General features: G+C 33.5%; 2 protein-coding genes across 3 annotated transcripts; one reads left to right on the top strand and one right to left on the bottom strand.

The window, feature by feature from the left end:
* Positions 1-6,522: 6,522 nt before the first annotated feature.
* On the bottom strand, positions 6,523-21,539 carry LOC130453082 (plasminogen-like). The gene is made up of 4 exons (XM_056792674.1): positions 21,522-21,539; positions 19,219-19,441; positions 9,589-9,722; positions 6,523-6,714 (listed from the first exon to the last, which is right to left on the bottom strand). Exons 1-4 carry the CDS (start codon positions 21,537-21,539, stop codon positions 6,523-6,525), a joined length of 567 nt encoding a protein of 188 aa, XP_056648652.1.
* Positions 21,540-32,142: 10,603 nt separating this feature from the next.
* On the top strand, positions 32,143-59,866 carry LOC130453390 (uncharacterized). 2 transcript variants are annotated; one of them, XM_056793101.1, is made up of 5 exons: positions 32,143-32,272; positions 34,298-34,490; positions 49,248-49,327; positions 54,933-55,059; positions 59,562-59,866. In XM_056793101.1, the coding sequence occupies exons 2-5, from the start codon at positions 34,316-34,318 to the stop codon at positions 59,789-59,791; spliced, it is 612 nt and encodes a 203-aa protein (XP_056649079.1). In that variant the 5' UTR covers positions 32,143-32,272; positions 34,298-34,315; the 3' UTR covers positions 59,792-59,866. The 2 variants fall into 2 exon arrangements, with proteins under 2 accessions (XP_056649079.1, XP_056649078.1); XM_056793100.1 differs by having other exon boundaries at positions 32,151-32,272; positions 49,233-49,327.
* The last annotated feature ends 12,223 nt before the right edge of the window (positions 59,867-72,089 follow it).

Consider the following 72,089-nt stretch of genomic DNA (forward strand, 5'->3'; position numbering starts at 1 on the left):
GCTTCGTAGGGAATGTATAAGGAAAAGGAGGCTATACACCAAAAACCACAGAAGAAACTCTCCAGAAGAAAATGAAGTTCTTTGGACAGAATACCAGGAAAGTAAGAAATTGCTAAAACTCATAATCAAGCAATCCAAAAGAAAGTGCTGGAAAGAACTATATGAGAGAGTGGACAGTGACATCTGGGGAGACGGATATAAGATTGCCATGAGAGACATATCCGGCTTTCCCTCCAGACTTAGCCTGACCATGGACACCATAGAGCAAGTAGTTAAGCACTTGTTCCCGGTACACCAAGACGTGATTTTTAACTGTGATAATAATAATAGGATTTTAAACTTTAGCGTAAGTGAGCTACAGGTAACAAGCAGAAAGCTGAAAAGTGGTAAGGCACCAGGACCGGGCAATATACCGCCTGAAGTATTGAAGGCAGCTATCGAAGCAAATCCGGACCGCTTCCTAACAGTGTACAACACTTTAGCAAACTCTGCAGACTTCCCAGAAAAATGGAAAGAAGCGAGACTGGTACTGCTACGTAAAGGACACAAACCATTAGAAAACCCATCATCATTTAGGTCCATCTGTCTTCTCGATTTAAAGGGGAAACTGTATGAGCACCTGATCCTCGAAAGACTTAACCAGGAAATACAGCGTACGGGAGGTTTGTCAAAATGGCAGTACGGATTCACGAAAGGTAGACAGACTCTCGATGCCATTAGAGAAGTTTGCAGGATAGCCGAGGAAGCAGATCAGTACTTGGCCCGACTCTGTGGAACATCTTGTACGATGGGCTCTTTAGAACAGAGATGCTACAAGGAGTTACGCTTGTTGGTTTTGCAGACGACGTCGCCTTAGTAGTAACAGCTGCCAGTGAAAAACTTCTGATGAACCTGGCTGACACAGCACTGGAACTCGTAGGAAACTGGCTTGAAAGTAAACGCCTAGAACTAGCGCCGGAAAAAACTGAGGCTGTCCTGTTGACACACAAAAGGAAGATTGGCCAAATATGCTTTAACGTACAAGGCACGATCGTTATGCCTACTAAAGCAGTAAAGTACCTAGGTGTTTGGCTAGATACGAAACTTAGCTTCAAACAACACATTGAGAAGACAATAGAAAAAGCAGAAAAAACTCTTTCAGCTTTGGCGAGCATAATGCCAAACATCGGGGGTCCCAGAGCGTCTAAGAGGAAAATCCTTTCGAGTGTGGTCCACAACCAGATCCTGTATGGTGCACCAGTATGGCACACCGTCTCCGAAAGAAAAACTTTTATCTTAAAGCTGACCCGGTTGCAGAGAAAGATGGCTATCCGCATATACAGTGCCTACCGGACTGTTTTTGCCGAAAGAGTAGGGGTAATAGCAGGACAGCCTCCAATAGAGCTATAAGTGAAAGAGAGAAAAGAGAGGTACGACGGAGTTTCGAAGCTTGACGCAAGAGTAAATCTCATCCAAAGGTGGCAAGCGGAACGTACGGCCGATGGACCCACCGACTTATTCCTGTAATCGAAGTCTGGGTGAACAGGAAATATGGGGAAGTTGATTATTTCGTAACCCAAGCACTCTCGGGCCATGGATGCTTTCGTAAGTACCTATACACCAAGCGAAGGTCAGACACTCCTAAATGCAACTACTGTGGCGAGGAGGACAACGCCGAACACACGCTTTTCCTCTGCTCCAGATGGGAAGAAGTAAGGAACCTGTATACCCAGAAATGTGGAAGAATTTTCAACATCGGCACCATGATGGAATGTTTGTCAGAGTCAGAAGAGTCCTGGAAGTACACCTATGAAGCGATACGTGCTATAATAAAGACCAAAGAAAGAGAAAGTAGAAATTAGACCACAGTGAAAGACAGCCTTTGCAATGAAGCAATGCGAGAGTGGATACCATTGCAAAGAGCGAGAGCACAAGGAGGGTTTTAGTCAGTAAGACCGAGGTTGGACCAATTTAAAGATATAGGTTAGTTCACCATCCCTTCAGCGTTGTTGAAAGGAAGCTTAAAATAGTTGGGTGGACTCTGTAAATCTGCAAGACCTCCACAAGCCAGGAATGAGGTACACTATCAAACGCTTCTTTGTAATCCACGAAAGCAGTGTGCATACTCCGGTGATCTCTGTGTACTTGCCGAAGAATCACGGAGTCCATAATAAGTTGTTCTTTGCACCCTTGGTGATTTCTTCTGTAACCCTTCTGTTCCTCTGCCAAGATGTTATTTTCCTCGACGTGCCTATAAATTCTGTTAGTGATACAAGCTGAAAGTATCTCATATAAAGTGGGTAGGCACGTTATAGATCTCTACTGAGTGAGGTCATCGGCCTGGAAGCAAATGAGTGGAGCCCACGGCTAAAAACGTTGGAATATCTTCTGGGTTCTGTAGGAGGGGAGAAAATAGCTTCGCCAATTCCCTGTGTACGCTCGGGAATTTCTTATACCAGAAGTTTTGGATATTATCAACTCCCGCTGCTTTCCAATTGTTAGTATTTTGGATTACGTCAGTGATTTCTTCCATGAAATTGTCAAACTGCATCGTAACAATATATAATCGCATCTCTTCGGCTGCTATCTAGTCGGCATTTCTCTTGTGGATTTTGGGAGTTGATCATAATGAGGACCAATACTTTTCCAAGTTCTGTTTCGATGGCATAGGTTGATTGGTGTTGTAAAATACTTTTCGGTTGTTATGAAAAGTGTTATTCTGTAGCTTCTCCTTTGTGCACTTAATGTATCTCGATAAACGTTTGGATTTCGCTTTCAGCTTCTGCTGAAGCAGATCAATATACTCTCGCAAATGATGTTGATGTTCTGGATGCTGTGTGTGAGCACCTGTTTTTTTGAAGATTTCTCTGATGTGCAGTCTCAAGCGTTTAGAGGGGTGTGCACAATTCTTGTACTCAATTAGGCGTCCTAGCTTACTCCTAATGGTATCGACGGAACGTTCTAGGCGGCATTGCCACCAGGGTTTTTTGTTGGTGTTATTGGTACGGATATTTGTCACGTATATTTTCTGATTATGTAGATGGTGTACTGCAATAGCAATGAAGCCGCTCGAGCGTATAGTAGTTGCAGTTGCAGTAACTAATGAAGTTATTAGAGTTTTTGTTGGTCTTCAGCTTAAGTAATTGAATGAAGTATGGGGACGATATTTGGTTTGCTATTGTCTAAATCGGGTATAGTCTGATTGTTGGTGATTTCATCTTCATGTTCGCTATTGTGACTTTCGTCGTGTGTACCTTATGCATCTTGCACTGCGAGATGATCATTTATTCTTTAAAAATCTAGAAGGACCTCTTCTCGTATATATGTTCTTAATTTGATTTTTTTAGACGCGTCATCGATAAAACGTATACAAGTTAAAGAATTTGGATTAAGAGCTGTCATTTCTTGTGATGCTTGACCGATAGTTATATATGAAGTAACAGCTGACGGCATATTATCAATGTAATTTCTCCGTGGAAATTCGGAAGATAATAAAAACTGTATTTTTTTTGATAATTCATTCTTTGTTTTAACGTTGTTTAATAAAAGTATATTTTTTATTATTCATTTATATTTTATTTATTGTGATTCTGTTTTTAAAAATCAAAATTTCTTTTTATTCATAATTGGTGCAGTCAGTAGGATACGCTCGGGTTTCGGAAGTGACAGCATATAAACTCTCGAACTAGTGACAACAGGAGAAGTGTCACGAAAAAGACCAGGAAAGCAGAGCGCTAGAGTTGACAAACAATCTGCAAGTGCGTTTTTCTGTTCACCTTCCAAAACTCCTCCGTATAAGGATTTCGGAAAAGATAGTTAAATTCTGTTTAATGCGAACAAAATTACAATTACAAATATACTTTTATTAGGCAACGTTAGATCAAAGAATGAATTATTAAAAGAAATATAGTTTTTTTTATCTTCCGCATTTTCACGGAGCCATCACTTTTTTTATATGCCGTCAGCTGTTACTTCATATATACTCCTCTTTTGAGTATTCTCCAAGTACTTGAAGAAGATATATTTGTTTGTGTTACCAATTTCTTGAGCTTCATAATGCGTAACAACTACACTTAAGTTTTATAAACACTTACTTAAGGTGGATAATATGTAGGTTTATTCAAAATTTGATAACATTTTTATAAACAATATGTAATCTTATAACTAGCAGGGCTTAAAAAATTTGATTATTGTTGATATATCGTTATAACTATGAAAAAAGGGGAGTTTTCAATGGCAAACTTAGAAATTAATGAAGTTTTGTGTAACGTTACAAGAAAGGAAAGCCCCCAATCCCAATTTTTAACATGTATCCGGTTCATCTATGAGGTCTCATTTACGCAACAAAGCAATATTTAATTCACATATTTGTTAGTAATTGATGAGAGCATTGATTAATAACTATAAAAATCATTTTCAATATATATAACATTACTTGATACGAACCGTCTAACTAACGTCCTCTATGAGGTCAGATATAAAAACAAATTCATGGGATGTCTCAGCTTTTGAAACATCTTCGTATAATTTTCTTTTAACGCTCTTCACCTTGAACACGGATGACGTAACGACCATTATTTATTGAGCAGATCCCAAATTTCTCCACAAATGAGCCTTTCGCAAAAAAATAATTCCAGCTGGAAATTGAACATTCACTCCAAGATTGATTAACTATAGAGAGTCTTGTGAGGAATTGGTTCTTTGCCCCTATTTAAACTATTCTTACATTAAATATCTCAATACTTTTAAATACAAAAGGAGTAGAAAACATCATTAACAGGGCAGGTTTGAAATTGATTATCAAATCCAACAATACATGAAGAAAATAGTTGGAAAATCTCAATGAAGTACTGAATTTATAGACGATTTGGTGTTGATGAAGTTAACTGGTGTTGATGATTGTAACAAGACGTTTATTGAGCAAACCAATAGGACTGTTAATGATCGGTTTAAACAGCATACATAGAGCATTCAAAATACGGTCAGACAGAAAAATTGGGTATTGCCGAGCTTGCTGGAATAATTATGAATAATGTGAAGTTGTTGAAAGATATAAACAAAAATAACTTGTTAGATGAATTTGGTAGTATTGAGATTGTTAAATGTGAAAATAGGTTGAATAGGAACAAATGACTTATTCCTTGCTACACACTTTATAGTTAATTGAGAAATGAATGAGAAATTTTCCGCTGAAGTGGTTTTTCTTGCTAAAATTGGTCTTCGCCGGAGAAGGAGGTTATATCTAAGTAAGTCAAGTTTCTTTCTTCAATTTCAGTTAACGATCACTCTCTGAAGACGATAACGTTTTGGTTTAGTGGTAGCGTAAACAGTGTGCTCAATAAATATTAATGACAGTTATTGGCATGAAAAAATCTAACTTAGATAGAATCGAAGAAGAGTAATACTAATCAGAAGATAAATAAAAAAAATGTACAATTCTTAGATTTACACTCGAAGGCGTATTTTTTGTACATTGAACCTAAACAAATTGATTCATATATTTTCAATACAAAACATCACTTAACTCAATAATTATATTTATAGAGCGTTTTTACAAGAAATGCGTTACTATTATCGTTTTGTCTGTCCTTCTGTTCGTCAGTCTGTTGCAGCGTTATATCCTCTCAAGAAGCTCGGATTTTTGCATTTAATTTCTGTATAGCTGTAGATATGCGGAAACAAAACAAATTTTGGGCATTATTAAGAAAAAATTTTGATAAAGATCGCCACAGGTCGAAACGACAAAGTTTTACCTATTTTTAAAAAAATCTAAGAAATATGAAATTGAGGAAATCTGCCTGTACATCTACAATCTACATAAGGTAAGGTTGCGCATTTTTTGATTCAGTTTCTTGTAAGCTGATTAAATTGTAACGTAATTTGTTTATTTAAAACTTAGTCTAACGGTGAAATATACCCTACAGTACTATATTCAAAAATTTATGCTTGATAGATAAACGATTAAACAATATGACTACATTTGTACCACAATATACTCCTGTTTACAGCAACAGTCCATGCAGACTTGATCACATTCATCAGGAGCGGAAATAAATAATTTGAATCATAGTAACCACTTCTATCTTATAACCGTCAATCATCGGTTATCGCGAGCAACTGTAGTATACGTTATTTTGTTCAATTTACATTTATTAATCACACAGATGACTAAAATAATAATGTGTTGGCATCCCAAATGTTGCGGCTGACTGGAAGCAGTCAAGTATTATGTTTGAATCATTGATATCATATAATTTCAAATAATGTATTATGCAATAAACTTTCATAATGGCAATTGATATGAATAAATTGATAACAATAAATTTAATTGCAAGTGATTGCCACTAATGTGTTAAAGGCAAACCAGATCTAATGAATAAAACTTAAAAAATTAAAACTTAATACTTTATTATTATATATTCCTCGTAAAAACTTAACAAGATAGTTTCAGATGTTTAAAGCAACTAATGTTCAGTTCAGTAATATATAGTTATACAATATTTAACCTTTTCCAATTATAATTCTAATATTATTATCTATACACTAATTCTGATTGAATTTTGTGAAATCCATACCAGTAACTTTGGAAATCCAGTTGATGTAAGCCGACACTCTTGTATAAATGGAATTGTTGAAAGATATTTTGCAGAGGGGTAAAATCGATAAATGACTGGTGATACCAACTTGAAGATATTTTCGGTTTCTTATTATCGTAAGTGGTCCTCCACTATCTCCCTAGAAAATGAAAGTTATTGAGACATATGATGAACATTGATCATAAAAAGTATCAATTTATATATAAGTTTATTTAGAATTGAAATCCAACTGAGCAAATGAATTCGTAGATACTGATAGAATTAAGTTACTTTTAAGGCAATAACGATTTTTCGAATTTGCCTGCTTTCAATATTCTTTCTCATCCACTACAAGGATGTATTGATATCTAGTTAGCCTAGACTAGTTCTATGCCTAAACAAAATATTACGTTACCACAGCAACGAACAATAACTTATTAAAAGTGTCAGTATAAAGTTAGATAAAATTAGAGTATGGAGCCACCCTCAAATACCTGTATTTAAAAGGGTTAAGAGATAAGCAGATTTACGATGATATGCTTTATATCATTGGTGATCAATGTCCTTCGTATGCAACCGTGAGAAATTGGACTGCAATCTTCAAAAGAGGTAAATTTTCCGACCGATCGGGAAGGCCAGTTTCTGTTTCAGACCCCGAAAATATCGATGCAGTTCATGACATGATTATATCAGACTGTTGCAAAATGGATCCCCAAATGTTTCAATGTTGACCAAAAGCGTGCAAGGGTAGAAGCATCGTGTTCGATCTGTGCTCGATTTGAAAACGATGTAGACTTCTTAAACCGAATTGTTACTATGGATGAGACTTGGGTATATTTCTACGATCCAGAAACAAAGCAACAATCGATGGAATAGCGACACTCTGGTTCTCTAAAACTTAAGAAATTTCGGGTCCAGAAATCTGCTGAAAAAGTTCTTGCTTCAGTTTTTTGGGATTGCCATGGAGTAATCATAATTGATTCTCTGGATAAGGGTAGAACAATAACTGGAGATTACTATTCGACAATACTGACCACTGTACGGGAAAAAATTAAAGAGAAAAGACGCGGAAAGCTATCCAAAGGTGTTTTGTTTTTGCAGTAAAACGCCCCTGCACACAAATCTCATGTTGCCATGCAAAAAATTCGTGATTTTGGGTTTGATTTGGCTCCATATGGCTATCGTCTCTTTCCTCAACTGAAGAAAAGCTTAAAAGGTCATAAATTTTCTTCCAACGAGGAGGTAATAAAAGCTGTGGTCTGGTTTGCAGAGCAAGAAGAAACACAAACGTCTAGAGACGTTGCAGGTTCGCTGTAATAAATGTATCCAATTAAGAGGAGGATATGTTGAGTAACAAAATATTTTGATATTGAAATTTTGTTTGGTTCTATAGTGAGCTAAGAATTTTCCAATATATCCTCGTATATATGTATAGAAAAAACTAGGAACATAACTTGAAAGATTAAAGTGTGGAATCATATTTGGAGATCATTGTGTTCGCAGCAACCGTGAGCTTATCAATTTTTCATGTTCTCATTCTCGTTTTTTGCTCTTCTGGTGTTTATTCAACATCGTCCGTAGATATTATCCATCATGCAGAAAAATATGGAATATACATTGTTAGTGTAAATATTAAATTATTTGTACTTTTTGATTGCTATGAAAAATGTTATCCTGTTGCTACTTTTGTGCCAGAGGTACTTAATGTAACTCGATAAACGCTTAAATTTCGCTTTCAACTTCTGCTTAAGCTGATCAATATATACACGCAAATGGTGTTCTGACTGTTGTCTGTGAGTACCTATATTCTTTAATATTTTTTTTGGTGTGATTTCTTAAGCATTTACAGGCGTTAGGCATAATTCTTAGATTGCGTTCGCTTCTAGGGGTATCGATAGAACGTTCTAGGCGGCATAGCCACCGAGATTTTTTGTTGCTGTTATTGGTACGGATTTGTTACTTATATTTGCTGATGGCGTATCGGTAGGTGGTCATATCGGTCTACATTTGGGTTTCTTTGAAGTGGGGGCGTATAACGATTGAATTCAACTCAGTGGTACACTTCACGGGCTTCCTTAGCAATCCAGCTTCCGTGGTCAATGGTACATTGACTTGCGTCGCCGTAAAAACAGCAAGATCCGGTGGAGGAGAGTTATTGATGAGTTTCTCGATTTTGGTGATTATCACGCCGTCACGTTGCGATCACCGCAAAGACTTATGTTCTACTACCGGTATACCTATCCGGGTACAAAGTATCGAAAGGATTAGGCTTAGTTCACATAATGAACTTGCTCACTGTGTGGCAAGTATTCAATATTAGAGTCTTCTGGATGTCGGCGAAGGTGTTTTTTGGTAACCCCATTTTGGCGATGCCATCGTGCATAATCTTAGACACGTCTACAGTTGCTAACATAATAACTGGGACTATTTCCACATTGTTATGAGTATTAGGTATAGTTACATCGACAAGAAGGACTGAATTGACTCCTCTATCAATCACCACGATGTCGGGTTTGTTTTTCGTCAACTGTCTACTCGGCAAAAGCTAACAACTACAAGCAGATATTTTGAATGGTCTCTGATGTTTGTTGGCACTTTCTGCATTTTAGGAATTCCGAATAATTTGTACATACGAAATGTTTAGAAACAGGAAAAATGTCTCATGGTTATGATGAAGTCCGATTGGGATAAAAATGAATTGTAACTGTCGATGATGCTAATGGAATTCCCTGAATCATATTACTCAGCGTTCTCAACAATAGCCAAGCAAATTTCTTAAAATACTTTTTTATGATTTAATGGAATTGAGGACTGCGAATTTTGGAGCCGATAGTGATGGATTTACTTGGAGAACTACTCAATTTAACTAGGAGAGTGATTTTTTTCATGGAAATCATATCCTTCATATAATTCATAAAGCTTTACATTGTCGGTTAATTACTCAGTTGTGAGAAGATTATTTTAAACTAATTGAAGTGTGATGCTCCGATTAATATTTGAATGTTCTCTCCACTAAAAGATAATAGTTACTTACTTTACACGCTTTTCCTTCGGAGATAGTAGAGCTGCAACAAATTTCATTGGATTTTGCTGAATTCATGAAGTATTTGTTCGGGAAATCAATGTGGAGGATGGCTTTCCTCAATGTTTCTGGTTGATGATAATCATCTGAAAAATAATTCTAACATTGATTTTGGAATTATAATGTAATTATCAATAAATTCTCATCCAGATGGGAGAGAAATGATATAAATTGAAAATAATTTAAAATAAAAATAATGTATGCTAAAAACTTCGACAGAATGAGTATTGAAATTCATAAACTCATCATGAAACATAGAAATAAGCGGAAACTATTAGTGCAAATTGGAAAAAATGAATATCAATGTATTTCAAGACACAAATCCTCTAATATAACTTTGGCTGTGAGATGTACAAACAAAGAACGCATACCGCTCTATATCGTATTGTAATGTTGTTCTTATTTATCCATATTTTTCTATCAGTGGGGTGAATTTATAAACATTATTCATATCATTTATTTGAAGACTCACACTAGACTCAACTAACTTATACATTAATTAATTATTCACTAATTCTTAAATAACTTAATTTATTCAAATTCACCGGTTGGTTTTCTATTTCGTTCCATTCACTATAATTTTTACTCCGCTAAACAAATTCGTTCATACACATTAAACACCAAACGAATTTCTCAAATATTCCAGAAAATCAACAAACAAAACAAATAAATGAAAAGACCTTCCTAGAAATTAGTTCTGAAAAAATAACACTCGCCCCTGTTTATAAAAAAATTCCCGCAAATTCACCAAATTTTAGAATTCCGTCATAATAGGCCTATTTCGTGGACTTGTTTGTAGCATTACCTCCTCCTTAGATGGAAGTTTCCTCTGGAATTTATGTATAGCTGGAACTGGAAGTTGACATCGGCAACTAGAACCATTCCTGCACTTTCCGGTCGTATGTAAATAACAGGGTACCGTCTTCACCAAGTATTGATAACGGGGTGGATAGCTTCAAATTAATGTGTGAACTCCGGTATCCTGGAATATCATCTCTACCATGTTTCTGACGATCCGCCAATCCAATTGGTTACTCGCTATCTTGGTCATAGTTTTGATGATTACCAGGTAGAAGATGTACCGTGAATTGTATTTGATTCTCGCGTCTTGCTGGGGGCTGGGATCTGCTCTTCAACTTTTTCTAAATGACTAAACTTCTACCAACCCTCATGCGTTCTTGATACGGGCAAGGATGCTGCAGACCAGCAAATAAGATTCCAACAAATCTTATTGTTGTTCTGTACTGACCCCATATCTAGCTAGCTAGTCTTTTTTCACGTCCAAACAGGATTTTTGTAGGTGTTTTACCAGACTCCTTGATAACGCATCGAGAAGCAATTGCAAATAGGGATCTCAATCTCTTTGTTGGCTAGAAACTTCTTTGAACAGATATTTGCCAATGGTCCTGTTCATTCTCTCGACAATTCCATCTGATTGTGGATGTGATGCGGTCGTTCTGGACTTCTTCATTCCTAGCTAGTAACAGATTTCCTGGAACACATGGCTCTCGAAGTATATTCCTTTATCGCTGTCTACTTTCAAGGGCACACTATATCAGCTGATGGTCCATTATACGTAGCACAAGTACAAGTACACAACCTTTCACGAACGCGCTGAAGGGTTTTCTTCACTCCCTCCCAATGGACCACAGTGTAACTTATTCGGCTACTCTCTTTCTTGGCTTGACTAGCTGTCATCTCTTCTCTGATCGTTTTCTAGCACTCTTTTTAAAAAGCCCTCTTCCAAGACATGGGAGCCCCACTGAGCCCAATATACCTATGAAAATCTTCACACGAATCATTTTTAAGTGAGAACTATTATCCTGATATCCAGACTTCAGATCCAAGTTAGGTAAGATAATGTGTTCAGTGTATCGTAAATATTCGGGGTAGATAGAGGATAGCTGTCTTCCTGCTTGACGTTGTTTAGCTGGCGATATCCACGTAGAATCTCGTACCATTCTTATCCTTGACGAGCACTATTAGAGACACCAATGGACCAATGGATGGTTCAATCGCTCGCTTCTCTTCCATCTAACGAATTATTCTTTCAGCTTTCTCTCTCTTACTCTTGATAGTCTGCGAGCTGATTGTCTGATTGGCTTGACAAAACCAATATCGATTTTGTGTTTAACGGCTGAGTTTTTACCAGTCAACCCTTCTTTTGGTACAAATAGGTCTCGATACTTCAAGAGAATTTCCCTCTCCGTCGTGGTTTCATGGCTCCATCATAACCGGTGTACCTTCTTCAATGACCCCTAGTAGCCGCGCTACTATCATAGTTTCGCTTCGCGTAGATAGAACAGTATTTTCATTTACAGCTGCCAACAACGTGTTACCTTGAGATTAATGGAAGAATACTTCTGCAGAACCCACTTCAATGGTTCTGTTTTCAAAGTCCAATTGGAAACCATGAAGATTCATTACGTCCATATCCAGACTTACGTCTTGTTCAATGTTCAGCTACGATTACTTTATGTGGGAAATTTTCTACAGTAATTGCCAATTAGACTTGTGTTTTTCCGTGAACGTTGGCACTTTTACCTGTGGCGGTTCATGGTCGAATTCTGGATAGTACTTGCTGATTGCAGCTTATCAGATCGAGTCTTATAATGGTTCTAATTGCTCCAGTAAAGTATATTTTTCTCATTCACTTCTCCACATATACACTGTTATTGCAATTTCTTACAAAAACCATTAATTTAAGAGGGTCTTTGACACGACCTGGGTCGGTGCTGCCCTCTCGTAGCCGAGCCGTCCTAGTTGATTTCGTCAGCTTCTTTATGTTTGGTTCTTACTTTGTTATATGAAGCCATCGTGGCTGCTTTATTTTCTAGAGCAGCAGTTAGTGCATCTACTAAGGTTTTCGAATGGGTTAATCTAAGCGTCCTTTGCATATCATGGTCGCGCATGCCATCAATGAATGTCTGAACGCCCAAAGATTTCATCATGTTCTCTGGTGCTGATAGATATAAGTAAATCGGACAAGTCGGGTAATGTCTACCTCGTACTCTTGAAGAGTTTCATCACGCTTTTGAATGCGGCCCTTCAACTTCAATCGCTACAGGTGTTCTAGATGACCATACCGCATTTCCAACTTCTTCTTTAGCTGTTCGAAGTCGTCAGTTTCTTCTAGAATATATTTAGGCGTCTCCTCGCAGTGTGATGATTATATTCACTGCCTTTTCTTTATCGGACCAATTATTCACTCTCACGGCTCTCTCCAAATGTTTAACGTTATTGGTCCAACACGTCTTATTGTCAAACGTTGGGGCCTTTACTTGGGTAAATCTACCATTATCTGCCACCTTGAGTAGTGCATGTGATCAATCAATTTTTCTACTAGAATATCTCGTGTTCTCTAATTTGTAATGTTCTTCTTCTTCTTTTAGATTTTTTCACCCATATGATTTTTCATCATTGTCATTTCAATCTCGATATCTGATCTTAGATATGACATTCTGGTTTCCATGTCAGCAGAAATGTCAACTTTTAATGACAGAACATCAGCAGAAATATAACGTCGAATTATCTTCCTTCATGGTTGGAATATCCTTATTGATTGTCGAAACCTTCTATAAATATTGGCCGAAATATCGTTCTTCTTTTTTGAAATCTTCTCGTCCATTTTTGTAGAAATTGACGAGATCAATTCATAAATACTGTCTCTTACTCATTTTATTTATTTGAACTTTAAGACTAGACTAACTAACTTACACAATAATTACTTATAAATAATACGCATTATATAATTTTTTTTAAATTCAATGAAGTATCCCTACCATGTCCATTTACATTCATTAACAAGATAAAAGAAACATTAATGAAGTGTTCCTTACTACTCTAGAAGTTCTCATGAAAACTTTGTCCTTTGCATGATAAAAATAGGTTTATTGAAACTATCAGCAAGACTTCCATATTAGAGCTTAGTTAACATATAATGCTACACAATTGCGTTTCTATAAATCTTCAAGTTCATAGTTTTTATTGTAAAAATTGATTAGATCATAATAATTGGAAATGTCATCCTCATCAAGATTAATGGAAATTTGATTTTTTGCTGGAAAATTCGTTTGATCCCACGCAATTTTTGTAGTTGGCAAAGTTCATATCGTTATAGAAATGATAGACTTCAAATATGAAATTGAAATATATAAATAAATTGATGGTTGTGTTATTGCAGCTTCTATTTCAAGTGTTATAGCACAATTATTAATGGAAGATCCTGATGAAACTGCCCTAAGCAAAAATAAATATTCCATTGTTTTTCCGGTATGTAGATGATTGCATTACTGCCGTACCAAAGAATCAAATCAACATAAATAAAAAATTCAACTCTTATTATAAAAAACTTCTTGATGTCACATTTTAAAAAATTAACAAGAACATAAGAACGAAATTAACTTGGTCCTCAAGATCACTGATAATAAATTTGGCTGATAGATTTATCCAACTATCAGATCCTGAATTTAGATGTTTAGCTATTAAAAAAGCAAGAACTTAAAGAAAATAAATATTCGAAAAATTTGATAAATATATAATACAATAAATAGATACTACAATCAATTAAAAGCAAAGCAGGAGCGAAACATAAAACATGTTTCCTTAATATATGTACAAAGACTTTCCCAACAACTATCAAATTATTTCAATAAATTTGATATCAGTATAAGGACTTAATATATTATCCAAATATTTCTCTAAATTAAAATTTGAATTACCAAAAAACATACGAAGTAATATTAAATAACAACTGTCTTGTACTAATTGTGTCGCTCTCTACATAGGACATACATTTCAGTATTTATAAAATAGACTAAAAGGTCATCATTACGATAAAAAGAATAAAACTGCATTAACGGACCATGATATATCAAAAAAATATAAATTCAATTATAAAGTTTCAAAAATTCTTGGAGCAGAATCTGATACACGAAAAACAGAATTTTAAGAAATGGTTCACATCAATAAGAACGACAAAGCTATAAATGATAAAAAAGACCTGATTAATTCAAGTAAAATATATAGCCCTCTTTTCTAAATTCTAATAAAACTAGAAATAATTTAATTGATTACTGCTATATATATTTGAAATATATAACTAAAGAAAAAAATCATTTTTCTTATTAAAACATTAAAACAAATTTCTATTTTATATATAAATACACAAGTTGTGACTGTCAATAATAATTTTAAAACAGAGAGACCTGTATATACAGAGGGACTCAGGGGCTACGAAGAAAGGAAAACATAAGTTTTTTATACAGTACATCCTGTATATTTCCTTAAAGGTACTTATATATAACATTTCATTTTCTAGTCTACTTGAAAAATATCACTTATCATATAATATAATATTCAAATGATTTGCCAAGTGTAGAGGAAATTAATCTCTCAACATATTGTATTAAAATAAAAATGTGCGCCGCATCTGCTCTTCATCAGGGTAAATAAATGTTTGTCTAGAAAGGTTTTGCTATAGTAATAATTACTCTTATTCGGCATTTTTGTTCCTACTTCCGTTACATGCATGTTGTTGCAAGAATTAACTTACATTAAGTGTCATGTTCACCATTTTCTTTGTTAAATTTCGTATTATCATCATATCTACTTCGCATTTTTTTCAACTATTTCTCCATATCTATACGAATCTTATCAAAACAGCAATCTATAAAGTTCATTGACGTAATTTAGAAACAACAATAAACACTTTGTGTATTCACAGAACTATTTCTGATTGTGTTTGTTGTGAAATAAATGTTTTTGAATGTCGTATTCTTACTTGTTATTATTCTACTATTCATCCTTTCAATCTACTATTGCTTAGAAAAATTTGACATTTGAAGAGGCAAAAATAGAAGCAGCTGCTGAAGTCCTTCTTAAGGAAAATTTGAGTACAAGCTCCGCGTCGTTTCATTTAGAGTTTTTGGATAGTGCCATTTTAGAAAATTGAATTTTAATCTCGAATCAACAATGGCTTTAGTGCTTTGCTAGCTTAATACCTCTATTTTAAATGTAATTAAAATTTATTGATGTTATTATTTTACGTTGTTCTTTATCCTGGAGCGCATTCCCACTCTTACATTTTTCTGAAATTTTCAAAATTTGTTATTGTTGATTTAGTGTGGTAGTTCTATTAGGTAACTTTAAATGTATCATAATAGATTGTCAATAGCTGTTATAATTTCCAAGTATTAGTCAGGGAAGTGCACAGAAGTGTATGTAAAGCTCTCATTAGGCAGGTTCTCGCGTCAGTCCGACTTAAAATGTTGAAAATTCAATTTCAACTTTTTCTATTAATTACCAATTTTTTTGGTGGAAGAAAAAAAGGAAAAACATCAATTCTGAATTACCAGAGAGGTAAACAGAATTTACTCCTAATATTAATAATTATAGGCTTATCCTTCTGTAGCTTGTGGCAATGTACGCACAAGAAAATGATTGAAGATTTTACCCGATTTAGAAATATAGACCTTACAAATTGTGACATAAAACAAGAAAGAACGCGTCTGTCGACCTACTGATAGGACAGAAAAATATTTACTCTTCTTGGGCTTTTGTGGTCAGAAAAGTCCAATATCTAAATACAAAAAAATTGCGGCAAGATGATTGTAACGCTACAAACACATTTTATATTGACGATGCCAAGAAATTTCCCTTTTTGTTACGAGCAGTTTGATTTGATAGCATAAATATCAGAAATTAAAGGAAAAAAACGAATAACTTTGCCTCAAACCGTCGATGTTTGAGGAGTTTAAGGAAACAATATTCTCTTCATGAAAGTATTGACATGATTTTCTTTCTTTTGGAGTAAGAAGTTTATGCAAACCAAGAAGACAGTTAGGACCGACAAAGATAATGAATTCTTGGTAGGATCAGTAGTTGAGAATAAGAAACTAATATTTTTAGGATTCTTAGAAAGCACACATACTATACATATATATTCTGCTGCATCAGTATTTATATGGCCATGATTTTACCAAAGAATAAATTTTTACTTATGAGTGCTTGTTCGCGACGCAGAGAAAGAAGACTTTTCAAAATATACAGGGTGTTTCAAAAGAAGTTGATTCCGTATTTAGGATAGATAGAAAACTGAAAAAAATTTGGGGTTTGCTTAGTAAAAAATTATACTCATTTTTTACGATTTTGCCGCAACTACTGGTAAGATTGTATTGAACATCCATACGAATATATTTTGGAAGCTAATACATCCAATGGATTTGTTTTTATGTCTCACTCTCATAGAGGGCGCTAGTTACACGGTTCGTACCAAGTAGTATTGAACGTAACTTTTTCAATATTGAATTTATTGAGCAAAAATTTTAAATAATCTGAAAGATCAATCAATATTACACCAAAAAGGTACTCTTGATAAAACTCGATACTGTGTACCGTTTTTGGAATATTTTGATTTGAAAATTATGAAGTAACGAGATCCCATCGATAAAACGGACATATTTGAAAAAATTGCCACTGAAGGCTTTCATTTCTTGTAACGTTTCACATAAAAACAGTCTAATCAGTAAAGGATAAGTTCAATAAGTATGGGTACTGAGCTATTGGAGACTTTAATATAAAATAAACAACAATTTAATGATCATGTATTGCGGTTCTGCGACTCAAACTGTTATTTGTTTCAACTAAGGTCCCCAATTGCTGAGTACCCATAATTATTTAACTTTGAATTTTACACGTCAATAGCATTTTCACTGAGTTAACCATAGAAAACTGTCATTCATTGATAGTTATGATGTTGATTCAATAATAATTACATTTCAGAAATATTTTAATTGTTTAATTAGATATTGTTAATAAAAATGTACTTAAATTTTGAATATACTGATATATTATAAGCCTTACGCGATTCAAATCCAGCAGTTGGCGTAGGGAATATATTTATAGATTGTGAAGATGTCTTTGCCAGTCAGAAATATATATAAATATAATAAGTAAAATTTTATTATTGTATTATATTATTCATACATATTTCTTATATACATTAAGGTTCAAGCCGTGTAGTTCACATTTTTCCAGTATGTCTACGGTCTCCAGCCCTTCTCCGATCATGCTTTCCAACTTGCTCTTATTGTACAGGGTCCTTTACGACGAACTGAATCGATATGTATATGGGAAAGTACTGCGACTAGTGTTTTGAAAATTTGCTTGCATGGGTTTTCCAAAATGCCCGTTTCAGCTAAAATAATTTCAATCTTCTGAAACGTTATACCGTAGCGAAGATGACCCAAACTTCATTATGTTAAGAGGAATGCTATGGTTTTTATCAAATTTTTGGAAACTATGACATTTCAATATAACTTATATAAGGCATAGTATGCCGAAAGTCCAGAATTTTTTAATTATTTCATATTTTCCAAATTTTTGGACACATGCAGTCCTTCACTAAAAAACTTATATTTCTAAGTTTAAGTGAATCAGATCTGATATTTTTGGTATTTGGACACAAAATACTTACAGCTTTCAAAATCTGTGAAAACCTTGACAGAAATTTATATAGGGTGTTCAGAAAATGGAGCCGAATTTCGCTATCTAAGAACTTTTTTTTTTCAAATGGCAACCCCCATTTTTCTCCTTAAATTCATATATCTCAAATTAACGGTCTTTATAGAAACTTGAAAAAAATTGAAATCTTCACACTGACATATTAACAAACAAACAATGGAAACAGCTTGACGTTTAAGCGTTTAAGCAAAAGTGTTCATCATGTCCCGTTTAGGATTTATTAATGAAGATTATTTCAATTTGCTGGTAATATACGGGGAATGTGATAGGCTTATTGAACGAGCCTGCGATACTTTCCGTTTGCGATATCCGGATAGAACACGATCAACCCCTGATACACATGAAATGTCGAAGTCTAATCGGGTGTCTAATGTATTTAATGTTTTGAACAAAACCTGATTCAACTCTCACTATAAGTAAACTATATGAATAAAAATAACCAAGAACTTTGGAAATGTTTGGAACCAGACACATCTAAAAGGAAGGAAATAACTCCGGACCAAAGATTCTTTGGAAATATAATATAGTGAAATCAAAGAAATATTTGCACCTTAACAAGATTATGGTCCACCTTCTCACTGACTTTTTTACTGCCGCATTAGGGAGTACGTAATGAAACTAGGTCTAGCAGGAACTGATAATTATAGATCAGTCAGCACTTCAGATAGAAGATTTTTTGTAGCAAAAATGTTACCTTTATCTAAGTCAGCCCAAAGAAAAGAGAAAATGGGAACTCTAAAACTAAAAGGTGGGCTACAAATGGTTTTGGATAAAATAAGGTCTATAAATAAGAGTACAACTCTAACGTAGAAATGTAACATTTTTTTTATAAAAACTACAATTGTGATTCCAATTTTCCTTCCTTCCTTCCAATTTTATTTCTAACACAATGAACTCAAATTACATGAAATGATTTACGATATCTATGAAATATCTATTTTCGTTTAAAAAACCTCATTTTTGTGAATTCTTATATCTCACCGAAAACTATTGATACAGTTTAGCGTATTATCATCTATTGAAATTGACACTGGTAGATTGGTTAAAGCAGCTTGACACTATTGGAAACAAATGATAATAATGAATATAGAAGCTTTTCTACTGAATAACTCTCTACGTACACAGGTAATGGCTGACCATCATTTTCCAAACAATGAGCAGCAGTTAGAATCCATTCGATATGTATTAAGCTTCCTCCGCAAAAAGTGGTGGTTGTTTTATTTCTACGAAGCATTAAACTTGCTTGGAATGGAAATTCTCCTAATCTAGGTTTATAAAATCTCTGCAACGTGAACAAAAATATCAATTTACTAACGTTATGGGAATGGTGAGTTATGATTTTTGTATTAGTTCATCAAAGTAATTGAATTTTATTGCAGAGGCTCACACTACGGTGCAGGGCAATCCTGTAAGCTCAAGTAATGAAAAAGGATTAACATGGCTTATTCAATCTAAGTCCTATGAATAATAGTGCAGTGTTCATCACAAGTTGTGTAACAGTTGAAAGTGAGTGTAAGGTATGTTATTTAAAGACCTTCTAATATCTATGTTTCTTGTTATACTGGAACCTGTACATTTTATTGACGTATTAACTACTTTTTGGTCCCAAAATTAACAATAGGTAAAAAAGCCAAAATACAAATTGATAAACAACTAAATTTTCTATTTTTATTTGGTCTTCTCTTTTTGTTGCTGTAATTATATTTTGATAAACTTGATATTAAGATTCCACGTTCATTTTGTGGCTATTAACTACTTGGGTTATTTAACAGAAATGTTACAAGATTTAGATAATAGTCCATATTTTATTTTTTCTCCTTCACACAAAAGTTTAACTTAACTCTTACTAGAATAGCTAACGACCGACATGATCTTCGACTCTATGATTGAGCTCCGGGTTCACTCGTCTCAATTCTTGGAATAAGTATATCAATACATGACTTTAGAAATAAACACATTAAAAGACAGCAGTACGTGTGGGGCGGGCTGCATGGGGTGAAGCTTATCCATGAAAGGCTACCTTGATGCAGCGCAGAATCAGTAGAATTAATTAAATTACGGGACTAATACAAGAAATTATAAACACTTTATCACTGTGCGTGTGAAAGAAAATGGCGTGGAAGCAAGTCCATCAGCCACAGAATGTTTCAATGATACTACTTAGATATTAATTTCCTTGATAAAATTTACTAATAGATCCAAAGTTTGTTGGTTACATATGCTTAAAAGGTGTGTGAGGTTTAGAGGTAAATACTAGTTTTGTTTAACAAGTAACTGCAACAAATTGTTTGATTTATGAATGTGATTGCTGCATCAGAAAAAAATGTGATTGAGTTCATATTGAGGATCATGAGGCAGTAACCCGGTGGTGTTTCTGCCAGGACACGTACATTTTATTTTTTATTGATTTGGTCGCATCTATTCCTGTTTATACGTTACAAAAAACTCCATTTAGTACTGATTCTTTTGCTAATCGATCAGAGGGTTTAAAGTTTAAATAAATATTTCTGAAACAATGATTGCCACCTTATAGGAGGTTCGTTACATTCTGCCAATAATACATTCACTGGTCTACAATCTATTTGCTGTAAATTTGTATTACTACCCGATTCATATAAACAACATCCATAGTCTACAACCGATCTAATATAAGTCCTGTAAAACATAATAGCAATAGAAGGACACATTTTAAGAGACTATACTCTTTTTCACATTTATTTATTAAATAACTTATATGTTTGGACCATAGTAATTTACAATCTAGTATGATACTCAAGTATTTATACTCGTTTAGTACCGACAATGTTCGCCCATACAGAGTTATGCTTTCCGATGTGCGAAATTTATGACTGGTGAAAGACGATATAATTGAGCATTTTTTAATTCAGAGGGTCATACCAGTTTCTTCCACTTTACTCAAGATTACATCATATTTTCCAAGATCTGAAGACAATCGGCGAATGTATTAATATCATTAATATCTAGAAATAAGCAAACAAGATATTTGTTTTTAAGAAATGTGATTTGTATATCGTTTACTAGGTTAGTTATTGCATCCAATGTACCATAACCCCTCCTAAATTCATACCGTGTGCAGGGTAAAATAGTATTTTGTTCCAAGAGCTATTCCTTGTTTTCTCGCTACCTAAACAAAGGCTAAAGACTCTTCTGGAAACCTTCACCAAGTTATATGTGAGCCGACTACAGTAGATATAGTGATGATCACTTCCACTCTAATTCACTTTATTATTGTAAATAACGACATGCTTTGCGAGGAATCTGTTTTTATTTCCGGGACAAGACCATAACTTTGTGTAAAATTTGATCTCAAAAGTGTAACAACTGTTCTTGGGAAAACTCACTATCGTGACTATAATCATCTAAACATGGAAACCTTTAAAATGGATGCTGAACAGCTAAACTGGGACCATATTTATTAAGAGTAATGATATGGACAAGTAGGTCGAGTTAAGAAACTTCACAAAACATGCAACAAGTTTCATTGAAAAAAGTAAAGAATTTCGGGATATCGTTAAAAAATTTAAGCTAACAAACAACAATTTGGAATTACCTAAACAACGCAAAGCCGACATGCAATAGAAAGTTAGAAGTGAATTAAATTTCATCGATGGAAAAAGTTGCTTACCTATCCTTTGCATGAAATATTATTAACAGTTGTATTTTGGAAAGTGTTTTTTGTCATGTTTGGAAAAAGCTATTCTCATCCCTTCCTCGCTTGGTGCTCTGGTATATTTATTGTACAGTTAAAACAATTGTCAACTTCGGGCTTTGCAGCATAAGAACAAATCCTGCTCTTATGTAAAAGGTTTTTTAATCGAAGCAAAGTCCTGTCATCTTTTCTATTTTTGTTTTAAATCAAATAAAAAACTTGGAATTTTGGTAACATAGATATTATTTGTTAATCATTTTTTCATCATAGTTAGGTGAAGTTATTTCATTCATTCATTCATAATTAGATTTTATTGTAGATGTATATATTCACTCAGCCTTTGTGGTGTTCCATTCTCTTTTCTATTTCACTTAGAACTACTCTTTTCATACATTACATTCTATTACTTTTGCATGTAACGTTTCTCAAATCTTTCAAAATTTAATTTTTTCTTTTACTTTCGTTCATCCTCACATTGTTTCCCAATCGGATTTCAAGTTCAAGATAATTATATACTGCTCATACTCGAGCAAAAACTTTTAAGATTCCAGACTCTATTTTTATAGGGGATGTAAATTTGTACAAAAATGCCACATACCAGAAGTGTGAAAGGTGAAAAAATATTGGATATAGAGAGAGAGCAGGAACAGAAACGGAAGTTACGCACATATACAAAAAAATATCCTGATCTGATACCGATATCGCAAATTACTCTAAGAAAAATAATTGAGAAGAAATGGACCTGTGAGAAAAACAAGTAGTCATATTAAAATGTACTGTTAGCTGTTGAGTACATCACAAAGACTTTCGGAAACTATGATCGGGTTAACCCGATCATGATTTGAATCTTCGGGAAGTAACCCGCACCCCGTCATTGTTGTTCGGGAACTGATCGAGTTAATCGGGTCGTAGTTATAGGATATGATCCTTTCTAGCCTTGTAGATCGGTGGGTAAATGAGATCAGTTGACGTGTTGTTTTATTTGTCTATGGTTTTCTGAACTTTTAAAGTGATTTATTGGCATTAAATGGCTATCTAGAATTAACTCTGATGTTTGTAGTTCCTATATTTCTCATCATTTCAAAATATTAAACTTTAGTACAAAATCCGTGGTGAGTGAGTAGTTAAATCGTTGATAACTACCTAATAACAATTATTTAACATAGAATAGAATATATCACACAGCTAAATAAATGTATGGATGAATTAACGCACAAAAAAAGTGATAATAATCAAACATTCTTGTAGATCATGTTTTAAATTTGGAATTTCCAAAGAAAATTGAGCGCAATGTTCGAAAACTGTGATCTAAATCTCGTTCTGGGTTAGGATCCGTAAACAGCTAATAGACAATCTATCTGAAACCAGGTTATAATTTGTGAAAATGCTTACAGTACACATTATTTATTGTAAACAATCCTCAGCTGTTAACTATCAATTTCTTAATAATCTACTTACAATGGGGATGTCGCAAGTGACTGCATATCCTACATTATATTGATATGGTAACTGAAAAAGGAAGATATACCGTAAAATACTTACCCAATGAAGTGAGGTAACGTCTACCAATAAGCTGTCGTAGATTTTTTTAGAACACACTAGTTACTCGAGTTTCATATAAATTATTAACAGTCGTTTTAATGTAAAAAATATATTACTAAAATCAATCTTTGCTTCATATCCACCTATTTATTTTTGCATGAGGAATTGTTGTGGCATAGCATTGAATTTTATGTTTGACGCAGTTAGGTTAGGTTAGATATATTAACTATTGACTATGTAGGTATAAAACATATATAAAACCGTTGTCATTGAACATTTATTCAAATAATGAGTGTTGTACTACTTTGTTACCAAAGGATTACTAATAAACAGCATTATATTACGTGAGCTGACGTCTTCTAAATCTAAAATAATTTCATTCGGTCTCTGGCTATATAAGAACATCCACAACGCTTTCTGGCAAACGCAGTTGACTCCGAGACTTCGACGAGTGAAAGTTTTCTTTTAGGTAATTTCCAGGTACCGAAGCAAAAATAGGAAAACCGAGACAGAGAGTAACAGGCATGGAGCCTGAAAACTCCAAAAATAGGGTTGAGTTATCTAAAATCATAATTCAACAAAAAGCTGATTATGAAGCGCTAGTTGAGACGATGGGACAGCAAATTGAATCCCTCGAAGAGAGGATGAGAAACTACGAAGAAATGATAATCGTTAAAGACAAGCAAATTGAGTCCTTAGAGGACACTATTAGAGAAGTCAATGCCGATAACTACAAATTGGCAGATAAAATAATAGATTTGAGAGATGAGTTGAAAACTCAAAATAAAACAAAAGAAGAAACACAAAACGAAGACTGCCCCATGGAAGGAGACTTCATGGAAGTGAAAAACAAAAAAAAGAAAGAAAGCAGAGAGACAATCCTCTGATGAAGAAATAGCAACGGACAAACAAATCCAAGAAGAATTGGAGAAGATAAAAAAAGACGAACAAAGGTAACAGACGAAACCGGAGAGAAGGCCACCTCCGATAATTCTAAAATCCCCTCTCATGTGGACATCACTACGCAAACAGCTAGTGCAAAGAAAAATCGATGCCCAGTGTAAAATGGGAATACACACGGGCAAAATAACGACGGCAACTAAAGACGTATTTAACAAGATGAAGATGCTCCTGAGCGAGTACAAGGAGATTGAGTGGTATACATACCTACTCAATGAAGAAAAGGAGAGGAAGCTCGTCATAAAAGGACTTGCTGTTAACACCCCAGTGTCGGAGGTAGAGGAGGAATTGAAGGAAAATGGACTTAGACCGAAGAAAGTATGGCAGTTGACAAGCCGTACACAAAGAAATCAGGACAACACACGAAAACTACTACCTATATACATGGTAGTAATAGAACCTAAAGAAGAACCAACTTATAAGAAGTTAAGATACCTCTGCCACACAAAAATAAGTGTGGTAGAACAAAAAAGGCACGACGGACCTGTACAATGTTACAGGTGTCAGGGATTCCATCACGGACAAAGCACGTGCAACATGGACGTGCATTGCGTGAGATGCGCGGGAGCGCATAGAGCGGCGGGATGCACGCTCAACAAGACTGAAAAACCGAATTGCAGGAACTGCGGAGGAGAACACCCCGCAAACTACAAGGGTTGCCCGAAACACCCGAAAAAGACGGAAAACAGCCAAGCAAAGAATACAGGACGCACTTACGCACAAGTTGCGAAGAAAACAACAAAGACAGAAGAAAAAACACCAGAGCTACTGAGTATGTTGCAAAATATGCAGATACTCATAGCAACACTCATTGCCCAACAAAATAAACCACAAGAGGACACCCCCCGACACGGTAGTTCTGCATTTCACAAGGAAATGTACATCGGGGACAGCTATAGAAAAGGCGAAGGACCACTCGGATTAGATCTTTTCCTATCGGCAGGAGGTAGGAAGAGGTTTTACCCGAGGCCGCGAAACACACACACACACACGAAGACGTCCAGAACAAGAAGCCAAGAGTGTATAGCCAGCAGGCTAATCTCTTAATAAAAAGATAAGACATCCCAGAATCTCCCATAGACCTAAGGGGAGAGGAGGGATTCTACACGCGAAACTGTGACGTGAAAGAGGATGAGGACCTGTCGGAATTGACAGGGGGTGGTTGGAATGTTCTTCTTCGCACCCACTCGTGGAATTATCCGGGGGTGGATGCCTAGAGGGACGGGCTCGTCTCAAGGGAAATGTGTGTGTGTGTGTGTGTGTGTGTGTGTGTGTGTGTGTGTGTGTGTGTGTGTGTGTGTGTGTGTGTGTGTGTGTGTGTGTGTGTGTGTGTGTGTGTGTGGCAAACTCAAGGCGCACAGAACGCGTTATGGCTGTTTTAAATGGCGACTGGCCGTTTTCGGTCTTTGAGCGTAATATAAATACATAGTTCCGAATAAGATTATCAATGTTCGAACACATTCCTATGAAATGTAGAAACAATTGAACGGTTTCAGCCCAAGGTCATTATGTATTATGATGAATGTACCATGGTACATCCGAAAAATAGGGTATATCGAGACAACCAACTTAACTAAATTGGAATTTCTGAAACCGTTGGTGATATTTATACTACACAATTACAGAAAATTTCATTAATAAAACTCAATTGAAAATGTCGATTCATAAAGTTTATTTATGAAATGGAGAAAAATGGACAGTTACATTTTTAGATACTTTAGTATTTGAGAATAATAATAGACTAGAATTTGATGTATTCAGGAAAAACACCGCTATGTGCAGGTATATATCAACTAATTCCATCAAATCTCTTTGTAAAACCAAATTTTTCCAAAATCAAAATGGAAAATAGGAGAAACTTGCTCTAGTACCTTTCAATCCTTTTTATACAGAGGAATTAAAAGGAATTTTCAACAGATTGAGTAATCCCTAGGATGGAATAACAGATTTGAAAAAAAGTGGTATTCATGAAGCTGTGATGATTGTGACGAGAAGTATGTTAGGCAGACTAAGAGGTCCATTATTACCAAGAACTTTGAGTCATAATCATGAAATAAATATGAATTATGTGAAATTGTTGAAACATGTAGATAACAATATTTTTTGGAAGCATTGAGATTGTTCAATGTAAGAATAGATTAAATAGAGACAAAGAGCATATTCCTTACAGCTTTAAACTCTTTAGGTTATTAGTTAAGTAATAAATGTGAAATTCCCTGCCGAAATAATCTTCCCGCTGGAATTGTTTTTCCAAAAGGAAGTTCATTGGTGGAAAAATTCAATATAAATAGTTAGGTGAAATTATTACGTTTTAATTTACCTTGAGTCTCTGAAGCCGATAACTCGGTTATCGAAACGCGCGTCAGACAGTGTAATTGTGAGTACTGGTATAGTGGTAAACAATGTCTTCGGTACCATTAACTTTTCAAAATGCCACCAAAATTGAACATTCGAATATTCATGTAAAGAAATTACTGAGAAGCGGATTCAAAACTGAAATACTATTGAATGCTCGTTTTTATTGACTATAGTAAAAAAAATCCTTATATTGTTTCTCTTTTTATATAGCAGATGTGTAAATTCCACGAGTGAACATGGGATGATGGATACAGTATTTTGTATTCTTCAAATACAATATTTCATGTTCTTCAATGTACCAACAAATGAATCCACTCATTTGAAGTTTACTTCGGTTTGCTTATTGTTATTTTTTATTAAAATCTATTTATGTTTCTTCGTCATTACAGAGTATTGTATTTAAAGAAAGAAATAACTCAAGAAGATAAGAGTTAAGACCGTTTGGCACGAAATAAGACAACTTGCAAATAATGCATTCTTTCACGTTATTGGATATTATACAAGACTATTGTAGAATCATTATGACTACTAGTATCTTACACTAACTTCTAGCTCTTCTAATACTCACTTTTTACAGAGTATCAAAAAACTTTAAACTTTCAAAAACTTTAAAAAAAAATACCATTAACAAAAACAAGAATAATGAAAAAATAAAATTTACCACAGAATGCGAAAATATTAGTTTCACAAAAGTTCGTCAATCAATCAGCTGATGGTACTATACCTGTATTGTTGCAAATGCGAGATCTTGCAGGACGAATCTGTTGAAATTATAACAAAAAATTTTTGTCTTGTTCTTTATCGAACAGCCTATATAATGAATATCTGTTAATTAGAATAATTTATAGCGTGAAATACTAATTGAGCTGGAGAACAAAAAATATTCAGAAACAGTTTTACTCACATTAACAATAGCTACTGATCTTTCGCCACACACTAATTGCAACACACCTAAAACCGTCCATACTATCATTTCAAAATTTATAAATTTTTATTTTTATGAATGCATTCTGATCAACATCATTTCAATGTTTGGAAAAGGCTGAGGTAAAAGGTTGAATCCGTCATTAAAATATTCATGGTCAATTTAAAGTTAACATGAATACCCGAACAAGGTTAATAATCACTTTGGAAAATTGATACATATATGAAAACAGAATGGACAATTTTTTTAAATCTTATATTATAATCGCTGCTATAAAAATTCATCCGTTGGCTTGTACATCAAATATACAACAGTGACCTAGTCAAATTAATTGTACATTTAACTTTTCATTGATAATCACGTACTATTATTCACCCTTTCAAAATGAAGTAAAATATTTGTAGCATGTGAGAAGAACATAGATTTTTTTAAGGGGGACAATATGAATAAATAATAGGTGTGGTGTGGATTCTGATGTGCATTTAATTCTCTTTCTGATGAAAAACTGATAAAATTAACTAGGCTCTCTTGCATTCAGATGAATTATTGTCTCTGAATCTTCATTATATTTAATCACAAAATCAAAACTGAATTCCGATAAAGCTACAATGCACATATTTTTTACGAACATTTTCTTTTGAGGGAATGATTATTATCGTTGCAAATCAAACAAAAAACTGAACTCTCAACATCATATTTTTCAAACCCGAAAATGAGGTACAATGAAAATTTTTTTGATTTATGAATTCGTAGAACTTGTGAACTGTGTTTCTTTTTCTTCATCATAAAACTCTCACTAGTAGTTTTCAAGTCAGTTTTCAGTGGATGTGTAGATATCTAGTTATTTGTTTCCCGATCCAAAGGGCATTAACCTCTAGCTATTCTTGTCTTATGTCTGCGTTCCTTTTCTATTTCGCAAATTATTTTCTGAAATCGTTTGTCTCAGTTATTCGAAAAATGTTTTTGTTTTTTTTAAATTAAATTTATGATAGAGATCTGTTTAAGATAATAAGTAATATTGTATTTTGGTCCTAACATTTCACGTATTGTTCCGAGTGGTAGATTTGATGATGATCTTTCTGAGTTAAGAGATGGACATTCTGCGATTATGTGTTTTATAGTTAACTTGCAATTGCAGTTGCTACATTTTGGTTTGGGTTTCGCATCAAATAAGTAGCTGTGCGTCAGTCGCGTATGGCCTAGACGCAGACGTGTTAGAAGAACTTCATCTCTGCGATTTTTCGGTAGTATTGACCATGGTTTTATTGAGTCTTGCACTTCACGAAGTTTGTGTGTGGATGTTGACCATTTGATCTCCCATTTATTAAACACTTTACGCTTTAAGATTGTTTTAATAGTAGTAGTTAAAAAGTTCACGCACTCCGCACTATCACTAATTACAGCTTCCTTAGCCATCACATCTGCCTCTTTGTTTCCTTTTATTCCAATGTGTGAGGGGATCCAACAGAATACTATTTCATTGTTGTTGTCTTGTATGTATTTCAGTTTTTGCTTGATTTTGATTACTAATGGATTTGTGGTGTGAATTTTTTGAAGACTTTGGATTGAGCCAAGGGAGTCTGTGAGTATGACATGATTAGGCTTGTTTGATGAAGCGGCGAAGTGGGTAGCTCTATATATTGCTTATAATTCTGCAGTGAAAGTGGATAGGGTTTGAGGAGCTTTTATCATATATTTGGAAGTTGGTGTAATGATTGCGATGGGTAATGAATTTCGTGCTTCCTATTGTCCATGGTGGAGTTTGAGAAGATTCGATAGGAAGGCATTCAGGAATAAAGAAATTTAATTCGCTTAGATATGATCGAATTCTAGCATAGAAAGGTTTGGGGGTTCTGGGTTTATTTGAAGAAAGATTTGGGAATTTATTGGAGAAGCAGTGTTGGAGGGTCGGATTGGAAGGATTGGATTTTAATTTGGCTGCATATGTAATGCTCAAATATATTCTTCTGTCTCCCAAGGATGGTTCCCCTGATTCGCAGTACAGACTTTCCACTGGTGTTGTTTTGAATGTATCTGTTATCAAACGTAAGGCTGAGTTGTGAAAGCTGTCGAGTTTTTTCAGTAGCGATTTGTTTGCTGTTGAATATACAATTGATCCATAATCCAGTTTTGATCGAATAAGTGTTCGGTACAATGTTAGTAATGTTTGTCGATCCGCACCCCATTCTTTGTTTGTTAGCGTTTTCAGTAAGTTCAGTCGTTTGTTGCAAGCTAGGAGAAGGTTTCTAATATGGTAGTTCCAGCTTAGTGTGTGGTCGAATAGTATTCCGAGAAATTTTATTGCTGTTTCCATTTTTATGTCTTCATTATAAAGTTTTAGTACCGGTATATTTGGTATGTTCTTTTGTCTTGAGAATATAGCGAGTCTTTGTAGTTGAAAAATTAAAACCAGTTTTTTTTTAACAAAATTCTAAGTTATGGATAAAAGCCTGACTTTGTGAGAAGAGGTTTTTAATATTTTTTCCTTTACAGTAAACAACTAAGTCATCTGCGTATAGTCGAGCTTTTACTGGTAACTTTAAGTTTTTCAGGATGTCGTTGATTGCGATGATAAAGAGTGTGAGACTTATGATTGATCCTTGGGGTACACCACTATTAAAATATGTTTTTTCGGAGGTGGTGCCGTTGGTTTTAACTTTAAATGTTCGATTTCTCAGGAAGTTTTTGATAAAATCCAGGCAGTGACCATGTATGTTGAATTCGTATAATTTTTTTATGATATCATCATGCCTTGCAGTGTCAAAAGCTCGGTTAATGTCAAAGAAAATAGCTAGACAGCTGTTTTTTAGGGCAAATGCTTCGTTGATTTCACTTTCCAAGTCTATTATGTTATCCACGGCTAATCTTTGTTGTCTAAATCCGCTTTGTTCCGATATAATAAGGTTTCTTTTTTCTAGAGTCCAGAGCAGTCTGCACATAGCACATGTGAGTGATATAGGTCTATAGGATTCAGGATGGGTTCTAATGGTTTGTGGTTTCAGTATAGGAATTATTATGGATTCACGCCATTTTTCTGGAAAGTTATGCTGCAGCCAGATGGTATTGAACAGGTTAAGGATGTATTCGTCGGCAATTAAGGGGAGATGTTTCAAGAAGACAACTGGTATTTCATCTGGTCCTGGTGACGTTTCTTTCAGGATTGAAAGAGCTTCATCATATTCTTGGGTGGTAATAGGTAAATTGATGGGTTCGTTTTCATCGAATTGTATCATTACCTCATCCTTTTCTTCTCTCCCATGGGTAATAATAGTATCATCGAAATTGCGTCTCATGGAGCGGTTTTTGTAAGTGGTAGCTAGTATTGAGACTATCTGTTGTTGTGCGTCCGTCTTTCTCTAGCATGTTTATATTATGGTGCTTGTAAAGTCCTGATATTTTTCTCACTCTTTCCCATACCTCCGTCATGGGTGTTTCAGAATTTATTGTAGAGACGTATTCTGTCCAGGATTTGCGTTTAGCAGTTTTTATTGTACGTCTAGCTTCGGCTCGGGGTTTCAAAAATTCGTTTTTGTTTGCTGATGTATTGTGTCTTTCATATCTATCGAAAGCTTTTTTTTGCTCTTTATTGCTGATTCGCAGTGACTATTCCACCACGGCACAGGATTCCGTCGTTTCAGATGTGTAGTTCTTCCGATTGATATGTTTGCTGCTCGCTGAACAATACTAATAAGGTTTTCTAAAGCTTCGTCTATATCTGTTATAATTGTGTGAGTTGTCAAACTTTCTGAGATAATTGTTTTGAAAAAAGCCCAGTCTGCTTTTTGTTCCAGTTCCATTTGTTTTTCTATTGTTATGAATGACGATTGGATAGTGGTCACTATTGTAGGTATAGTCCAGCCGATCTCAGGAAAGAGCTGGAGTCAAAGTTGAGTCACAGATAGTGAGGTCAATACATGAACCCTGTCCTGATTGTATGTTAAATCTAGTTGGCTTCCCATCATTTAAGATGGAGAGATTTGCGTCATCAAGAGTATCTCCTAGTAAGCGACCTCTGTGATTTATTGATGTTGATCCCCACAAGGTGTTATGGGCATTGAAGTCTCCGACTATTAGTCTAGTTTGAGGAATTTGTTCCAATAATTCATTCAATTCTTTAGCATCTACTTGATATGCCGGAGGGATGTATACATTGCATATATTTGCTTACAACAAACATGAGAGTTTCATTGCTCAATGATACATCTGCTGAAGAATTCTCTGAGCAATTTGATTAAATTTTGAATGATAGTTCAGGCTGGAGGTCAAATCGGATTTTTGTCGAATGTTTGTTTAATATTTATTTTGTGTTAGTAGCTCAATCTATCCTCGACTTGCCCAGTTTTTATGAAAAATGATTTCTATTAATCCTCATTTTCCGCTCAATACTGATAAAATTGTGATAAATTCTAGTCGTGAATCACAAAGATTCATTAATTTTATTGTGATAATAGAAATCCAACAACTCAGCGAAATCTACTTCAAGTTATTTGGTTTGCACAGTTTGCATATAATTATAATTTTATCCGACACTTCCTCCGTTGTGTATTTTGCAGAACCAAGCTATTCATATGTAAACATTTAGTACCTATTACAAGAAAAATTTTATCACAGTCTGAAGTTGATATTGTGTTTGAGTGGTTATACCGGACGTTTCCGTAGTAAGTAGCCTAACAAATTTAATTTCATACTTCATTTAATCTTGAAGCCTTTCTATCGTCTTATGTGTAAGGCATGTTGGATTTAAGTCATTACAGCAGCTTCTGTTCTTACCTACCCTGTGTCTTTTGTTTACTTTCCTGCCATCTTATTCTTGATTTTCTCTTGCCATCTTAATTACTTCTGTTTAGCTCCTTCTCGCTCTCCCTTTCTTTTTTTTTGTAATAACATAACTAAAACCATCTCAATTGTCCTTCTTCTGTTTAGTTAGTGCGGAGTTGGTTTAAAATTAAAATTTTCTCTAATAGTGTTAATCTTATTTTTTAGTATCTTAATTTATTATCTATTATTTCTGTACTTTTGTATTTACTTTTTTGTTTCTTTTTGAGTGTTCATGTCTCTGATCCCTATATGTATGGCTACTTTTTTTTATACTTCTGTTTTTCTGTTCTTCCAGCTGCTCCAGTCCTCCCGTTTATTTCTTATTCCAATCTTCCATCCTGTGTTAGTGTCAAACCAATGTATAAGAAGCATTTCACCTGTTCTATATTTGAATCTTCTAAGTTTATCTAATGTGTCTTTATCTTTCTGCTGATGATCATCGACTTAGTTTATTTTCATATTCATTTTCTGTTGACTGTCACTATATATTTTTACGTTTTAATGTCTTCCATTTTCCAATGTCCAACTTTATACTGTTTAATTTGTCTCTTTGTTTTTTTTATTCCTTCATCTAATACTATGGTAAATAAAAATGGTCTCATTATACATCCTTGCTTTACTCTCTTTATTCTTTCGTACCTATTTCATATCTGTTGCCTAACTCTGACAGTTTTCCTTCTGCTACAGGATGTCCCTTAATTCAACTACCAATGCTCTAGGGAAAACTCGTTAGGTCAAATTATGTCTAATGGGGTAGAGAAATTATGTCCGCAAAAGCATTCTTTCCAAGATACAGCGTGTTAAAGTTATAATAATAAAACGATTTTTTGTCGATGAATTTCAAATTGTGTGATCGATTGTTATTGAAACTTTTTGACGATTATCAGGTTGATAAACTACTTGTTCGAACATGGATAGATGAATTCTAGTTTTTTCCGAATAAAATGTCATTATTTTTAATTTTTTATTTCTACAAACAATTCTAAATACAAAAGTAATAGAAAAATATAAAACAGTTTACAAAATAATATTTATTCGTTAAAATAGACGGGTTTATCTAAATAATCAAAAGAGCGGTCACAAAATGATATTTTCCTCGGAAATGGTTAATTTTAGCGTAGTCAATGTCATTACTTTTTTATTAAGGGATGATGATAGAATTCAAAAATTAATAAAAAATAACATTACCACGAGTGGCGGAAAATTCAAGGGCGGAAAAAGAGTTCTTGACCATCAACCAATCTTCAGAAAGTTTCAATAACAATCGATAACACCAATTGAAATTTATCTACAAAAAATTGTTTTATTATTAGAAGTTCAACATGCTGTATCTTGAAAAGGATGCTTTTGCGGACATAAGGTCTCTACTCCGATAGGCAAAATTTGACCAAAGACATTTTCCCTAGAGCGTTGGCAGTCGAGTTTAGGGATACCCTGTATAAAGCTCTGTTTATTAGTTTTTCTTCTATACCTCTGTATTCTCCATTTTCGATATATCATTATTTCTATTGACTATGTCGAATGCTTTTTCAATATGTGTAAAACCTAGATTATCTCTCATGTTGCTTTTTCAGTTATTTGTCGTATTATGAGTTCTAAAGATCCTGTTGAAATTTTGTACTCATAATAATTCATTTTCAATTTCTTCAGTGTTGTTATTCTGGATGAAACATTATTATTAGCTTAAGTACTCCCAAAGTGCGAATATAAAAGATTAATGTTATTCAAATTTTCAATAAGTAGTTTTTAATATTTGCTGCTTGATATAGATGATTCTAGAAGTTTCAGTTTAGTTTGTGATATTTATTGATTACAATACTAACACCCAATATTTAAAAAAAATGAATTTTCTACTGTTATTTCAGACTTCCCAATTTTTCAAGATGCGTATGCTCGTTTGTCTTCTTGGTATCCTGATATTACAATATTTAGGACACTGCGAAGTTCATGTGAGATCACCTCGTATATCGATGAGAAGTTACACTCCACCTACAGAAAAAATGATATCACCGTTTGACGAAACCGAAGTGAAAAATTCTTCTATCTTAAAAAGAAGAGGTAAATAATTTTATTATAACCCTTCCTCATATTTTTGGTTATTGTAATACTTTCTATGATTCAACTAATTTTTGTTTTTGTAAGGTTCAATTTAGATAATCATCACGAAGTATGTTTGTGAGCGTGTGCATCTATTGAATATGCGTCTCTATACGTTGCGTTGGTGAATCAAATGCGCGTTTGTTGCTAATTAAGATTTAAAAACTTGTTCAGGCGATCAATCATTTTCGTAAATAAGAGGATTACATTGAATAAACCATGTTTATGACATATTTTTTTATCAAAAGTTTTTATTAACAATATAATGTCTTGGTGAGGCTTATATACAGTAATGCAACCTTTTATACCTAATATTAGGTCTATTGACCAACTTTTTCCAGTCTTCTCACATTTCAAGGCGTTAACAACTTTTCTAGTAGTGGATTTGGGTGTGTTTCTATAGTTTGGTAGTATTTGATGATCCTCTCTTGGATAACTTCTTGTACAGTGGGTACTCTCAGGTCCACGTGAATGGTGTGATTTGTTACATACCCCGAAGCATCTACTAGTTGACGGAGTATTTTAGATTGGGATCTCTGAATAATATTTGTATTAGATTTGGAAGCGCAGCCCCACAGCTTTATTCCAAATGTTCATATAGGCTTGATGACAGATTTGTAGATACGGACTTCGTTTTTATGTGAAACTTTGGATTTTCTCCCTATCAACCAATGTAGTTTTCTTGCTTTCATATCAAGTTGGTTTTTTTGTGATTTGTAGTTCCAAGTTAAGTTTTTTTTCTAGGTGGATTCCTAAGTATTTGGCACTATCTGCTTGAGGTATTTCCATAAATAAGTAGCGTGAATGTTACACTTATTGATTTGGTCTCATTAACTTTAATCCTCCATTTTTGTAGTCATATTTTTAGCTGCTCTTTGTGGTTCTTGATCAGTAAAGAGGATGACTGTGTCGTCAGCAAAAAATCCTGTTGTTGTATACTGTGTCTTTGGTATATCTGATGTATACAGTATGTGAAATAGTGGGCCTAGTACGCTACCCTGTGGTACCCCTGCTGCTATGGTAAATTTTTTTGGATTTTTCTTCATTAACTTTTGTTTGGAAAGTTCTGTTGGTTAGGTAAGATTTCAGAAGTGGGTAGTAGTTTGGAGAAAGGGTTCATTCAATTCAATGTTTTTGTCGGAATCCAAATTGATGGCAGGGTAAGTAGAGGAAGTCTTCAGTTATTCTATGTAGGAGTAATTTTTCATTGTTTGGACATTGTAGGTAGAAGGCTTATTGGACGGTCTTTGCCTGGTTCACCAATCAATATGATTTGTGCCAGTATCCGAGTCTCAGAATTACATTGTAGATGTATGTTAGCATGACTACCTCTTTTTGTGGCAATTCTTTCAGCATTTTAGCGGTTATTAGATTAGAGCCCGGTGCTTTTTTTGGGTTTAGTAATTTTATTTCATTGTGTACTTCTTTTGCAGTCAATGCTTTTATTGGGCTTCTTGTATTTATTGCAGTTGCTAAGTTTTGCTCTACTTCTTGGTCTGTCTCGTGACTTAGTGGCTACAAGAGTGTAGTGAGATGATTTGCAAATAAATCTGTTTTTTCTTTGTCGCTTCTAGCCCACTGTTCATGTTCGTTTATTCGTACAGGTGAGGCTGTTATCTTGGGCTTTTTGGAACTTTTTATTGGATTCCAAATGGAATTATCTTTCTTGTTAATTAAGATTCGCATTCCTCAAATTGTGCTTGAGTTTTTTCTTCAATTTACGACTAAGTCGATTGAAGTTATTTTTGTCTGCAGAAATCTGGCTCTTTTGTCATCTTGCCCGAGCCTGTCTCTTTTCTGCTATTAGTCTCTTTATTTCGAGTGGGACATATTTGTTTCCTTTTTTCTGTTTCGTGTTTGGGATGCTAGCTGCAGTTGCTCTTTCGATATTTCCTCGTTCCTCAAGCCCTATCTTTAAATCTACCGTTTCATTGTTATGGTATGCTTCACCGTTTGTTTTAAAATTGTGTAATCTTTGTGGTGGTGTTCTAATTATGATTGACTACAACGGTTGCAATAATAAGCGAGTATCAGAATTTAAGTTATAACTGGGCAGGATGTCTGTGTAAGTTGAGTTTATTCCGTTTGTAAGAAAGAAGTCCAAAAGGTCCGGAATTTTGCAGGGGTCGTCATTACGTCGGAGTACCTGTCGAGATAAATGAATATCGGTTTGATCCTATGGTTTTGTATAGTTCCCTTCCTTTAGTTGTGTACAGTCTGGATCTCCATATGGTGTTTGCAGTTGTGATCACTTCCTGCTACGAATTTGTCTCCTAAGGTGTTGAAGAAGTCTTCGAGATCATTTTGTTTTATGTTGTGCCGAGGTGGACAATAGACTCCGGATATTGTGAGTTCATATAGCAAGGTTGTTACTTTTATTGAGGTATCTTAGAGGTAATATATCTATTTGGTTTTGTGTTAAAAACAGTTTGACTTTTTCTTTATGCTGTTCTAAACCATTGGCGTTCCGTTCTGCTATTCTAAGAAACATTACGAAATAAACTTATTCAGTATTGTTGTTAGCATGTTTAAAACCATGCTATTTTGCAATCTCTCCTCTCTCCAGCAAGAATTACTAATTCAGGTTATGATAATTGAATTTCTCTTCACTCTTGTACCAGAGATTCATGTCCTATCCTTCTTTTTCCCCTCTCCACTATTATTAACGTGAGTATTTTTGAGCCAGATGCTTGGTATACCTCTACGATTGGAAAGATCTCACACAATGCTGATTTGTACCCCACATTTAAATGTTATCTTCACGTATCCCTTCACAACTCATTCAAATGTTTTTCATAAGTCTTCGTGGCAAATATTCTTGTCTGCAAAATATTTATAGATTTTCACTGCTTTTTTTTATATACATTTATCTCCTATACATTTATTTTGGTATTACTCATGTGAATTCTCATTAAATATTCAATTACACTCCTATACAACCTCTTGATATCCTCTAAAATATAGTGCATCTATAGTTGCTTCATATTTTTTCTATCGTTATTTTTGAAATAAAAGTTTCTATATCTGCTATATTTGTTTTCAAATATACCTTTCATGAACACTGTATACTTCTAATCGACCTATGCAAATGACCTGAATTATTTGAATAAGCTCCTATTCGATATCTAAATCGATATCACGAAATTATTACCAAGCTATATTACTTACTGAACGCTCTATATATGTAACGAAAGTTGGTCTTCGTTCGTTTAGCAATCAAATGAGTTGAGTACTGTATATTTAACAAACTTTATTTCTAACTAATGCGAGTCTTACAAAGAAAATAGTCTTTTAAATTATTTTCATCGGTCAAAGGTCTCTAATATACTGTCAACATTCCCATGCGACTACCGTCGGGTTTGTTAATAGTGTTGTTGACAAATAAATGTAATAAAATAAAATAAAATCTACCAAACTAGAGAAATTATTTTTCTTATTCATATTTAAAGTGCTGGGCCATTATGGCCACTTACCCAGGTGATATTACAATTGAATTAGTATATACATACAACATACATTACTACATTATCAATATATAATTATTCTATATTTTTTGGTAAAGATTCACATCCCTTAGAAATTGGGACACGAGACAGATTTGCTCCAAGTCATTCAGAATGTCTTTGTTATTGTAATTGGTCTTGAATTGGAACTGCAATATTTGTTGGGGCATATTTGTGGCATTCAGTTAATATGAATTTTATGGGTCTGGCGGTAGAAGACATCAGATAACCATTGGTGAGTCTTGGTAATGTGAGAGGATTTTGATAATGTTCAATAGTTTGTAGCATTTGCCTTTGATTTCAATGATATAAGTCGACGATAGAGTGCCTTTAGCAGAGACTTTAAAAAATCTAAAAGCTAGGAAATTCTGAATAAAATGAAATATGTGACCGTGGATATTGATACTTATGGTACCAAAAGCACCAAAACTATCGAATACCGCTGCAATGACTTCTTTTTTTGGTTAAGTGTTGCACATATAAGGGATTGTAGAACAACTGGATTTTCATGATGTGATTTAGATCGCCGAAATCCAGATTGCTCTTTAGAGATTACTTGAATTTTTCAAGAAACCAGAGGAGACAATTATTAACCATTTTTTCTAATAATTTACCCATGGTACAAGTTTTCATTAACAATCATAATATTTTTTTACATTCTGTAGGTTAATTTCCTAGAGAGTGTTACTTTTATTGAGGTATCTTAGAGGTAGTATATCTATTTGGTTTTGTGTTAAAAACTGTTTGACTTTTTCTTTATGCTGTTCTAAACCATTGGCGTTCCGTTCTGCTATTCTAAGAAACACTACGAAATAAACTTATTGAGTATTGTTGTTAGCATGTTTAAAACCATGCTATTTTGATGGATTTAGTTGGTAGAACATGGCTTCGAATTCGTTGAAAAACTGTGTTAATGTATTAATCGCCTCTGTTGATCCAGTGGTGTTTTGTGGGCTATTTTTGGCTGCTTCTGCTTATGATTTGTTTAGAATTGTTTGGTTGTTTGTTATATATATATATATATATATATATATATATATATATATATATATATATATATATATATATATATAGCATTTGGAGGTTGTATGTTTGCTAGGTTTCTTGTATGGCTGCTGTTGATTGGTTTGTTGTAGTGTTCGCATCCTTTATAATTGTCAGTTGAAGGAGTGATGCAAATATTTGATGTGTGATGTATTATGTTTTCATTTCTTCAAGTAATTGGATAGTTTTATATAATTGTCTGTGGTATTTCAACTTATTCTGACAACGTTGTTAACCAGGCATTTTGCGGTGTACTCTTCTTGTTCTAAACAGTCACATATCTGTTCTTTCATTTGGCTGCAGTTGATGACTTAGATAGGAGGGCGTTTAGTTGTCTGTACTTCGGACTTATCTTCATTTGGAGCTGAATGTTATTCTATTGTTAGAGAACCGAACCTGTTCTTTGTTGTAGTGGTATTGCTTTCCATTCTGTCGCTAGTTCTTGCTGTCACATGGTACAAGTGAGTGACATAGGGCGAAAAGAGTCGAGAGAGGTAACAGCTAGGTCGGGCTTCTTGATAGGAATTATCGTAGATGTCAGCCATTGGTTGGGAAATTGGTTGGTGGACCGTATTAGATTATAGTATTCTAAAAGTTTATGTAAGTCACCAATAGAAAGTTTTTTCAGAAATATATAAGGGATATCATCTGGTCGGGGGGCAGTATTTTTGCAGGTTGATAGAGCTGAGGATAGTTCTAAATAAGAGGAGGGGTAGTTAAGAGATGTAATGTCTTATAATCATCATCACAGGCAAGAGGGTATAGATATGGTTAACTTTTTAACTTATTTTCAAACTTTTTTGCCAGTTATATTGCATATTTCCGCGTTGTCATTAATTACAGTATTGTTATACATGAGGCATGGAATTTTGATTTTGGTATTGTTTCCTTGAATTTGTCGAATTTTATTCCAGACTTCAGTGGAATTTGTATTCATATTAATGGATGACACATAATTTCTCCAGGAAGATACTTTACTTTGTTTTATAATATAATGGGTTTTGACTCTGTTTTTTTTTGAAATTAATAAGATTTTATAGTGATTTTTTTACGGTATAAATTTAATGCAATTTTCTGTTGATTTACGGTGTATGTGCAGTTAGAACTGCACCCTGGTGCAGTTTTTGGATTTTGAGAAATAAGATTTTTACCTATATGCAGGTTAGCAGCTGTTAGTATATATAGCGTCTGTAATTTTCATAAGATTGTCGTTTATATTGTCTTAGAAAACAGATAAATCAGCTTCTATTTGGGAGGTATAATTAGTCCAGCCAGGGTTGTTCAGGCTAGAACTGAGATCCATGGAAGAAAAGGTGCCAGAGGATAAGTTTAAGTGTATGTTAGTGCCAGTATTCAGCAAGCAGGAACCTGTGATATTGATAACGTTTTCGACAGTTTTTCCTCTGCTCATTGTGAAATTTGATCCCCACATTGTGTAACATTGGGGAAGTTGGTGAATTAGGTCGAGAAGTTCAGTTTCTTTTAAGTAGTTGGGAGGAATATATAAGCTGCAGATAGTGAGTTTACATGGGCACCAGGTGGTAACAGCTATAGCTTCAAGATCAGTAGTGATAAGGAGTGTGGAGGAGAACAATTCGTTTGAAACAAAAATTGAATTACCTCCGCTGGCTCTCGCACTGTTCGAACGGACATAATGGTATCCCTCATAGTTTTTTAAGAGTAGGAACTTTATCTAATTTAGAGTTTGTTTCTAGTAAACAGACAATTTCACGACTTTCTTCTGTAATTATTCGCTGGATTCTTTTCAAGCGTGAAAAAAATCCATCACAATTCCATTGAATAATTTCGAATGGAGACTTAAGAATTTAGTTGGTGATGAGAGTGTGAGAGATAAAAATTGAGATCATCTTCGGTATAATTATCAGAAGAAACACTTTTGTTATCGGACAGGTCTTCTGAATTGAGTTGCCTCTTAAGTTAGGAGTCGTGTAAGACGATTATTAAACGAACGTTTTTTAGTTTCGCACTAGACAAGTAATAAATCACTTAAAGAGTCCCTGGTTGTTGGGCGAGAACTCTAGTGTTTCGTTAAGAGGATCTGAGCTAACGTATGAATTTTATAAGAACGCTAAATATTGGATTTCAGTGAGCGTGAATTTGGTTGAATTGTTTAAAAAAAGACTGTGTGTAGAGGCAAGTGAGTTGATAGAAAGCTTGTGCTTTTCAAGATTTGAGTTTAGGTCTTTTCTTTTGATGCTTAGGTACGTTATGGGAAGTTAATAATGGAAAAGGGGGTATTTGATTGATAGTAAAGAGGATTCTGTGTGATATGATTAACAGGGAGTATCCACATTGCTGTCAGAGAATACTTCTCTTTTTTTACTATGGGAAGGAGGAAGCAGTATAAGGTTTGGTTGCTACTCAGCGTGAGCTTGTGCATCTAGTGATAAAAGGGGGCTGGCGAAGTTCCACAAAAAGATGTCTTTCGGTAGAAATAAATATGCGGTATAGAGAGGTTTCTTCCCCATGGACGCCGCATTTCACAAGTTACAGTTTGATTTCCTGGAGCGATTTTTCTATAACAAAATGGGGGATGGTAGAGGATACATTCGATTATAGAATACGTTATATATATATATACGAATACGTTATATATATATATATATATATATATATATATATATATATATATATATATATATATTGGTGGTTTCTAAGTAGTTCGTCTATAATTGCGGTTCAAGATAAGTATATACAGATACGGTTGTTGGAAATTCTTGATGCAAATGTGATATTTTTTGGGGAAACGATATCTTCTATGGTTTTGATGTTATCAAATAGAATGATATTTGGGAGTGAATGACACTTGATTTAAAATTTCAAATAATACACTTTGTGACACACCAGGGAAAATTGTTTATCATTCGAGAAAATGTCATAATTTGTGTTGTCTTCCTGGATTAAGACTAACGTGCCAACAATCAGTAGCACATTGAGACATTGCTTCCACTTGGTTCTAATTTCAAGTTCTGAGAAGTATTCTTTGCTCCATCGTTGACAAAATTTCTGCACAGTCCTTTGCAAATGTTAGAAATTGAAAAATGTCCAGGCGTGAGTACGTTTGATTCGTGGGAAATCGGAGAAATGGGACGAGAATTTAGGATACTTTTAATCTGAAATATGATTGTATTAATTTCTTCGATGTCCAAATTAGAATTCATGGCCATACGTTGGAAACGGAATTTAGCACTTTTAATGCCGGCCTCCCAGATGCCTTCAAATCTTGATGATCGCGCTGGAATAAACTGCCATTCTATCATGTAATTTGTCAGAATTTTTGCAATTTCGTCGTGATTTTTAAGTAAATACTCTGATAATTCCTTCAATTCGTGACTTGCGCTCACAAAATTGGTATCATTATCTGACCAAATACTAGTCAGTCAGATAAATACTACCTATAAATAGGTTTAAAGACGCCAGAAACGCCTTGGTTGCTAAGTCAGCGACCATTTCGATGTGGACAGCTTTGGTACATAGACAAATAAATGAACAAATATAGAGTAAAATTGGTTAAGGGCGACATCACGTGACTTTTCCAAATTCTCTAAAGTTTTTTTAAATGGTATGCTAACTACAAACCTCGCAGTAACGTTCCTCGCGGGATAAGTTGTTCATGTGTTTGACCTCTTTGACTACCCAGAACTTGCTAATTTTTGCCTCTAATTTCCACGTCCCCACATTAAGGCACGAGACAGATATATTTTCAGTTTCGCGGTGTTGTATGCACAAATTACCACCCAAAATCCAGCTGAAACGTGTGTTTTAGAGAATATATTTGGCATATTTGGTCCGAGTTGTTATTGTTCCGGAAGAAGAATTGAGAATACTGGTACACGTAGTGAAATCCCAATATCATTTAAAATATCAAATGTTGGATCTTTGAGGCATCAATTTTGATTTATTGATATCAAGTTTTTATCAAAAGATGCTTTTTGAAGCCTATCGATTATATTTTGAATTACAAGACAATCTAAATCTCTGCTATACAAACCGCAACATAATAGTTATATTGACTTGAACATGAACCTTTTGTATGTCCTGTCTGACGCCTTTAACGACATGGTTAATATTTATACGCCTTAAATTCAATTTTTGACATAAATCTCTAGATATGAAATTGCTCATGGACCCTCCGTTTAACAGGGCGCAAAATTCTTCAATTCGGGAGCCCGCTTGATCTTTGCCGTGAACTGCTTCTATAGATTTCCCCGTCACCTCGTACATACTGATGTGCGCGCCGCTCCTCTCTACATCTGCGTCCTCCGCGGACTCGCTCCCCGCATATACAACGGCAGCAGTGTTGTCAATATTTTGATTTTGTGCGTCATATAATTATCTACCTATATGCAAGTATGGTGTAGCTTGTGATACTTTGCACATTTTTTCTGTTTACATTGCCATGTAAAATTATTTTTATGTAAGCAATTAAGACATAGTTTGATTTTTTTTGCTTCGGTAACTCTGCCCCGAAGACAATTTGTTGAAAGACTGACACATATAAATTGCATTATTTTTATTACAATAATAACAAATAATAACTTTTGCTTCTCTGCTTAGAAACATTTTCATGTCGACTTTCACCTACCTGAATTAACAATTCATACCTGGCTTTCAGAAACGTGTTCATATCTACCATGCTTTGCAAGTCTTGTTGTTCCCCTTGCACCTGAACTTTATGGGCTTTATACATTTCACACTCTTTGCATGTGCTTTAATCTAATTTATTTGAAGTTAAATAAATTATTAATCTGTCCCAATGTTTTTTGGGTCCATATTTGTTTGGTGAAATTGTTAAAAAGACTTCTCAAAATCATAGTAGTTTTCTTTTATTCAATTTGGGTATTCAAAAAACGATTTAAGATGATTATGAATCACTAAATTTTTATTTTTGTACCGGTCAACGGTCAACTGCCTCACATGGTTAAATTATCAGCCGACATTTCTATTTGCTATAGGAGCTGATCAGCGTCTTAATTTAAAGCGTTTTTGAAATGAATAAACCTTTCAATATCGGATATTTCCGGGTTGTCATGTACCAAAACTTTAAATGCGTCCCCAAATTTTAACCAGCCAGTGGATCGCATCAAAAGAAGGCACTTTAATAGGTGGCGATTGTACTTTATTTTCAAATCTTGAACCATCTACCCCGCCTCCCTATTCACTGAACCTTTATCGGAATTTCTAGCGTCTTCAAACCTTTGTATCAATGATTTTATTAACCCTATAATTTAACAATATGAGTCTTCAAAATCGTCTTCCTGGCTACTACCAGATGGAGGTGTCTGGAAGGATTCTAAATTAAAAATTTTACTCTCAATGTCCTTAAACTTATCTTAAAGAGGTAGTAATTTTTCTAATCGTGAATTAAAATTATGGTAGATATTTTCATCAATTAAAACTTGTGCACTCATTTTTTCCATCGCATAGTTTCTTTGTTTTGTAAGGGTGTCCTTATGCGATGCACAAAGAGCTTTTTCGGTATCTGATAATTCTGATATTTTCAACTATTAACTTATATGTTGGATCCTATTACTTTAAAGCAAATTATTCAAATTTGTTCGTAACCAATCAATACAATAATAAGTCAGATATTAGTATAGTAACTAAGTTGGAATTTCTGGAACTGTTGGCGATATTCATACTGAATACACTGTTTTCACTACTACACCAACACTCGCAATTACACTGTCTGATGCGCGTTTCGATAACTAAGTTATCGTCTTCAAAGACTGAAGGTATAAGCGCTCGAAAACAGCCAGAGACTGAAGACAAACACAGTCTCTGAAGACGATAATTGTGTAATTGTAATTGTAATTGTAACAGACAGTGTAATTGTGAGTGTTGGTTTAGTGGTGGAAACAGTGTATTCAGTATGAATATCGCTTGTTGGTGTAGTGGTAGTGTAAACAGTGTATTCAGTATAAGTAATAGTAATAATATGGATAGGACTTACAGGAAGCGATTGTTAGCACTCATCGATACGGACGGCTTTATCTCCGTGTTTTGTCTTCTGGTTTTCGCTTTCTTATGCTCGCACAGATCACATCCGGTCGAAGCGACCAACATGTTCTTCGTTGGATCAGCAATAAAATGACTTGAGGACAGTATATTTAACAAACTTTATTTTTAACTAATGCGAGTCTCACAAAGTATTTTGCGATATTTTCATGGGACAACGGTATCTATTATACTTTCAACATTCCCATGCGCCGATCGTCGGTTTTGTTAAAGGCGCTGTTGAGTAATGTAACAAAATAAAATGAAATCTACTAAACTAGAAAAATTATGAAATGAAGGAAAAGTGAAATTCAACGTTATAAAAAAGTTTCAAATTTTTACTTATCTAATGCCCAATCCGGATTCGCGTGAAACACCTCCTATGAGCTCTCGGCACAAGTCGTGACGAGCGGAGGCGACAGGTGTGCTAGCCATCCACACTATATATTTATTCAGCTGCTCGCTTTGTCCTCTACGAACTGAACGTGATTCAGTGATGTTTATACTGCCAAATTTAATTGAAGCAGCTTCGTTTCGTAGACGACCAACTACTGTATACCTAGAATATAATACAAGACAAAAATCATTTATATACAAGAGAAGTGAAAAATATTGAACTTATATATATATATATATATATATATATATATATATATATATATATATATATATATATATATTCAATTCTCTACTTATCCGATACACACGTCATTCAGTCCATTTTCTTTTCTCTTGTAGCCTCGTGAAGAATCTGGATAGGGCTTAAGACTTTTTCGATAGAAAATTGTGATATAATTAAACTAAAACGGAGGTATTTCACTCGAAGCGTATATTAGATACCTTAGACATTTGTTTGTCACTAATGTGTTGATATATATCAAGTATATTTCGAAGCCCACTTTCCACTTTCGGCTCTAAAAGTTTCATCTTTCTAGTCTGTTTGATCCCATTGAACTATAAATATCGATCTATCAATATTTGAATTGTGAGCAGCACTAGGAAATATACACCCCGACCAGAAAGTATCCTGAATATTGGTAGGAACAATCAAAATTATGACCTGAACTAGGTATTATTTGACTTTTGAAAGTTTGGTAGAATTTGGAAATAAATTTGCATGTACAAGTTATGTGATAACTTAAATTACATTCTAAAGCCATATGTATTTCGAATTAAACATAAAAATTTTGGAATGGTCTTTAATGAAGCACAATAAGTTTTCAATCGATATCTACTGTTTGTGACATGTTCGGGGCTAATATGGAACGTGTTTTTTATAATTGTAAGTATTTATGGGATTTCATACAAAAATATGAAAACACAATCACAATTTGTGATAAAAAAACATGTACAGAAAACATCAACTGGTGGTTTTGAAGAAGAGTAATTTATTCGCATATTTCTCAATCTAATCGATAACTCAAATTGAGTGAATTGAAATATTTTATTTAACAGTAAATACTAACATAATGTACAATTACAACAGTACAATTATTTTGATAAACAATATTTTGTTTTGAAGTCGAACAGCCAACTTGCTTGTTGGCTTATTTAAGTTGACTAACCAACTATAGCTTGATGGTTGGTCAATGTCCTGTATTTTTTCATAATAAAGCATATGGTGAATCTCATGACTTGTGTTTCACTATTCACTAAGTTTGATAACTGTTGTTTTCCAAAACGATTCTTTGCAACTATTGATATAACGGTGGCACATAAGCTATAATTCGTCAATTCGTCACCACAACCATAATAATAAATAGACTTAGGAGAACGACATTTTGTAAAGATATGACCACTTATGTCACAATTCCAGCATACACAAGACGATAAAATAGAAACATTGAGGAATTTTCTTCTATTGTATGAATTATTAGGTGAAATGTGAAGACAAGTCAGATCAAGTTCCAGTAAACGACAATTCTTCGAAGACGGTGGTCGATAACAATCAGACCAAACCCTGGATTCTTCAATTCTTTTAAAAAGCTGTGTAAATGGGGTTATGCAATACTAACACTGAAACGAAAACTGATAAGAGATTCTTGCGAATATTTGCAACAAGAGATCGTTCAAACACAACACTCGATAGACGATCAATAGAACTGTCATCAAAGAAATATAAACTACAACGAGTTCATTTTCACCCATGATTTGAATTTACTACGAATATTTAGATACAATGTAGTCTAAGTACTTCAACTTTTTTCAAGAAGAGATGAAGCGAGGAGGAAATATTCATGACAATATATAGGAACAGAAGGGGAAGATAAAGATGAAGAAACAGGAGGAACATGATTTTTGTGTGATTAAACACAATCAGAAACTAATGAGGTTGTGTTTGGTTCCAAATGAGATCATCATCTGTGTCAACATTTAATCTATTAACTCGGTTAGTTAAATGAGTTAACCTCGAATTTATTCGGTTAAAAACGGGTTCGCTTTTATTACTATCAAAATTATTGATAAGTTCAGTCAAATCTTGAAGTGTACCATGAATTTCGGTCAGATCATTTTCTAATGTGTGATTAATTATGGGAAATGATAAACTACGATTTGCTTTTCCATCGGCTAATAAACCAGTTAGCCGTCATCGCTTTTCCTCAACTGTATCAGGTACAGGTACATTTTTTATACTGATCTCATAAGGAAGTCCGTGAGTTTTTAAATGATTTGCTTGCATCATGCATCATACTAATATTATTTAAATATAAACTTTAAAGTCAACAATTAAATCGAGAATAACAAACTATGAAAAGCCCGGTATATTAAAAATATCATTTTTAAAGGTATTAATTGAAGAATTTAATTCGTCCAAAACAGAAAATAAAACAACTATAATAACTACAAACAATAAAATGACCTAGAACTTGTAAACCGAACAACAACACGAAATTTTGTTACAGCCCAGCCTTCAACTGGATTCCCAGATGTTGGTTTTACTTGAATTTCTAGTTTGTTGGATGGATCCTCAGTTGTAGCTGAAACTCCTAGGCTGGCATTTGTAGAACAGCGAATAAAAAGAAAAAGAAAAGATTTCGAATACATTCCGTTATACTGAATTTCTCGAATAGAGTGGAGGGTCGATAACAAATAAATTTTCCTAAAAATTCAAATGTTACAATCAATAAACCAGAAATGACTACTGTGACACAATAAGTGAACAAAGTAATATTCAAAATGTTTGAAGAAAAAGGTAAAAAGCCGAATGGCATGTTACATTTGTTGAATGAAAAGTACATAATTAGACTCTTGTAACTTGAAGTTACCTCGTAAAACCATCTGGTTTTATCAATATTTTCAACGGTTTTTATAAAACAACTGTTTATCAGTGTGTTTTACAATTAGCATCATACCATCATACCTCCTTTTACCGAAAGTTCTTCCTTTAGATAGAAATTCTAATGATGGTAAGTTACGGTGATAGACGCTCGTAGTAATGTTTAAAAAAAAAATAAAAACTGTATCCGTACAAAGCTCAACTTGTTCACACAATCTCCTAGAAGATGAGCTCGGAAAAGTCCCCATTTGATTCAGACAAAACACTCCAAGCACCTTCAAAAAATTAATGTTTAGCTAGAAATTGTCAGAAAAAGTCAGTCCTTATTTCTTTCGTGAGAATTTAACTGCTGAGTGATATTTGGAACATCTTTAAATGGCAGTACTCCCGGACCTAATTGCCACCAACAAGATGGTGCACTACCCCATTGTATTTTCAATGTTCGAATATTTCTGGATAACCAGTTTGAAGGAATGGGGATTGAAATTGGAATGGAACCGTAGGTGATTTGATCTTATTCTATTGATTTTTTCTGTGGGCAAATTTGAAAATTTGGAGTCACGTTTATTAAATGACTCGTATAACTCCGCAGATGAACAATAACAAATAAATTATGTCTACTATATTCTTGGCCTATGTTAGTTAGTAAACGAGGCTCAATTTAGGCAATTTTTGTAAGAAATAATTTGGGTTCAATGAAACTTTCAGTTATTTTGAAGTATGGAAGATATTTTTTGCTGTTTTCGAATCATTATCAAGTTGTTATTTGGTATACAATATCCGAACCTATATCCACTGTAGATATCTCATTAAAAATGTAGGAGTATTTTTTTTATCACATAGAACTTGATAATTGTGTAGAACACTTAATTTCAGATTCCGATGGAAATAAGAAGAAAACTCTGCCAGTATCTGATATTGTGGACAATCTATACTATGTCGATCCGATTTTGAAGGTAAGTGAATGTTTTATAGAGCTCTTGCTTAAATAGCAACATGAATTCTATACATTTGTTTTGCAGTTTGAAATCACTGTATCAATTAACATGTGCAAAATATTGCATATTCCTCTACAGCGCAGAAATTTGTTTGAACAATTTTGCAAAATAATTCCTGCTAGGTCATTTCGTTTCATCAAATTTTTTGTAATATTTTCCGAGGTCGAAGATGAAGTTGCTGGGAACTACTGAGCTGGAGGCTGAATCTATTCTATATACTTTTTGACTCAAAAATTTCATTAGCCATAAAGTTCTCGATATATTCAGCAATATCCCCAACCTCCATGACGTTTAAGATATGTTCCCCTATTAATTCAAAAAGTCGCAAACGACCTTCGACACTAGTGGACTGTATATAATCTCGGACTCAGTAATTGCAATTATTTCACTATCTTTTGCGATTTGCCAAATTTATTCCCATAGGATGTTTTTTACATTTTTCATGCGTGCTGGTCCAAACTTGTTTTTTGCAAATTTGGTAGCATTCTTCTTTGGTATTATTAAAAGGTAAATTATCCAAAGGGCTGAATTGTAATCAATTTCTAATATTTGAAGTTAATCGCAGTGGCAAGCATCTGTAAAACCATTAGCCGAAGTTATTTGAAATTAAAACTGAAATACGCTTATTTTCACGTATTTGGGTATATCAATATAGTTTTTGATACTTACCATACTCCTCAGTATTGCGTACTGGAATCCTAATGTTAATGGCACTAATTTTCTAAATAGCAAAATTTGGTTCTTATAAAGTGGAGATAAATGGCGGTACTTATACAGCTAATATGCGAACGCGCTCACGTGTATAAGTAGGAATTAAGATGTTTCGAAAATTGGTCTCTTGTTGAGGTACGACATATGCTTCGATTTAGTGGGCAAAAAATGTGACTGCATCTAATATTCATAGACAACATAGAATGAAATGGTACCACAATTTCTAATCAGGTGGACATGATGTCAAAAATCTCTTCTTAAAAGGCTAAAATCAACCAAGCATTAGCTGAGAGGATATAACTGTGAGTAAAATTTCGTCATAGTTGGGATTGCGTTTCTGCTATGTTGTGATAATTACAGGTGTGTACATGTTGTTATTTTCAGTGAGTTTGGGTTCTTTGTTGAGAAATGATGAAGTCCGAAGTTGACACAAAGTTCAGAGTTTCAAAAGTTACCTGTCAATGTACAGGAGAATCAGTATCTATCTTTCACAATTTTAATAATAAAAATATTCAGGATTTTATATAAAAGCAACTTTTTTGTTTGTTAACAACTCTTACAATTCTGTAAAAGAAAATTAATGAACAAAGTTTTTGGCATGTGGCGACAAGATTTGGATACAAAAATAAAGCTTAATTTGATACGAAATGAACATACCTTTTCAATCGTTTGACAATACTTGTTTTGATTAACAAAACTCTTGCTTAACAATCGTCGGATCGCTCAAAACTTAACAATTGGAGAACGTTTGCCTGTCGCCATTTCATTTCCCTTTTTTGCTGTCGCATGAACATTTTGAAATGCTCTTATTTCCTGCCAACTTACCTAAATTAACAATTAACATGAACATGGTTACCAACTTTGACTCTATATAAAACAAAATAGTGTGAGGTAAGGATAGGGTCAGGGTTGAGATAGGTCGGGTCAGCTGTCAATTTGATTGAAGACACGGAATTTGTTTTTCTACGAGTTAAACTATTAAGTGGAAATATTTTAAAATGGCAGCAACAAGGAAATTGTTGCGACTGGTGTGTCCCCATATAGTCCAAATTTGGAATCCTTGGTCTTCAGTCTGTGAGTTCAAACATTAGATGACACCTAGCTCAATGACAAAGGCGTGATTCCTACCATGACGGACTAAACAAGATGGTCTCTGCCCTCTAATCAATATCGAATTAGATTTGATAATTAATTCGATTTGTTATTCGTGGCTCTTATTAGTAAATATATCGTTATTGGACTCTGAATCTTTTCGATTATTATTCGTGATTTTTTGATGTTTGCATATTAATCACTAGAAAATTGAATAGATTTGATCGTATATTGACCACGTGAGTCACAGAATATGTTTAAGTATAAAGTACTTGTGAAATTTGGTACTAAAAGTAAACATGTAGCTATTTTGAGTACTGAGAGCGTTTTTATTTCTTTGTTACTTATGTTTAATTACTATTAAGTCTCATTTCTAAAGACAACGTATACGAGCGAGCTGTAGCTAGTTTCAAATGAATGAAAAAAATATTTCTTTATGTGCATTATTTGTCAATAATCATAATATGAATAGATACAATGTGAAAAAGTTGAAGAATCTAATGAGAGGTATGAAACTGTAACTGGCTTTTCATCAATTGAGAACTAATTTCAAATTTGATTGTATTTTATTCATAGCAAGTGCCTGCCTATGCAGGATATAATTGCTGGAACTATAGTTAGGCGATTTATATCTTATTCGTGATACTGCCCTCGGTGTTCTGCCGGTCATCGCATTGGCTCCATCTGTACAAATGTTGATGCAATCGCTCCAACCGATATTATTTTTTTGGAAAAACATGTTCAATTTATCAAAAATTTTATCTTCAAACACTACCGTGTTTGTAGGCAGCGGTGAATACAAAAGAACAATCATATGGATATCTCACAATATGGCCAGACCAACGACATCGTTCGACTCATACACTCGCAAGACGAATTATGTCTTTTGTAGACGTGTAACCAGTTCTTGTTTGACAGAGTTTTCAATATCATGAATTCGCCTAGAAACAGTATCGTTTGATATCGGTACGGTAGAAATATGCTTTGCAGATTTAACGTCTAGCATAAATTTTGTCCTGTCCACCATTTAACAAATTCTCGATAGTTTGCGCTTCACCTGCCTGTGGAATGCGATAGCTCACTAAATACGATGCCTCTGTTGCCTTTTCATTGACCATTTGCGTTGTATGCATCATAGTTTTCTGACTTTTCGATGAATCTTCTTTTTTACGCAGAAGAAATCTAATTTCTTGTCTTTAAACAGTTTCAAATGTCGGAGCATCTTGGAATCAAAAAATCCGAAACTGATATATGATTTATCATGTATCCTTTTCTTCAGCTTTGACACCATGGAACTTGACGTCGTTGTATCACTACCTTAATCTGTAATTACTGCATCTTCCTGGCTACGTACTGTTGTTAAAATGAAAAAGAAACAGAACGAAATGGATCCACTCGACTAAATGATTTACTAATTTACTCGACTAAATTGCAACAATCGAAAAAAAAAATATCTATTGTTAATTGGTGTTGATAATCAGATGTATTTTATTTTTTTCCTTTTCGGAGCCCCCACAGAGGCTAATAAACAGAAATCTAATAATGGGTTGAGATTAACTGAACGCTGAGCAATTCTACCGGCTATCTCTTCCCTATCTACTGATTGGATGATATTATGTCATTGAAATTACTCTCATTGATATAGTTTTCAGCAGTCCTTACTGAAAAATTAACCTTATGAGGGTATTCTAAGGAATTTTCATAATCAATAATCAATGCGTAAGTCTGAAATTAATCAGCATTTTTGTTTTAAGCTAATTTGCCAGAAGAAAGCTAAATGTCACCTGTGGTAACAATGCATCTATCACTATTATTGGTCACACAAGCTTGAATTTCTGTTTATGTATTTATTATTCCTTCCAAATTGCAGCTGCAAGTATTTCACTATGACCAAATACATAGTTTCATACTTGGACCGACCGCCCACGATGCAATGATTTTGAAACAAATGTTGCAAACCAGCTGATCTTGCAACCAATTCGCTGTCAAAATAAAACCATGAATGCACACGTATACGAATCATAATCAGTATTAAAACAGTTAGGCCAGCAATGAAACGTAATATTTCAATGTATTCAGACTCAGATAAGGGAGAAGTCATTGATTATTTTCAATACCGCGGATAACCTAGGGTATAGAGAGAGTATTTGATCCATCCATACCTAAGTCAAAATGCGATTTTTTAGACTGTTCGTTGCAGCACAAGAGCTGACTCGGACATATAGAACGTTTATAGTTTTTCATTGAATATGATAAGCTGTTTAAAAGCAAAATAATTATGTGATAATCAAATGAAACAACACTTACAACGCAAAGGCGACCACAGAATCATAAAATCTGAGCCAAATGGAAATGGAATGGAAAATCCGCACCTCCCTGAATAACTTTAAACAACACAAATAATTTAATGTCTAATCATCAGAAACTTCTAGAATTCAAGCCTTATTACGACAATACAAAATCTTTGGAAAATACATAAGACAATTATATGCAAAGACTTTCCGATTGTATATATTTAATTTTTTTCAATTCTTTATTTCAATTCTGAATCATTTATTCAATATATTTACAAAAACATATAGATAAATATATGGGTACTGTTGTCTGTAAACATTAAATCTCCAATTCTTCGGTTTTTCTAGAAAATCTTAATTAACACATTAATGTCATTCAGATGAAAATTTTACAAATAAATTATGAAGAATAGAAATGTAACATTCAATTAACACATCTTAAACAAAAAATAGGCGAAACACAACTAAAGCAACTGCTGAAATTATCTACTTCCTTCGTTGTCCTGACTCTTCGCATCATTGAAAAGCGTACGTTGCGGAAAACTTTAGGTATATTGGAAATTATTTCTATTGCTGCTTATATTCGACCAACAAGATCTTTCTTATTTTCTAATGGACTCTGATAGACGAGAGACTTTATATGCCCCCACAGAAAAAAATCAAGTAGAGTAAGATCCGGAGACCTAGCTGGCCAATCAATTGGCCCACCTCGACCTATCCAGCTTTGTCTTTGCTGAAGAAGCTTCATCATGCTGAAATATCATATTTTGTTGGGTATAAAAAGGAAATCCTTCCAGAAGCTCTGGTAATATATCCCTTAATAATGTCATATAAATTTCTCCGTTTAATTTTTGAGGAAACATGTATGGTCCTATTTTGTAATCGTCTACTATTTTGGTATAGCATTATCTATAATTTAAAAATAGAATGTTTTGAGGTAAGCAGAAAATGAGTAACCTGGGATTCCTTAGTAGAGAAAAAACAAAAAGGAAATAAAGTGGCACTGGAAAAAATAAGATATATGCCAGAAATAATGTGGTTAGTTTTATTGAAGTGTGATAGTTCAAAATCAGTTGATAAAATATGAAATTTTGAAAGATTCCACTGGCTTCTTGCATTTTGAGATCCGTCAACAAATTAGACCCGTTATATATTTCTCTACTCTGATAAATCTGTATTATCCACTATCGCTTATTCTATTAGTTTCATCTCTAGAAACCATATGCATTAATGTACTCATTATAAAGCTGATATTCATGAACACACTGACTAAAAATGTATTTACGCGTTAATCATTCGTGGGCGCACGAATGCTTAGGTCAGTATAAATCTTCAAACGAATTTCTATCGACTAAAAGTTTATAGTAAACAAAATTGAGACAATCCCTCTCGCAATATTATAATATTGTTAATCTAGCTAGTATTATTATTATAATCCATAATTTTTCAAGATTATTTGATTTCAGGGTGACTTCCATGAAGCCTGGTTTTTCTGCAAGGAATATTTCATGGAAGTCTTATCAGTGGAAGATTCAAATGAATTACAGAATATAAAGTACTTTATGATGGTAGAAAATGATAATAAATTTGATAGTAAGTATACACTCACTTTTATATGAGTATAATTGGAGAACAGATATCAGCAATATTTTAATTATCAAAGGCCATTATCTATCTATTCATTGTCATGATCATTATCGCAGAATTATGAATAAGTACGTATTACCGTTTCTTAAGAAGTGATCTTCTAGCTGCTAGATAAAAGTAGAAACCAATTTCGTTCCAAGAGTTTTCTTTGTCAAGTCAAGGATTTAGTATCACTGTCTTATATCTTCGTTGATAACAACAGATGGATTACAAAATTCTTCAACATATACGTTCGAATCAACTTGGTTTTACCCCACTTACAAAATAAGTCTTCATGGAGACACTTTACGTATGTTGATGAATATGTAATTAATACGAATATTTAAGAGGTTAATTGAAAAGTCAGGAAAATTTACACGATTATTTGTTAGAATACTTAATTATATCATGAAGGTGTGATAAGATTATATAACACAACTCTTGGAAGGTGGTTTTCAGGAGGAAACAGTCTTTTTTTTCAACCTATCTAAAGCGCTGTCTTTGTTACGTACTCACTCAGATTTTTCTAAATTTAAATAAACCGTAAAGACTCTACATAGTATTTACAAAAGCTGAACTTTTCTAAATTTTCTATATTTAGTATAATTTCTGTTAAAAATCTGTGATATTCTTTGTTTATTTTTTGTTACATTAACATCAAAAGTATAACAAAATATGATACTGTTTTATACCTTCACTTTCTCGGTGACGAAGTCATGTTTCAAAAGGCAAAAAAATATTGGATCAAAGTTCACTCAATAATTTGCAGCTTATCTAGATTCACGATATACGTATTTAACGATCTAGGTCAGCGGCTCTAAAACTTTTTTAGTGACGGAACCCTTTTGGAAAACGAAATACTTGACGGAACCCTACAATAAAACAGTAGTCTCTAAAAGTATATTCTTTATTAATAAGTATAATAAACGTAGAATGTAACATATACTATTACTTACTTACATAACAAGTATAATAATAGAAATAGAAGATATTAAAAAAGAAAATAAAATAACTAATGGGAGGTATGAAACTGTTTTTTATTTCTATTCTATTCCGGTATTTTGTTTTCGTGGCTGCATAGGTTGAGAATCCTGTTTCGCACAAATATGTTGTTGGAAATGGAAGAAGAATATTCAGAGCCATTTTGGCAAGCATTGGGTATTCATCACGGATTCTGCACCAATAATCGTTGAGAGATGTCGTTTTGAACAATGACTCCATACTTGTGTCTGATGACATTTCTAAAAGAGATTCACATATATCTCATTTGACATACTTTCGGGCTATTGCAAGGTGGGTAAAAAAGGATTATGAATCCATGAATTCAGTTTCAATTTTGTATTCTGTTCTTCGGGAAAATACTTATCAAAAGATGCGCGCATCGAAGTGAGATATTGGACCAATTCTTCAAATACATCATCTTGAAACATTTCGTTATCGCTAACAAACTCACTGAGTAACGTAAAGCTTTCTATTTCTCTCTTACTAACGCAAATAATCCAAAAATATAATTTTCTTTTAAAGGCAGTTATTTTGTTACAGGCTTGGACACTGTTGTCTGTTTACCTTGCAATGATAAATTTAATTCGTTCAGTTTTTGAAAGATACCCGCCATGAAAGACAGTCGGAACAACCAAGTTTTATCATACAAACGGTCTTTCAAATTAAAAGAAGTATCTGAAAGAAACATTTTTAACTCGGCTTTAAGTTCAAATAGCCTTGTTCAAGTTTTACCCCGAGACAGCCATCGCACTTCTGTATGGAGCAGCAGTGTTTTATGTTTGCTATCATAATCTTTACACAATAATGAGAACAATCGGGATTGTAGTGGTCGTGATTTGATAAAATTAATAATTCTTACCGCTTCATCCATTACTAATTTTAGGTTTGACGACAATGACTGGAACCACAATTAGGTGCTTTTTTTTGTATTCGTGACACGACTCCTGCTGTTTTACCCGTCATCGCCTTGGCCCCATCTGTACAAATGTCAATGCAATCGTTCCAACTGAGATTATTTTCTTCAAAAAATATATTTATTTTAGTAAAAATTTCTTCTCCGGTAGTGTTTGTGGGCAACGGTGAACACATAAGCATATCTTCTTCAAAAGAACTTTCATATGGATATCTCACGATAACCAGCAATATAGCCAGACCAGTGACATCAGTAGACTCATCCATTTGCAAGACGAATCGTGTTTTTTGTAGACGTGTAACTAGCTCTTGTTTGACGTAGCTTGCCAGATATGAATTCGACGTGAAATAGTATCGTTTGATAGTGGCACAGTAGAAAGATGCTTTGCAGATTTTTCATCGAGCATACATTTTGTTATGTCTAATACATATGGTTTTATTAAAATCTCAGCGATAGTGTGCGCTTCACCTTCTTGTGCAATGCGATAGACAACTAAATATGAGGCCTTTGTGACCTTTTCATTGATAGTTTGGGTTACTTGTATCATAGTTTTTTGACTTTCCAATAACTGTTCTTTTTTACGTACAAAAAATTCTCTATTCTTTGCTTTAGACTCGGGGTGTACAGTTTCTAAATGTCGGCGCAACTTGGCAGGTGCCATGGAACTATTAGGAAGCAGTTTACTACATAACATGCAGAGAGGTGAGCCGTTGGAATCAACAAATCCGAAACTGATATATGATTGATCATACTTCCTTTTTTTTCGCCTTTGAAACCGTGGAACTTGACGTCGTTGCATCATTATCATCGATAATTGCTGTACACTCCGCGCGTACTGCTTTTGAACATTCGGCTTCGTTAGAAGATGTTGTTGCAACACGTTTACCGCCTTTAAGCCAACGTTCCATTCTTCTTTATTAATAATTACTTGACAGTGTGGTGGGGTCAAATTAACGCACGATCGTTACTGAGTAGAAGAGTTTAGTCCAAAGAAGATATGTACAAAACTGATACAATCAGAATACAGCAGTAGAACAAAAAAACTTCGTTTCTAGCAAATACGTACTTATCGCTCCGAACGCTAATCGTCGACTGACTCGAGTGTCGAAGCGCGGTCGTCGCTTTTATAGTCTTAGCCTCGATCTCGAACTTTCTTAAAAATACTCGAGTCGGCGCCTTTGATAAATAAAAAGCCGAAATAAAAATAGAAATACAAAAAATGCGGTGTAAACAATCTCGACTTGTTTTGAAGTAATATAGCCATAAGTCGCTTGTTTACAACTATACCGTCTAATCTCAGCGGCGGCTTTTATCAAAGTGACTGCGCGCTCACAAGTAGATATCGGCGGTCGGTTTTCATCAAGACAAAGGCTAAAGCGGCTTGCGGATCTCATCGGTGAGACATAAAGCATAAATAAATCACCTTAAACTTAAGTATTAAGTCTATTCTTTTTATCTAGGCGCGTGCCGTCCTGAATAAATATTTGGGCTACTGTAGAGATATATTTTTTTAATCTTCTGACTCTCGTATTCTGTACAGGGATCGGTGTAAGTGAAGAACTTGCAATAGGTTTGCAATAAAGTTTTATTGAAGAGCGGCGTGATGTTAAACTCTCCTCGTAAAATGCACTGTTTCAAGCTAGAATGAAATTACTTTACTGTGCTGGGTGGCGACTGAGTTCTAAATTCTTGCGGAACCCCTACAGGGGTTTCGCGGAACCCTAGGGTTCCGCGGAACACACTTTGAGTATGGCCGATCTAGGTTGTTGTGCGACGCTGAATGAGGATAATGTAATATTTATAAGCGCTAATACAATGACCAGAAAATGAATGATGAGTCGAAACATTAATTTTATTAATATTAAACGTTCATTATTCAAAATTAATGCACATACACAAAAACAAGAGCATATAATTCATATAATTCATTTATAAGGTTATAGTCGTAATCTGTGCATTATCCAGTTCAACAAAAACAATAAGATATTCTAGAAGTGACAAAAATTTCATATTCCTCTCAATGCAAGAAATCTATTGCAAATCAAGGCAGGGAGAATTATGTATGAGTTTCTCACGTCTCAATCACCGTACTCATTCTATCGATACTTTGTTTTTATGTGTTAACAGCGAAATTCAATATTTACATGCATAATATAGATTGCAATAACTTATTTTTCTCATATTTATTGTAGTTCATGACTACGGCATCCCCATGTAAGGACAATAGGTGAAGTAGCTTGCAATTAATACCAAAAGTTACCAGCATATACTTTTTATCGAGTGCATATTTTATAAATGCTCAAATTTATACGGAAGCAAAGGAAAAGCGAATAATTTCTGTTGTGTTATGTCTGTTGTAGAATAACATAATTAGACACAGTTAATTATTTAGCGCTTCAATTATTTAAATTCATTATTTCTAGTGGTGCATAGTTATAGTACTAAAAACATTATTATTTCTGTTTTGTTGATATTTTGGGCTGAGGTTGTGATATAATACATCAGAAAACTAACTGTCCTGAACATTTTCCATCACAAATTACGTTTGTTATAGATAAAGTTTCATTCTACACGTCAGGGAAAAGACTGAATAAAGCAGGCTTCTGGATGTGGATGGATACTGGGAAACCTGTGAATAGAGATATCATAATTGAAAATAGAATGTCAGGAGATTGCATGATTCTCGAGTACGATTTTAGTACTAATGAAGCTGTTTTAAAAACCGATAATTGCTACTCAGAGTTGCACATTATTTGTAAGTCAAGAAAACATAAAAATACGTAGAATGGAAAAAATGTTTATATCATATTTTATGTGTTTTTTTTGTCAGTTTAAGGAATAAAATGTTTTTTTACTTCACATATTTTCTTTTCCACAAATCCCCTTATTTTGAAAGTAAATACCAGCGTACTCGGTAATTAAGTAAGCAGCATCACAAGGAAGATTAACGCGTCGCATACTTTAATTTTCGAACGTACCCGCACACCGTACAATAAACTTCAAGTGTTACTGTTAAACTTGATATTCAATACTTAGTTCTTGTATGACTTTTATAGACCACACATGATAAAACGTTCTAAAAATCATCTTAATTCATTCAAATAAGGAGTTTCACCTCATCCAACCTCTAGTACCGTTAATGCTCACAAAGATTCTTAATTTTGGTAGAATAAGTAAGTGAAATTTCCTAAGTAACCTGATTCTCGTTGGCAGCGGTCATAACAACGTTTATCACTTCAGCTTTTAAAAATGAGAAAAAGTAGAGAAAAAAAAAATAAAATTAGGATGAAATCCGTTGGAAAAGGAGAATATAATGAAAATGGAAGGAATACTGATTTACGGGCGATCAGAGGTCGGAAAAAAGATTTTACCTTGATTTTCGACAAAACTACAAGTCCTATGGAAAAAGTTGAATAGTAAAGCTGTAATAGAAAATATCTACAACTTTTGAATTTACCCTATTTCCACCCAAAAAAGTTTTGGTTTTTTATTTTTATCTTTTACAAAAAACATTTTTTTTTTCATGAAATTTGGTGAAAACTCACCTTTTTATGTTCCAAATATACTGTAATTAATGTAATTTGAAATATTTTATATATATTTTTTCACCTTCCTTCGGTTTTGGTTTTTTATTTTTATCTTTTAAAAAAAGTGGAATTAAATTTGATATGTTCTAAAAACAATGTAAGTTATGTAATTTTAAATATTGATTATTTCACCTTATTTTGGCTTAATATCGAAGATGCACCCTAATTTTCAATCGAAAATTCTCTCGTCCGAATATCAACTTTTTTTAAAAAAGTCGGTGATTTCTTTTTTGTTCGTTAAAATCTTTACCTTCTGATGGTGTAAAAAAAAATATTATTATGGTAAATTTTCTCAGAAAACGCAAAAAAACAGTAAAAACCGCATATGAAATTTTTTTCGTTACTTAAAATAGAATTTATGATATAATGACTATATTGTTTAAACAATAAAAATAAACTATGCTCGGTGAATGTGACAGAAGGTATTCTGGGCTAGGCCTACCCTTCACTAATAGTTGACTAATTACGGAATGTGAAATTGTTGTTTTGCTGCTGCGATTATTTCTCGCGGGGCGAGGTTCATTGGCTGAAAAATTTAGTACATATATATAGATTAATTGGTGCACTATAAATGCTGCCTAGTAAACGTTATTAGTGATAAGAAACTAAACTTGTTTGGTGAATACGAAGGATGGCTGAAATGTCTGAACATAGTAGAAGTTTCATTTGGGATTCGGGGAGTTTTTTAGATAAGCATTTATTCAGGAAATTTAAATTCCCTGCAAAAACTTTATTTTTTTTAAATAGAGCATCCAGTATATTATTTTACCATCTTATAAAGCTTTTTTATCCCTTCAAATTATGTCTAATAATGCAGACTCTAAAATTGATGTTTTCAAGAAAATTCCATTTTTAGTTTATGATTTGAAAATATTCACCTTTTTAACAAGTCACCGAATGTGACGTTTAAAATACTTCTAGTTTTGGTAACAAAATCAAAACAGAAATTTTATACCTTTAAAAACTGTGATAACATAAATAGGGTATCCACAAAACTGAATTAAGCAAACATCACCTTACATAACGTTTACTAGGGCAGCATTTATAGTTTATATTTTTGTCATATCTTCATATTTTTCACTCCAACTTGGCGACGTCACAATTTAGGAGAAAAGAGAAGACAGGGCAAGATGCAGAAATTTACGATAAATTCGATGGTAAACAAATATACAGGGAGTCCTATTTAAAAAAAACTTTACTTCATGTTGTCACGCTTAAGCTGAACACCCTGTATACATCAAAATATTTTATAATTGTGTATCTATGCAAATATAACAACTTTTGCTTAAAAATTTTTTTGTATATTTTATTGCACTTCCACACACTAATATACCACCCTGTATATATATATATGTATATATATATATATATATATATATATATATATATATATATATATATATATATATATATATGGAGTGTGAGTAATCAAAAAAGATTTTTCTCTTTTGACCTTTTTGTCGCTGGTTGGATTGCCATTAAACTCTCTTCAATAATATCTTCATTTTCATTACTTCTTTTCAGTGCGATTCTCTCTTTTACACTGTTTACCACTCCAACGTTTGTGTCATCGAATCCGCAAATCACCTTTTCTGGTAATATTTTCTCAAATATATTATTACTACCTAAGAATACTTTTTATGTCAGAATACTATAATTTTTATCCACAGGATCATTAGCAGCTCTCAAACTATCTACTGAAGTAGGGCAAGTGTTTTATTTCTCAGTTGGTGGGCTTAAAGCTTGGATGTAGTAGGTGCTGGGATCTCCTTCAAAAATAACCTGCATGAATTGCGAATCATCTGCCGTCACAAGAGCTAGTTTTATACGCGTTAATGCTACACTCTCTGGTTTTTCAACAACTATAGACACTAATGGTAGGTCTTTAGTAGTTATGTTTCGTGGACACAGATTGAGGGCCATCTGGACCAGTTTGATAGACTTGGGTTGTGAGATATCCAAATTTACTGGAGCTGACTCTATAAGCAAAGATTGCATTTCCTCTGGAACGGGAGTTATCGGAATTGGTCTCGTAAAAGTAGTTCTTCGAGGACACTTGACTTTGAACTTTGATCTTTTCAGAACTGGTTCTTCAGGTGAAAATTTCATCGGAGCTGATTCCATTACTTTATACTGGGATTCTTCTAGAATTACTAGAAATGATTTCAAATGACCATATTGTTGATCGTTTGAATGCTCTGAAACTGCGTTCATATATGTAAACTCTTCATCGGTAGATTCAGTCATACTTTTGTGGAGCCATCTTTGCACTACCACTCTCAAGATTCTGCTTCTCATTTTTTAGAAAAAATATATTATAATGGCTAAACTCAGGCGCACAATACTTGACAATTTTTGTAATATTGAAACGGTTTAGTTCTTAAAGTTTTGTACTGTCTCTCTTAAAAACAAATCAGGGTCAAATATAAACCTACTCAAATTTCAGTGCATACAAGAAACTTTTACTATTTTGAAATTCACTTATTGAAAATCCAAATACCTAAAATAAATTATGTTAATATGTAATATGTAGATAGAAAAATGTGAATTCAAATGTGTATTTCTTTTTATGGATAACTATAAATTCACATATACAGACACAAAACATTTTATATAAATGCGGAACTTAAAAAATTAAGGTTCTTAGGCTCTAACCGAGGGTTCACTAGTCAGCACCAATAATACTGCATAAGTAATGTTATGCTCATATGTCATAACTTGTTAACAATAGTCTGTAATTCTATTAAAACAAACAATTGCTTTACTTTCTTTTGATCATTTTCTCTTTGTTTATGGTCGACATAGTACGTTTTTATAATAAATAGTATGGAGTGCGATAAATATGACATTTGTGTATTGTTGAGACAAGATTTTTGTAGCAGTCATAGCAGTTAAGCGGCTAACTAAGCACTAATTAACTAACCACATACTGTGAAAGTTAGGCAGAATAAGAATAAGAACTTGGTGGTATTGAGCTTCTACCACATCCAGCATTTAGTCTGGACCTTGTACCGTCAGATTACTATTTATTCAGATCCATGGTAAAATTATTCAATGATTACGGCTTTCTTTTTTATGATCATTCAATAAAAGAAGTGAACATTGCAAATAGACATTATATATTAATTATGAAAATCAGGTGTCCAATATTGTTTTGAACTGTTAAGTTTCAGAATGAAATAGTATTATTTCTAAGTTAAAAATTAATAGTTTTACAACTCCCAAAGTTGCGATATCACAGTCTGTTATGTTTTAGGATTAAATATTGGATAGGTAATGACATAATTATTGTTAAGTATGGAAAATAACTACTCCAAAGCTATTATTATCTATAAAAAACTAAAACGATGTCATGAAAAAAAAATATTGTAAACATAATGGTACAAAAATATTGAGTTGGTTCTATATATAATCTATAACTTCCCAATAATCAACTGAAAATTCGCTATTGAGTGAAATTGAAATAAGACAAAAATAGTTATATATACAGTGCTTTTCAGATAAAAGTATCCACCTTTAATAACTTTTGTAATACTGGTATTTAGAAAAAATCCAGAAACACGTCAATTTATGTTGGAAGGGGCAAGCATTATGGCTTATTTAAACTTACTGGAAAAGCCACCCCCTCACCCCTAGCAGCATCCTCTTTATTTTTTTAAATTACTTTTCATATTTTTTATTTAAAATTTGGATACTCCTCTTTGAGCTGATTTCAAAAATGTATAATACTTGTAGGTTAAAGTGGTTAGTTTATGAGATAAACAATTTTTCTTTTAAGACCACAAATTTTACTTATTATTTACTTTCACCTTATTTGCCTGTACTAAAATGGGTTGTACAACAGTTCAAACTCTTTAATCTTTTTAACTGTGCTATTTATTCTACTTAAAAAATCCAAACAACAAAAAACTCTACTTTTTATTAAAGTTTGACATTGTCAACTAGAATTTGTAGTCACTATTGATAGTGTAATTTGATACATTATTTATTTTGTTTCTCTGAAATGGTTTACTCTTTGCAAGAAAGAATTGAAATTGTAGGTTTATACTACCAAAATAATAATTGTGCAAGAGCTGCTGCTAGAATATTTAACGAATTACATGACGGAAGACATGCAACTCATAAGTATGTAATTCAACTGATGGAGAAATTTACCACAACAGGGTCTGTTTGCAATAAAGTGCATAAGCGAGAGGGACTCGTAAATAACGAAGCAATCCAAGTGGCAATTTTAGGGCAAGTCAGCTTAGAGGCTCAACAACCCCAATCGTTGTCAACAATAAGTAGAGCGATCGGTGTTTCATCTTCTACAGTTTTCCGAGTTCTACATAAATTCAAGTACCACCCATACAAAGTTAAGTTGGTGCACGAGTTGAATGAAGATGATTTTGATCGTCATCTAGAGTTTTGCGAATCAATGACGCAAATTATCAATAACAATCCACAATTGTTAAACAATATTTGCTTTTCTGATAAATGCTCATGGTCATTAAATGGCTTAGTAAGTAGGCATAATTGTAGATATTGGGCTGAAAGTGATCTACATATTATGCGTGAATTCCATACACAACATCCCCAAAAGTTAAACGTTTGGTGTGGTATCCTAGGTGACCCCATTGTCGGACCTTTCTTCATCAACGGAAATTTAAATGGTGAATCATATCTTGAGTTACTCAGGGAAGGGGTTGACCCACGTATTACAACAATAATAGAAAATGATGATAACCTTTCCGAAGATTTACTGGTATTTCAACAAGACGGAGCTCCCCCACACTATGCTATGCCTGTCCGACAATTTTTAAACGAAACATTCCCCGCTCGTTGGATAGGTAGAAGGGGGCAGATGATGGAGTGGCCACCTAGGTCACCGGATTTAACACCCCTAGACTTCTTTTTATGGGGGTATTTAAAAACAAAAGTTTATGCTACCCAACCAGAATCTCTGGATGATTTACGAGAGAGGATAGAAAATGAATGTCGACAATTAAATCCAGCCGTATTAAGCAATGTCAGAGAGGCATTTCAAAATAGATTATACCATTGTATGGAAGTGAATGGTACTCATTTTGAACACTTATTGTAACTTCATAATAAATAGCACAGTTAAAAAGATTAAAGAGTTTGAACTGTTGTACAACCCATTTTAGTACAGGCAAATAAGGTGAAAGTAAATAATAAGTAAAATTTGTGCTCTTAAAAGAAAAATTGTTTATCTCATAAACTAACCACTTTAACCTACAAGTATTATACATTTTTGAAATCAGCTCAAAGAGGAGTATCCAAATTTTACATAAAAAATATGAAAAGTAATTTGAAAAAATAAAAGGGATGCTGCTAGGGGTGAGGGGGTGGCTTTTCCAGTAAGTTCAAATAAGCCATAATGCTTGCACCTTCCAACATAAATTGACGTGTTTTTGGATTTTTTCTAAATACCAGTATTACAAAAGTTATTAAAGGTGGATACTTTTATCTGAAAAGCACTGTATAATAGTTTCTATCTAACCAACTTTCACCTACAATGTCCGAGAAGTTTATGACGACAAATTTTTTTCTACAATGTTGAGTTGAATGATTTGACACGTGATTTGGAGTTATCAAATCAACAGTCTGAACTTCTTGCTTCTTGTCTTAAGGAATGAAACATGTTAGCCAAAAAGACAAAACTTACCACTTTTAGAAAAAGGAATGCTACATTTTCTGCATTATACAGTATGGAAAATTCATTGTGTGCGTGTACGTATATTGATAGTCTAATGAAGGAACTTGATACTGAGCATAATCCCAGTGAGTGGCACTTATTTATTAATTCGACTAAATACAGTTTAAAAGCAGTGTTATTACACAATGAAAATTTAAAACCGTCTATACCAGCTGCTCAATCTGTGAAGATGAAAGAAAATATTCCCTTGTTTTTAGACACAATTAAGTACAACAAGTATAAGTGACAGATATGTGGAAACCTGAAGGAGATTGGGACTTCAGAGAGAGTTTCCGAAACATTGCTGTTTTATTTATCTATGGGACAGTCGGGCAGTAGATCAACACTATGTAAAAAAAATTGTCAAGCAAGAAGTGAATTTCAACCGGGATCTCAAAATGATAAGTTTATACCCCTTGTAGATCCCAAAAATGTCCTTCTGCCCCCCTTCACATTAAACTTAAATGTGAAGTTGATGAATAACTTTGTAGAGGATACGGATAAAGAGGCTGATGATGATACCTTAGAGAAGTCTTTCCCCAGATGAGTGATGCCAAATTGAAGGAAGGTATTTTTATTGGGCCACATCTAAGAAAATTGCTAGACGATAGAAAATTCACACAAAAGCTGAGCAAACAGAGCTTGTAAGGCATTTGGGAACAGTCAGTGATGAGCAATGTAAAAGGTTCCACCAAGATAAAAAGTCTGCATTGTCCCTGCATTAATTAATAAATTAATTATGTTTGACAGGAAAACAGGAATAGAAGCAATTTGTGGATCTAAGGCGACCACTTCCATATATATATATATATATATATATATATATATATATATATATATATATATATATATTAGGTTTCTGCGGTCAGTACAAGGATAACGGGTGGAGCTAACCGCGTTGGAATTTCGAAAATTCGATGTATCAAGAGAAGGGTAGGGGTAGGGTGGTTATTCGTTCTTTGGTCTCTCCCATCATCAACACTTTCTCTAAAATCCCCCGAGAAGCCGATCTTTAATTACCCCTTCTACCAATAATGTATTTCCCACACGCGCCAAAACCTCTAAACCCGTCAATAGGCCCCTATAACTACAAGGTCCAGGCAACTAGCTCAACTAGCTCCTCTAGCTAGTGTCAACAGTTTCTTGATAATGGCTCCAAATTGGGATCCGAAACGTCGAGAACTTTCAAAATTTCAACCCGTGAACCCAGTCCTGTTGCTATATATATATATATATATATATATATATATATATATATATATATATATATAGATGATTGCATTACTGCTGTAGCAAAGAATTGGAAACTTAAGTAGATAATGCAATTCTTATCATGGTAAACTTCGATTCACAATCAAGATTTAACAAAATAATAGAATCATTTTTCTTGATGTCACATTATATAAAATTAAAAATAACATAAGATCAGAATGGTATACGAAACTAACTTCTCCTCAAGATATTTAATATAAAAAATTCGTGTTATGTCACAAAAAAGATCAGTGATAATAAGTTTGGCTGATAGATCTATCCAGCTATCTGATCTTGAATTTAGATGCTTAGCTAATCAAAAAATAAAAACTGTATTGAAAAAAAAATAATTATCCGGAAAAAATGATAAATAATATATTTATGTAAAGGATAAACATATACTATAAGCAATTAAGAATCAAAACAGAAACAAAACATTAAACATTTTTCCTTCCCATATATATAAAGACTTTCCCAACAATTATCGAATTATTTCCATAAATATAATATTAGCATAAGTCATAAGAGACATAATACATTATCCAAATATTCCACTAAATTAAAATCAAAAACACCAAAAAACAAAAGATGTAATATTATATATCTAGTGCCTTGTACTAATTGTGACGCTGTCTACATAGGGCAGACTCTATTTTGTAAATTCTAATAAATTTAATATATTTGAGATGCGCAAACCAAGGAAAAATTAAGTTTTCTTATTGGAATAAAGTTCTTAGTTGATTTTAACCTTATTTTGATATTCACGATGAAGCAATATAAATTAATATAAATAAGCAAATTGTCAGTGTCAATATCATATTTTGATAAAGACTTAAAGAAACGTCAAAATTAATCTTTCTTTTAAAAACTATCAAAAAAAAAACTAATTTTAAAACTGTAGAGACCTAAAATCAAGAATATTTAGATGCATATATATATATATATATATATATATATATATATATATATATATATATATATATACATATATATAATGACTACACAATATTTAGAGAACAGAATAAATAGTCATAAATACACCAAAAATGCATCGACTGCTCTACATAAACATGAAAAAAAGGAACATCATGAATAATTTGATTTTAAAAAAACAAAAATCTTAGCTCAAAACACGAACTACCAAAAATTATTAATCAAAGAAATTATATACGTGAAACAAGATGAATGTTCTATGAATTATTTGATCAATTAGTTTATTTCGAAATAAATACACAGATTCTAATACTATGTTTCTATTAATATCTACTAATATCTAACTTTGTTATTTTGAACAAAACGCATATTAATACATTTTTGAAATCGACGTAAAATTTAAATATATTTTTGTCCGAAAACTTTTTCCGAAAAATGCATCTTTTTGAGTTATTTATTCTTTAGTAAAAAAATTTACCGTTGCTGACCCTTATAAATTATTTTTTGACCAGAATACACTTTTAGATATGAAAATGGTTTCTATTCGGTTGGTTTTGGCAGGCTCAGGAGTATTTAAATCTATGTTGGAAACATTTTTCATTTTATACAGGGTGTGTATAAAATGTCTTCAAAGTTCAACTTCATAAATATCAAATTTCTTTATTTTTTGTATAGAACCACCCGGTTTTTCCATTTGATGCATTCAGTACAAAAGAAGGCAAATTCATGTATAATTCCCTATACCTAAACATTATCGTTATCCAGATATTAAATGTTTTCTGTAAAGTTTTAGGGCTGCAGGTATGGTCTAAATTTTATTGTGACCCGTATTTTTCTTTATCTTGTAAAGGTATGTAATAAAAATTTACTAACCTATTCCATCTTTTAGTCAATTCCAAGATATTTGAGGTTTTAAATTATTATTGTATTTTTCAACAAGTTTTAATTTTTTATTTATACTTTTAGTAGGCTTTGTAATAAATTATACTTATTCAACTGTCATTAGTCAATTGTTTATACTTTCGAAAATCGTTTAAATGGCTCGTATTCAATTTAATAACGAAGATTATGTGAATTTGCTTTTAATACATGGTGAATGTGAGAAAGTTATTACAAGAACGTGTACTTTATTTGCTGCAAGATATCCACATAGACATCTACCAAAATCGCATACTGTTAATCGAATTAAAATAGTTATTTGCTTATTTTACTGCTTAACCGAAAGCATCAACACGTGTTGCCGTAAGAGATCTTGAAGTAAGCAAATTGTCGATTCATCGTATTTTACGAAAACATTAAATGCATCCTTATTCTTACAATTTGTGTCAAAATTTGAAACCTGAATTTTTAATAAAACGAAGATTTTTTAAAAAACATAATTTGGTACAACGAATCGAAATTCACGAAATGGATTATTTAAAGACACAATTCTCATTATTGGAGTCAAGATAATCATCATTTAACCAAAGAACGTGCTTTTCAAGATCAGTGGCAGTTCAATGTCTTTTGTGCAATTAGAAATAATCAAATAATAACACTTCATTTTTACGATGGTAATTTAAATGGTTAGGAAACACAATCAATCAATTTACTTTTAATAATGTAATGTCATGTGATGTAATAATGTAAAAAACACTGTTTTTGTATTTTCTCAAGTTTTTTGTTTAATGTTTAGGTGAAACATATCTTAATAAATTTAAACCAAAATTATTTAGACAGCTTGACACCAGACGAATTGAACAAACTTTTTTTATTTGAATAGATTTGAAGAAAATAATGGTTCTTTTCGGTGGCCCCCTCGTTCTCCCGATATGACGCTTTTAGACTTGGTCACATAAAACAAGAGGTTTACTCACAAGCCCTAGCAACTAGAGAAGATTATGAGCTAATTCCTTCAATTCCCTTTCTGAGATGGTGATAAGCTATGCGACGAATGAAGTCGTACTGAGATGGGTTGAAGAATGTATTGAAGTTCAAGGGAGCAATTTTGAACATCTACATTGAAAGATCAGACTAGTTTCCATTGGCTTTCAATTTTCCATAACATTTTGTAGCATATCTTACTATTGTCACAAATGGATTAACTTTTGCTTAAAATACACCGAAGAGCTTCAATTTGTTAAGTATTCTTTTAACAATGTTCTTGTAACAACTTTGCCATATTTACCATGTATTGGAAGCAATTTTACATGATCTCTTATATTTCTCAGTGCTTATATATACGGGTAAAAATAAAATAACAAAATAATTTATAAGGGTCTGCAACGGTCAAATTTTTACAAAAAAATTAATAACTTAAAAAATGCATTTTTCGAAAAAAGTTTTTAGAAAAAAGTATACTATAATCATACGTAGATTTCAAAAATGTATTATTATTATTATTAACAAAGTTAAAGTCGACTTCTTTAAGAATATTTTAGTTGAAAAGATCGTATCCAAAAACCCAAAAACCAATCCAAGATTGTCGGTGGTTTTGAATCGTTTAAATCATGTAAAAATTTTAAATTCATATAAGTTTCAAAATTCAATAATTAAATTGACGTTGATAGAAATATTGATCAATTGAAATATTGATTCCGGCTACTATAGGATTTTTTATTAATTTTTACAAGAATTAAAACTGGTGAATACGATAGGCATTGATTGCAGCTTAGCAGTTGGATCATATTTGATCGGAAATCCTGTGCTTATTATCCTCCAATTGTTTCATTGTTTCAAACTAGCTAAATAGTAGAAAAACATATGAAGAGAAAGAAGTTGGTGCAACTTAAACAGGAAATTGCGACTAGGAAGAACAGTCAACTACATACAAATATTGTGCCAAACGTATTTGTGAATTGGATAAACACTCCAAGCCAAAATGTTTGTATCGTATAAAAACGAAATATTTGTTTGCGCATTATCAAATGTATTGTTTTTATATGATGTATGAGGAAATATATTTTTTTTTTAAATTCTATTGCCTTCTTTCTGGGAGGGAATCTATAAAACTTTACACTAGCAGTCAGGATGGCGACTCCCTCGGTTGTGATTTTGCAAGCTATTATAGGTAGTTAACTTCCAATACAACAACCACATAACGTTAGAGAAGTATTTATATGTTTTGATCGTAAAGGTGTGAAAAATATCAGTTGACCTGGACCAATCGGAGTGTTTCGATTTATTATTATATACGAGGGAGAAAGAGAGAGAATGTTTTTTGGAACCATTGGTAGATGATGTCTATGATCTTATTACAGTGAGAGAGGTAAATAATTTTTGTGTCTATTCATTGTTTTTTTTTAGAATTTTGTGAGATTATGTGAAAAAAATTACAATTTGTAGTAATTTGCCATTTTGCAGTGTCACACACACGTCAAGTATGTATGATGATATGCAAAACTTATTTTGTCATTTCGTTTCCTCCGAATATGCCTTAAACGGTCATACCTTGTATAATATGTGCCAATTATTTCACTTGACGACGAAGAGATACCGTTTTTGACGTAGATAGTTTTTTTCGACCCTTTATAATATGTATGTCACCCTATATATACGATGAGCAATCACAGAGACCCCTTTGGGTTTTCCATTTTCCATTTCTATACTGCAAAAAGTAATGATCTGTTTTGAC

This window comes from Diorhabda sublineata, chromosome 2 (assembly GCF_026230105.1).
Source record: "Diorhabda sublineata isolate icDioSubl1.1 chromosome 2, icDioSubl1.1, whole genome shotgun sequence".
NCBI classification, from domain to species: Eukaryota; Metazoa; Arthropoda; class Insecta; order Coleoptera; family Chrysomelidae; genus Diorhabda; species Diorhabda sublineata.

What these genes read in the sequence shown, in the direction of transcription:
- LOC130453390 (XM_056793100.1), top strand. Translation starts at nt 34,316, where the DNA reads ATGCGTATGCTCGTTTGTCTTCTTGGTATCCTGATATTACAATATTTA. An exon ending in TTCTATCTTAAAAAGAAGAG is followed by an intron (nt 34,491 to 49,232) that starts GTAAATAATTTT and finishes ATAATTGTGTAG; the next exon opens with AACACTTAATTTCAGATTCC. An exon ending in AAATGATAATAAATTTGATA is followed by an intron (nt 55,060 to 59,561) that starts GTAAGTATACAC and finishes CGTTTGTTATAG; the next exon opens with ATAAAGTTTCATTCTACACG.
- LOC130453082 (XM_056792674.1), bottom strand. An exon ending in ATTATCATTTGTTTCCAATA is followed by an intron (nt 9,723 to 19,218) that starts GTGTCAAGCTGC and finishes ATTATTTTTCAG; the next exon opens with ATGATTATCATCAACCAGAA. An exon ending in CCGAAGGAAAAGCGTGTAAA is followed by an intron (nt 6,715 to 9,588) that starts GTAAGTAACTAT and finishes TTCATTTTCTAG; the next exon opens with GGAGATAGTGGAGGACCACT.